This window comes from Balaenoptera borealis (assembly GCF_965194805.1).
Source record: "Balaenoptera borealis genome assembly, chromosome: 16".
NCBI lineage: Eukaryota > Metazoa > Chordata > Mammalia > Artiodactyla > Balaenopteridae > Balaenoptera > Balaenoptera borealis.
Window position 1 is genome coordinate 34,301,945 of NC_138872.1, and position 72,089 is coordinate 34,374,033.

At 40.7% G+C, this 72,089-nt stretch overlaps 1 protein-coding gene across 1 annotated transcript; it reads left to right on the forward strand.

Annotated features, from left to right (window-relative positions):
• The first annotated feature begins 35,988 nt into the window (after positions 1-35,988).
• Positions 35,989-48,040, forward strand: BMP2 (bone morphogenetic protein 2). Its single transcript, XM_082359167.1, has 3 exons — positions 35,989-37,175; positions 38,329-38,678; positions 46,058-48,040. The coding sequence occupies exons 2-3, from the start codon at positions 38,336-38,338 to the stop codon at positions 46,900-46,902; spliced, it is 1,188 nt and encodes a 395-aa protein (XP_082215293.1). The 5' UTR covers positions 35,989-37,175; positions 38,329-38,335; the 3' UTR covers positions 46,903-48,040.
• The last annotated feature ends 24,049 nt before the right edge of the window (positions 48,041-72,089 follow it).

Consider the following 72,089-nt stretch of genomic DNA (forward strand, 5'->3'; position numbering starts at 1 on the left):
CACAGATTCTTGGTCCCCACCACCTGAGTTTCCAATTCAGTAGGTCTGGGATGGGGCCAAGAAATTGCATTTCTAACAAATTCCGAGAAATCATGATGCTGCTGGTCCAGTATGAGAGCTCTGATACAGTGCATTTTACAGTTCAGAAGACACCAGCACACAGCTTATCTCAGTTAAGTCTCACATGATTCATCATTGACAGGTGAAGGAACTGAGGCTGGTGAGGACTGAGGGTCTCATGTAAGCTTACACAACACTGACCTAAGACTGGGGCTTCAAATCCAAGTCTTTTGACACCAACTCAAAAATTCTTTTCACTGAGCTATAGTTGTTTACTGGAATAGTAGCAAAACAAAGAGAGAAACCCAGACATCCTTTAGGTATTTAAAAATCAGAGATGAGTATTTTGTGTACTTATTATTTTGGGGGGGTAATTTCTTCAACTAATTTTACGATTCCTTTTGAAAGATTTCAAAGGGTCTTGCATATATTGAGAAAAAGAAGACAGGGAAAGGTTGTGTGTTTGTCTGTTTTATCTCCACCTAGACCAGCAGAGCTAGGAGAGTTGAGTGCCTCTAGAAACAACCATGGTTGTAGTAACAGCCACTATCTTGCCTGGAGACTAGGTAAAGTTTGGCACCATTGGAATAAGGAGTGGGAGTGTTGGCTAGTTATGACTGGTAATTCTTTTCATAAATGAGCCATTTTTTAAAACAGATAAAAAGTCTTAACCAAAATGAATTAATCTACAAGAGTGCTCTTTCAGACAACACCAGGGGAGATATTTTTAAAAATAAGATCTTTATGTCACCCTTCATATTGCTCCATTTGGATTGGAACCAGGACTACAGTCTCTCCATTAGTTCTCCTGACCTCCCCTTAATTAACTTTTTGAAAAACCAGGATGAAAAACCAACTGGTGTGAGGGATTAATGGAGATCATGTGCTGACGAGTTCAGTTTTCTATGCCTCCTTTCTCATGCTGCTAAAATGAGGACAAGAACCCTCCTGAGCATTTCCAAGGAGTCACACCAATTTTTATGATACATGATTATTTCGTTATCATAGGCATCTCCACTTACAAGTGGGTCTTGATGCGATATCTAGCACACCTCAATCTAGTGTCACAATTACTTTGGCCTTCTTGACAATGACTTGGACTGCTAGGCACCTGCTCCTGCCCCACGACCCCATTTTATGAACCACAGTTGGCAGCATGCCTTGCCAACAAGTTCTCAGTTCCTGTAATGTGTGCGAATTTGTGTGAATATGTGTGTGTGTGTAAATGAGGATGAAGGATTAAGAATATAAAATCTTTCCTAATTTTTGATAGTTTTTATTGAATGATTACAGAAAAAGGACACATTAAGTGCAGACATTGATAAATTTTCACAAACTGAGCACACCTGAGTAACCAGATCAATAACCAGAACACTACCAGCCCCATGGAAGCTCCTGTCACTACCTCCACAAAGGCACCCACTATCGTAACTTCTAACACTATAGATGAGTTTTAGGAATGTATAAAAATGTATCCTATGGTTTGTACTCTTTTGCATCTGGCATCTTTTGCTCAACATAATGTTTATGAAATATCCATATATCCATATATATATATATAATGTCCACTCTCATTGCTGGGTTGTAGTCTATGATGTAAATATACTTCAATTTATTTACCCATTCTACTGTTGATGGATACTTAGATAACTTTCTGTTTGGGGTTATTATAAATAGTGCTGATATGGGAATTCAAGTGTATGTCCCTTGGTGCAACATGTATGTGTTTCTACTGTGCATAAACCTCAGAATGGAATTGCCAGATTGCAGGTTTGCATGTGTTAAACTTCAGTGCATACTGCCAAACAGTGTTCATAAATGGCCGTATCAATTTACACCACTGTAAGCACAGCATGAGAGTTTTGTTTGCTGTACATCCTTGCCAGTACTAGGTACTGTCAGCATTTTTCATTTCAGCCGTTCTGGTGAACGTATGATGGTAATTCATTTTAGTTTTAATTTGCAGATGTTGGATATTTGGATATTGCCTTTGTGAAGTGCCAGTTTAAGTCTTTTGCCTATATTTCTATAACTGTCTTAACCTCCTTCATCTGTCTTCTCTACTCTCTTTTCTCTTTGTAAGACTGTATCCTATTTCTGTTTTAAAAAACCCAAATGTCCAACAGCAGGTAAATGGATAAATACGCTGTGGCATATTCATACACTGAAATACTACCCATCAATAAAAATAAATGATATCTGGATACCCATTACATCAATGAAACTCACAAACATTGTCTTAGGCAAAAGAAGCCAAATATGAAAGAAAACATACTGTATGATTCTATTTTCATGATATTCTAGAAGAGGCAAAACTAATTTATAGTGACAGAAAACAGATCAGTGGTTTTCTGGGGTTGGTAGACAGTACTGACTGAAAAGGGGCCTGAGGGAACATTTTAGGGTGATGGAAATGTTCTGTCTTGACTTCAGTAGTGGTTAGTTAGATGGATATATACATTTGTCAAAAACTCTTTGTACACTTAAAATGGGTAATTTAATTGTATTAAACTATATCAATACTTCAAGAAAATTGATTAAAAAGAAAACTTTTACTGAGCCCTACCATGTGTAACCCATAAAATATGGTCAAATTAGGGCTTTTCTTTAGCCATAATGATCAGTCAAGATGCCCAAAGACCCACATGTACCCCAGTGGAGAGCCATATCTCCCTAGAAGGAAATGCAGAGTTGCCAACATCTTTTGAAATAACTATTTTGATCGAAGACATCACAAAAGCCTGGTTCTGGCTACTTTGGCCACCTCATGCCCCACAAATTGTTCAGTTTCCTCTCACTTACAGCTGCCTACCAGTCACCCAGACAGCCAGCCAGCCAGCCAGCACACTTAACAAGCTGGCCCATCATCACGTTTAAAATATACAAGGAGAACACAGGCATGTCCAACACTGGGCTGAGTAGAGAAGCCTTACCCAGCTAGTTTTCCCAATACCTAACCTTGCAGGAGCCAAACTCTAGTCGTTTTTTATTTTTATTTTTTTCCCTTTTGACTCTCAAGGGAAACCTGACAGGGACCATGTTTCAGAAAGCTCCCCTCCCAGTAAAAAACCAGATCTGTGATATTTTAATAGCCTTTCTCAGCCCCTCCCCTGGGAACATATTATTATGTGATCATTAGTGATGGCCAAACCTCACTGGGTTTCCAGGTTTGAGTCTGTGCCAGAAGTTGAGAGTTCCTCCTTGTTGATGACTCCAAATCACCCCCATTTTCTCCTACATTTTATGTATGTATGTATGTATGTATGTATGTCTTCTTTACTTGGTTTCTTCTTATGGACCTGGGCCTGATCTCCAAACATTTACCTACTTTTCACCCCAGAAAGAAAAAAGGGAAGGAGATGAGGCTGGCAGCGTGAGTTCCCTGACTGTTTCTCACCTGGCAAGCATACCATCTCCCTCTGTTGATGTGTCTGCCCTGGGATGATCAGAATTGCAGTTAGGCCCGAATTATTGGTGTAGCCAGAAAAGAATGACTAGACACTCGTTGTGGGTCCACAGCCACATTTCTGGGGGTGCCCAGTGAATCTGTGAGTGAGTAAAGAATGAGGCTTTTCCTCAGACGGCTAAGAGATGTAACTGACAAAGGCCTGTCAACCTCATCCTAAAATAGTACCCTTAGGACTAAGTAGCAGAGACCATAGGAAAGTTGAAAAGGGAGCATTAAGAAGGTGCAAAAAATATGTGAACATTCTTCCTTGGAGGCAACAATTTCTGTTTCTGGAATATAAGAATAATGCATTAAATTCATTCTATCTAAACTCAAGCACTCCTATCAGTTATCCCTGTCTATATTTTTCTCCTTTAGAAAATAGGAGTGTTGATATTTATTCCATGAACTATTTTGTCAGGTAAGGAGGTAGTGGAGTACTGAATTTATAAATTCGGGATTATATTTAATTCAAATCCATAGAGGCTCGATCACAGGGCTGGAAGTCAAAGCCTACATTTAAAACTGGAACCACCAGCCAGGGACTCAGAGGGTCATGGGGACAGTGGAGATATGCAGTTTCAAGCCCTTTCCAGCTTCCATTAGAAGAATCCCAGAATACAGCATGTCCTGTGACCTTGTAGAAGGCTGGGAATGTCCAGGTCAGAGGCAGCAGCTGGCCTAGGAGGGCTGCCAGGATTTCCAGGACACTGATGCATTCAGAATAGAAGAAAAGGGAACATTGGAGGGGGTGCCTGGCAGAAGAAGGAGAGGGGAAGGAAAGCATAGGGAGCCCTGAGCTGATAAATTCAGATTTGTGTGTTTCACTCAGTCTGAAAACACCGATGAGTCACTTATGCTAATATGTATTTTCTCTTTAACACATTTTCCTCAATTGGTCTGAAACTATACTGTGTTTACTATGAGTAATCTCACAGAGTCACAACACAAAATTTGCTTTTCTGCCCAAGGAGTAGCCACTTGTTTTTGGACCAGATTCCCCCAGTGTGTAGCTAAATCAGGGAGAGCATTTCTGCCACTGTTAAGGCCTTTCCACTGCTTTCTGTGACGCTGCAGTGACTGTACTTGCTTCTTAAGGAATTTTTCTAACAGACCGAGGAGATCTGTACCCTATTTATTTTCTTAGTTCTCTTTAGTCAATAATTTTGATTCTCCCTGAGCCTTTGTTTATCATGTTGTATTACCATCTTCAGATAATTTCAGGTCAAAGAAAAGAAAAAAAGAATAAAAGGAAATAACTATTCAAAGTATTATCTGTTTTCCAATCTGTCCTTTTACAATTGCACTGATTCTATTTTAGAAGTGGTTTGACAGACGGAAATTGACAAATGTACATAGAACAAACGACAATATCAGAAATGCAAAAAATATCTAGGTCAAGCGAGGTAACTAGTTATCATCTCAGGTGACAACTTCATTGATTGGTAGTGACTGTTGACAGTGTTGTACTAAGAAAGAGCCTGAGGCCACTTCCAGGCTTAGCAGGATTAGTAATGTCTGCCACAGTGGTACCTTTGTGATGAGTGGGGAAGGAGAGTGTCAGCACAGACATTATGAATTTGCCATTTCTAGTCTCAGCAAAATGTTCATTCAAGCAATTAACATATCAAATGTAGTTCTCTAGTAACTGATTAAATTGAATAAAGACCTGAGCATTTCATTTGGAGTACATAGTGGATCAAACTACAACTCAGGGCACTTCTAGCCCAATCATGCTTCATCTCCGTAGTCACATTTTTACCCTGACACAGAAGTAAGGGACTCGAAGACTATCTTCTAGTTTAAGTCATAAACCGTGGAAACATATTTATAATTTGTTTCTGAAATCGCAAGTCCCTTCCATGTAAACACATTCAATACCTCCCTACTCCTCTGCTCCCTTCAGCATTCTTTCTCCTTCCATGCTTCTTGTGTGTCCCAAACAGAAGTTGTGTGACTGATGCTCAGAGAAAGGTGTTTAAATGAGGAAATGATGGTGTCATCCTTTTTAAACTGTTGATTTGCTTCTCTTGTTTACCTAAGAACTAGACAGAGCATTGAGCAAAGAGATCTTTGGTCTTAGCCAGGACTGAGAAACCACACCTAATTGGTGAGTCAAGAGAAATGGTGGCCCCTCTTTTTCAGTGTATAGCCCATGAGTGAATGGTCCATATGAAAAGTTCTTAGATAAGTCTTAAATCTTTAAGCTTTAATAAATGTGGTGGTTGGGCTGAAAAAAAAAATTTTTTTTTAGTGTTAAACAGTAACTTTTCTTATATGTGATAAGAACATCAATTTTGCTAGCCATAGAGGATGTAGATTACCGTTTGGGCTAAAGCAGGCATTATTTACTACATTTGGGATCAGAAATAATAATATGTTGTATTAAATGTTCATAGTAGGTGCTAAAAAGGTGCAGATATATACAATTGTGCTAACTAGCAATGTATTTGCTTTTTGGCATTGTGTTAGTCACTTCTTGCCACCATAGAGATGCATAACAAAATACTCCAAATCTCCTGTGCTTACAACAGCATTTATATTTCTCACTCATGGGTCTATAAGTCAGCGGGGACTGTTTGCTTTAGACTGGGGGTTGACTAGGTTTGGCTTGGGCATTAGGTTGGGTTCAAATCTATTCCATGTGTCACTTTGGGGGGACTCAGTTATATGAGGCTGTTGCTACCTGGGTAGTGCTTTTCTCATTGTGATCATAGGAGTAGAAGGAAATGAATGAAACCACCTTTTCTGTAAACTGCACACAGTCATTTCTACCCACATTTCACCGATTAAAGTTCATCAGTGGCCAGCTCCATCATCAATGGATAGAGAAATTAATTCCACTTCTAGGAGACAAAATGCAAAGTTACATCGCAAAGGATGTGAATATATTGGGTTGGCCAAAAGTTCGTTCGGGTTTTTCATATGCTGTTACAGAAAAACCTGAAAGAACTTTTTGGCCAGCCCAATATAATTCTAAAATAGGAAGGGTATGAGAATTAAGACAATGAACCAATTTACAAAAATACCAGAATGTTCCATTTAAAACATCAAGTAGGAAAGTATTATAGTGAGTTTAAAAAAATCAGGCTTTAAGTACCAGAAAGATCTAAGTTTGAATCTTAGCTCCATTCTTTTCTGACTATATGTCTTCAACAACAGGTAGGTCTTGGGAATGCTGGAACGGGTAAAGTGCCCATCAGCAGGGCTTTGTAGATATCTCTCCCTGTGCTCTGCCATGAATGGGACTTCATTTATTTTTGCTTGTTTATTTTTTCACTTACCTGTCTGCTTTCCATATTTGGCATCAATTTGACTCAACTAAAAGTCACTGTGCCAGTTAAGGCATATATTTTTACCATGAGCCACATCTGGTGCCAGTGGCCAGTCTATGACTAGGGCAGGTGCATAGGCAGGCTCATACCCTTGGTTCAATCAGCCATGGCTGATGGGAAGTCACACATACTGAGTCATGCTTTTAGAGCAAAACTGCTGTTAGGCTGAGACATCCATTCTTAGAGAGAAGGCACAACTCCCAGTCCCCCCTGAGTCGAGGCTGGGCCATGTGACTAAGATTCCCCAATGGAATATAAGCAGAAATTATGTGTATCACTTCCAAACAAAAGGGTTAAAATGCTGGTGCCTTTTCTATGGTCTAATTTCCTGTCAAAGACCCCAAAAATGGCAGTGCCACAAGATGGAAAGAACCTGGGTCACTAACTGATAATGTGGAAGGATTCCTGTGAGTAAGAAATAAGCATTTAAGGATTAACACTTTGGGGTTGTTTTTATATCAGAAGACTGTCCATTCTGCAGGGCTGGAAGAGAACAGTTGTCCCTAAAAAGGGGCTGATGGTATGGTAGTCATTGAGATTAGGGTGTAGAATGGAGCAAAGCATAAAAGGCTAAACAACTGAGCAAAGACTTCAGCTGGAGAGGTCCAAATGTTCCAGGTAGGATTACCTGGGGTGGCTTCACTGATACACACTCAGCTGAGAAGGTTGAGTTCAATTAGGAGTCAACTGTATCTGTCAGGGAGCATGGCCTATATGAAGGATAAGCTCCAAATCCAAACAGTTGTCCACACATTAACTCCCACACATTAAGGAGGGCTTTCATTTAACACAGAGAAGTGAGGATTACGTTTGTGGGTCTGTTGCTCCCCTGGATATGGTTTCTGAAATACCTTTCTTAAGGACTAAGCATCTCTCTTTTTCTTTTAGGGGCTATGCTCACCCAAATCCACCAGTTTTAACAAAATTTGAAAATTCATCATCTCTTTGGGGAAGGCACACTTCCCTCTTAGCCTCCATTAGTAACGAGCATTGGTACAAACTATACTTTCTTAAGCTCACTGATGGTGAGAGGGAGAGGGAGCTGTTCCCTCATTTCTAACCATACCTTGACCCCAGCCTCAAGATTCAGACCGTTGAGGGGGATTATGGTTGCCTGAGTCAGATGACTCTGCAAACGTCCATCTTGGACTGCAGGGTATTGCAAGGCCAAAGAGAAGTTAGGAAGAAGAAAGCTCAATCCCTTGCAGCTGTTTCTCTCTCTCTCTCTCTTTCTACTCTCACTCTTTTTCCTGACACAAGTCCAGTTATCCAGTGCTGCCCGCCCCTAGCTGGCACACCACCCATGGCAACTGAATTTACTCCCTGCTCTTAACATTTTCTCTGTGAGCTGCACTACAATTGCTTCTGCTTCTCTGGTTAATGCAGGTTCCGTCTCCCTCGCTGGACCTATGCTGCTCACCTCTCATTAATAGAATCCAACCTCAGTCTGTGCGTTGCCTCCACCCCACTCACCAGTTCCTCTCCTTTCCTCTGACAGATTCACCTTTATCCTGTAGGACTGACTTCCTTTTGGACCCCAAGAGCCTCCTAGCTCAGTAGCTTCCAGTCATGAGAACAAAAGCAGAGACCCCCTTTTAGATCTGCATGGCATCAACATAAACAAGAAACCTGCAACACCAGTAGTGGAATGGGGGCCATTCATCTTCAGAAGAAAGGCTTTTTTCTGAATCTTCCTTTCCCAACTGATAACCAGTCTGTCACCGCAAGAGGGAAGGGTGGGGTGGCAAGGCATTGAAGAAAGGGGAGGAGGGTGCAGAGCAGCAAGCTTATTAACCTTTCCAAGAGGCTTGTGATTCAAGCTTGTGGAGCTTAACATTTTTTTTCTCTCCCAATTATTTTAATGATGCTGCAGAAAGTCCTAACTTCTGTGCTGAGACTGTGTTGCTGCCACAGTCTAGGCTGATCACATGGTAACATTCCGACCCAGGCTGGGTCACCCCTTAAGAAAAATCAGCTTGGGAAAACCACTCCTCCTGCTGCGTGCATCTTACTCTCTCTCTTAAGGGCGGGGCGGTGGGGGGGGAAGCCTCCTTTTTAAGAGCTTTGAAGCTTAAGTCTCAGATGTGAGCTTTTGCTTCAGAGTTTATTAGTTATTTTTTATCCCCATCTACCACCCCCCTCCAAAAAGTTTATGTTCACTCAGAATGGCAATTATTTGACTCTAATTCAAACCATTTTTGTGTCATTTAGATCCAGGCGCATTGCTTGATCTCAATAATAAGGGAACGTACCAAATATTTTTGTTGCTAGAGGAACTATAGTCATATAAGCCAGTCCATCAATCATGTGTTTTTTCCTTTCGCAGTCTTAATGTATTCCTCATTTCATTTTTGAGCAAGAAAATTAATCCTATAACATAAACTTAAAAGCCAACTACTGTAGTCTGTACTTTGAACCCAGATACAAAAGCAAACATTCCTTCCTATTAGGTTTAGATCAAGATGTATTGATTTAAGAGGTTAACTAATACTTAGCAGGAGGCTGATTAGGGGCTGGAAATGTGGGAGGCAGAAGGCAGGGGGAAGCAGAAAAAGAAGTGGCTTTTCTTCTTGTATATGCACATATACACTTATCTGCAGGCATTGCTAGATTTTCAATAATCCACCATGAACGTCACCATGACTATGGGGACTGTAAAGATGGAGAACATCTTTCTGCAAGGCCAGGCTCCCTTCCCATTTAACAAGAGCAACTAAACATTGCTGGGGATTAGATGTTCCAGTCTGGATTGTCACCTGCCATATATTAATTTTTTAAACTTTTATTGACATATCATCCACATAGGAAGAATTGTGCTTATTGTAAGTGTACATTTTGATGAATTTTCACAACCTGAACACACCTGTGTAACAAGAGTCCAGATTATAAAATGAAACATCAATAGCACCTAGAAGCCGCTCACACACAACCCCACCCAGTTACTATCTCACCAAGGGTATCCACTATCCTAAATTCTAATACCATAGTTTAATCTTTTTCTTTGAAGTTTCTATAAATGGAATAATATAGCATTTATTCTTTTATGTCTGGCTTATTTCACTCAATATTATGTTTGAGAAATTCATCCTTGTTATTGTGTGTAGTTGCAGACTGTCTACCCTCTTTGCTGTTGATATTCATTGTATGAGTACACCAAAAAAGTCTATATCCATTCTACTGCTGATGGTTATTAGGGCAATTTCCAGTTGGCTATTATGAATAGTGCTGTTATGAACGTTCTAATACATGTCTTTTGGTGAATATATGTCCACATCTTTGCTGGGCTTATTCCTAGGAGAGGACTTGCTGAATGTGGAGTGTGCATGTGATTAATTTTAGTAGAGACTGCTAAACAGTTTCCACACTGGCTGTAACTAATTGATTCTCGCACTAGCAATGTATGAGAGTTCCAGTTGCTCTATATCCTCACCAGTACTTGATATGTTCAGTGCTTATTTTAGTTATTTTGGAAGGCAAGTAGTGATATTGCATTGTAATTTGACTTTGCATGTTTCACACCCATTTTCATTTCTATGCTTCAGTTAATTTCCAATCATCCTTTAACCTAGCAAAGGCCAAACTGACCAACCAGTCTTCCCTCTGCAAAGACTGTCTTTCCTATAATGATATCCCCACATCACCTCCTCCACCCACCAACATGGACTTTTCCTTTTGTCGAGCCCTTATTGAATTTATGCACGCAACTACCCCATTTACTCTTGATTAGCCACTGGGTAGTGTTATGCTCTAAATGTTTCTCCTGTGTTATTCTGTCTTTCCAACTGGTGGCAGAGTCCCTTGAGGACAGAGTCCAACTCAGCAGGCCATGTATACCCACACAAATCCACCGGGCTGAGTTCACATGAATACAGGCTATGCCCGGATTGGACTGAACTTTGCACTTTTTGCCCAATCATTATGATGCCCAAGAGCTTTAGCCTAGATGTCTGATATTGATTTCAAAAACCACTCAAGACCTAAGACATTAAATAGGGCAGGAAGTTGAATAATATGGTTTAAAAAAATGGTTCTTGGAGTTAGAGTTGGATTGAATCTCACACAGACCAATTTGGTTCTTTGTAATCTTAAGAAGTTATTTTGTGATTCTGAACCTCAGTTTCCACATATATAGAAAGAACAGAGTTGTAGTGAGGATTTAACAAGAATAGATAGCTAAGTGTCTGGCATGTTGTAGGTGCTGCAAAAGTCCATTCTTTTTTCCATACTCTCCTTCTTTGAAGAGGTCCCAATTTCTCAGTCTTGTAAGAGGATAAAACTCAAACAGCTTTGTAGATCTTTGATTGGCCAAGCCTTCTTTGTCAGCCTCTCTGAAATCAAGCAGTATCCTGAATTAGGTGGTGAATTTTGAAATAAATTTAATAACATTTTCCAACAAATAACTTTTTTGAACTAAAATTAAAAAGAATGTATTTTCTGAAATCTAACTAGGCCCCTTAACAGCAAAATCTTCTTTGAGGCAAGACTAGTTAATGGCTTTCTATGTAATCTCCATCTTTCTATCTGCTCAGCCCACTAGATAGAGGTACCTTAAGTGCAGACAATGCAATTTTCACCCACCTCTGCTCTTAAGTACATGATTAAAGTTCCAACATGTCTACTTCCAGAAGGGCTCTTAGGAAAGTGAATAAGGAAAGGATTTGTCTTAGGGCTTTCTTGCTCTTCCCTGGAGGTTTTTGGCAGCCTTTCTCAATGGACAGGCAAGTTCTGGAGTCATGTACTGACTTTGGCCCTTAAAAGTGACTCAGGGCTTGGAATGGTGGCCTCTATTTTTCTTCTTCTTGAACCTTACTGTGCTGTGCCAGGGTGGGTTGGTGTGTCCAAAACTAATTTGGCAGGTCATTCATTTGTTTCCTCTGATAACGCTACACTGGAGGCAGGTTTACAAAATACATTCCAGCTGGCTGGACTTCTGATATGAGTATCTCGAAAAGGTTCCACAGCCTTTAGTTAGATTTAGTGGTCAAGATTCTGGTAGAATCCCCTTTCTCTTTCCTTTTTAATTTCCAGCCAATTTCAATAGAACCACATTATAATACAGCTCAATGTATTATATATATTTTTAATGCCACAGGTCAAACCACGAAGTAGGAATCTTAGATGTTAATCCTGTAACCTGATTTGCTTATAAAGAGGTTCCCATATAGATGCTTGCTTTCTGCCCCCAGTAGGAGAGGGATGAATGGGAGTGTTAGAGGGAGAGACATAGAATACGCATTTGATAACTTTTCCAAGGCTCTGTCACTTAATCATGTGACTACCAAGAGGAAGAGGTATTATTATGTCCATTTTACAGAGATGAGACAACAAAAGCTCAAAGTGGTTTACTATCTTGTTCAAGGTCACAAATTGGAATCAGAATCTTGGGCTTGTCTTTTTCCAAAGTCTGAACTCTTTCTTCTCTCCTACCTAGAATCCATGTAACCTTGACATAAATCTTTCAATATTAGACTTAGACATGACCTAAGAGGTCAACTCATGTCCTATCAAGTACAGGAATTGCCTCTGTGAGGTCCACGACAGCTCCCTGTGCTTCAGGTGACCTACAATAATGACTACCTCATTCCTTCACAGGGCAGCTGATAGCCATTTTGGATGGCTCTTCCTCTTATTTAGAAAAAATCTGCTTCCTTGAGACTTCTATCCAACGGCGCACTAGAGCGGGTCCATGCTTATTCACACCAACTCAAGAGCTGACTGTGCACATCTATTCCTAACTCCACACTTGGTGACCTCAAGTTGGCACCTTGAAATCAACTATGGTGGGTGTGTTTACACTACAGAAGTTGCCAAAAGCCACAAATCAGGGCTTCTCTCCCCACCCCCTCCCACAGTGAGAGACCATTATTAAACATTTATCACCACACCACTGCTTCTACCCTTTGGGGGTGATTCTGCCTTTTGTCCTCACAGAAAAAAAGTCCAAGTCTTCTACAGCAGCTTCTCAGAGATTTCAGGACAGCTGTCCACTCTGTCTTTCTATGATAGCTTCAGAGAAACTGAAGTTTGAGTCTCAGGTCCATTCTTTAGTTGTTGTGGAACCATAAACAAATTATTTAATTTTTCTAAGTTTCAATTTTCATATATGAAAAATAGGGATGATAAAAAATCTTTACCTCTGGGGTGAATGAGACTTAAATGGGACAATGCATATAAAATACAGTGCTTGACCTACAGAAACCTCTCAATTAACTTTGCTATCAGAATCATTATTACTATTAACCAGAGTACCACAAACATTTAAAGAGTTGCTCAGGACTTCTAGGAAAAGAAGTTATATTTTTCAGGGTCTGAGCAGGAGCAGGTAGTCCATACAAAGAGTCTGGTTACAGAGAGTTTAATGCCTAGACCATGTGCAAAAGAGTGAAGATAGTTTGGAGAGTTAAGGGAACTAATAAGGGATATTGAGACACCCAGAATCCACCAACAGGAAGGAATTTTTACCATCCTAATTCTGAAGGCACAAGAAAAGCTACACAGGAGTTGTAGCACAGCATAAGATCATATCCACTCTCAGAAATGAGGCCCAGAAGGAAGAGATTCTGAGAACAAATACTGTGATTTCTCCATCTCTCTCTTGCCCTCCAACCTCCTGTCAGTACCTCCCAGAAGCCAAGCCCGAGGACACAGGGATGGGATGATTCCATCCATAGATATCACTTCATGGGGCATAAAGCAGGATAGAAAAAAGAGGAATGTGGACTGGGGGTGGGGTGGCATGGGGTGGGTGTGGGAACAAACAGAATAACCAACCAGCGTTTGAATTTTCAATCTTATATTCAATCTATTGAATCCACCTCTGGCCTCTTTTTCCTGTAGAAGATCCAGACTAAGAAATTGTACAAAAATATAATTGTCAAGAGTGGGGCAAGTTCTCAGTGTGAGGAAGTGTGTTTTGTTCTTGGGCTTAATTATGCTTTAAATTCAATATGATGCACTGAAAAAAAATCTACACCTGGGATTGGCAGAATATCTATTATTATAATGTGACTTTAGAGTTCCCTCAACACCCCACCAAGGGAAAAAGGTCCCATGTTACCTTATTGATTTATATGATCCCATTTAGATTTTGGTCTTATCCAGTGCTTGCCTTTATTTTCTTTCTCTTCAAAAATGTATCTTTTGGTAAATGCCATTGCTGTTGTCTATGCATGTGTGTGTTTCATATTTTAAGGGTCTTCAACTGTTCCATTCTAATAACATTCCCCTCCCCTTTGAACTACCTGTGTAGTCTATTACAAAAAATCTGCAGGACCTGAAATGTATTAAAGTCCTCAGATTTCCCCAGTACAATGTTTCCATCTGTTTTTAAAAAAGAGACATTTTATAGCTTTGGGAGAGTCACTTAAGAATTTCATGTACTGAGGCAGCACATGCCCCTGTGTGCTGAGAAGTCTTGACTGACAAGAACAGCTTCCCTCTCACCTGGGTCTCCCTAATCCTGTCAGGTACAAAGAGGTCAATGACTCTTTCCTCAACTCACTCCTTATATACAAAATTCTGTGGTTATTCACACAATTCACTAAGGATAGTATCATTTACCCTTTAAAAGCTATTTCCAGAAATTATTTTTTACAAAAATGAAAGTGGAGGCTTGATGGTTCAAATAAATCCTAATGATCTGAGGAGATAAATTCTTGAGCCCAGCCACCTCATACATTTTTATGTCTAGATCCATATGCTGTCTACAGAACAAAGATGGAAGTGATAACACTCTCCACAAGTGATCATGTATGTACCACAGATCGACCACTGTCAAACTCACTGTCATTTGCACGCTTCTAGTATAAATAAGTATAATTCAGGCTCTCAAACTCAAATGCCTACAACAGCCATGAGTGAAGTAAAACAGGTATAAGAAAACATTCCTTGGCATTCATAAAGGCTCTCGGTCTCTCTTTTTCTTACAGTTGATAGAGATGTTCATACAAAACGTATTTTACTTTTATCTTATTCTATATTTAAAAGGAACAATATGTGAGTGTGTTGATAAATGGCCACAGAGACCAAGGACAATAGGTAGTAATAGGGTCTGTGGAAAATTGGGGAACATGTATCCCCAGAGAGACACCCCACTGTGTTGGCCCAGCATGATGGAGTTATATGGGAATGAAGACTTGGTGTTTTCAAATCTCTCTCTTTCAAAAAGCAGGAATTCTAAGTTTTTACGGAAATTTTTCCAAATTTTAGATATTGGCAACAAATTTGCAAAAGTTATTATGTTCTTCATAGGCCAAATCTAACACTTCTTAAGCTAGATAGCACCTACTGCTACCAGTTAGCAGCTACTAGACTCAATGAGTCCATGAATGAAAAGCCACTGGGCAGAGTTTTACATGCAGTAAGAAGAGGGCTGGCTGCTCCAATTTCCTTCTACAATGATAAAAGTACAGAAACTGTAGAATGTTCTAGAAGCCACTAAGAAGTTACTCAACTGCTTTTTGGGGCAATCCTGACTCCTGATCACCTTCTTCCTATGCCTCAGGGTCCCCTCTTCCCCAACATCCTCATGCACAAATACTCCACTCTTACATACATACACACACACACACACACACACACACACACACACACACACACACAGCATGGTTATCTAAGGATACCATCCTTGACATCCAGTCTTTGTCTACACGATGTAACTCCCTTCTTGTGCATTTTGCCATTACTATGTGAAAATATCTCTAGAATTATATTCCCATTTTGCCAAACTCTAATTTATCCTTGATTCAAAGTCGTCTAGGCACAGCCATTGAAAACCTCTGGCTCACGTGATCTGTAAGCATTTCCCAGGTGCCTCCTTACTAGCAGTATAAGTCGATGGCTGATTTATAAGCACTTGCCTGGATCTCATTGACAGCAGCATAATGTGTGCTAAACACAAAGGAGAATCTTGGGATTTCACAATCCATTGATCTGGTAAGATAATCTGTCTAAATGATTGTTTATCATTGTACAGATAAAGGCTCCTCAAATGAGGGATAAGTATAGGGGATTGTGTATGTCAGAAGACATTCTTCAGTACTTTAAGGCTTTCCAGAGCAAGCCTGTGGCTCCTGCTCCTAGGAGGGACATGTCACAACCCTACAGTATCTGAGTGCCATAAGGAAACAGGATAACTCTGAAAGTAGCCCATGAGACAGCCTCTTGCCTCTATTTCCCCTCCCTCTGTCTCTGGACTGTCTGATTGGGGTTGTTACGGTTCTGGCATTGGCCTGCTGGCTGGACTCACATCCTCTGGCTTTCTGAAATGGTCTGCGTCATGTTTGCTGCATTTGCTTTCCTCAGGTTCTGTTGTCAGTTTTTCCAACCAAAGTGCATTAACTTTGAACCCTTGACTTCTTTGCTAAGAGGATGCTGTCCTTGACAGCATGAGGCCAATTTCTCACCCCCTCCAAGAGCATCTACCTCATGGAAGGATACACAAATTTTTTCCCCTGACAACAACCCCTCTTGCCAGACTCCATGCCTTGGAAACCCTGCCTGAACATTGCCCATTATTTGCACTGAGTTACATTGGCTGACTACTTGTGCACAGGGACATACCAGAGTCACAGCATTGGAAATATTATTTTATGTCTTTCCTTTTGGTTTTAAAAAGAGATTTAAAAACAAACTGGTTCCATAATGAACAGAAAGCATGACGTTATTGACCTGAAAATAAAAAAGGCAAATGCTTATTAAGGCATGTTGGTCACTATGTGTTAGAGGACAGGAATTCCCAGTGATGCAATCTGCCTCATCCAAAAACTGAGCACAGAAAACCTTTTCATGTGTGCTAAGTCTGCAGCTGCAATAAAGCCTCCATGCAAACAGTCAGCTCTGACTGCAGATCGTAGCCTCTCTACTGAGGTTCAGATCCCTGGGGGTGCAGTGGCATTTCCTGATGGAATCCAGCATGCATGTTCTATATGCAGGCCCCCAGATTGATACCTTGCAAGAAAATAAAATGGTTTATGGGGAAGTATTGCTACCAGGTCTTAGTGGTCCTGAGGTCAATAAAAAATGTTATTTGAGGAAAAGAATCATCAGTGTTAAAGATTAATTATCTGTTAAATCATGGTAGTGAGAGTAGCTTTTTCTAATGGGTGATGAGTTTTTACGCATTACATGCCATGCATGAGTTTGACGTACTGCACACTTGACAAAACAGAGAATGTACAGTGAGGACCCCATAGAAAGGTAAATTAAAGAGAATTTGATTGCATCTGAGTATATAATTCATTCTCTTGAGCAACTCAACTTTCATGTCCTCTAAATGAGCAACTAGAATTATACGTCCATGTGTATGAAAAACAGCTCATTTAGCTCAGGAGAAAATAAAAATTAACATAAGTGTCATAACATCCTTAATTTAGGCAAATGGTACAGTCTGTCTATAAAAATGCCAGGCCAATAAAACAACACTATTCCTGCAAGCTTTATATCAGAAACAATTAAAAAAAACAAACTGCTTATGGGTATCTGTGAGAATTCAGTCAGGAAAACTGGAATCATTTTAGGTGTTTCAGACAGAAGGGATTTAATAGAGGGACTCAATGACAGAGATGAGGAGGAGGTAAGAAGCCCTACAGGGGATAGTGAGGCAATCCAAAGATTAATAGCGAGAAGCAGATACGATCTCTAAGGTTAACAGAAGGAAAAGTGATTCCCAGGACCAGCATCTGGGTTCATCTATTGGAAGCTAGAATTCATGGTGAGGGTTTCCCAGTGAAAGCTGAAATCACAGAGATGATGTAGTCTGAAGCAGTGGGAGTAGGGGAGAAATATCCTGGCTTCTCGCATATTCCATCCCCCAGTCTTCCATCAAAGCCTCCCTTTGGCTGAACCTACCAGGAAGCCAGGGTGCAAGAGAGCCTGGGAAATGTAGTTTCCAGAGCAGAGTGTGGGAAACATTGATGACTGGCAAATGACTAGCACATTTGGCATCTCTGAAGACATGTATATTTGTATATTTGCATTAGCTAATTGATCTATACCTTAAGTGGGCTTTGATGAGCAAATTTTAGCTCCCCTTTCATTCATTTTTATTCTGAAAAATGAACGAAGGAAAACCACACACGATCAGGCTGTGATGTGTTTGCCAGTAATTTACCCTGCGAGATATCTAGTGAGGTCTCTCTGTACCCATATATCTTCATTTCTCCTTAAATGTTCCTTGCTGTCTCCCCAGTTACTTTTTTTATTTTAGCTTTGGGATTATCCAGTAAACAAGAATGATGATTTCTCATTTTTATAACCTAATCCCTCACAGGGAGAGGCAACCTGCGGAGTGGGGGAGTACATGCTGGTAACTATATTAGACTTGTAAATTTTATAAGTTCAAATATCTTACTCAGTGCTAGAACATGAGTAGGGAAATGCCTGGTTCAATGATGTAAACACAGCAAACATCAGTCTAGAATGTAAGAAGGGAAATACAAGCTAAAGAGTTTTTCAGAAGCATCCCTGCTTTTCAGACACTAGCATTTTCTTTGGCCTGAATTGCTCAAGTTCATTAGAGCTTTGAACAACCTTTTTACTTGCTACCATGGGGATCCATTCTCTGAAATCCAAAATGCAGAATGGTTTGCTTTTGAACTGTATTGAGTACAATCTGCTTCTAAACCTATAAGGCACATTCAAAAGGACGTGTGTGTTTTATTTAACAAATGCTACCATTTTTGTCTATTATTTGCCAGCACTATTCTAAGCTATTAAGACATTTGACCCTTTAAACAATTGCATAAGGTACAGGTAAGAGGACAGGTGTTTGACCCTAGACTATTATTTCTCCTCATTTTATGAATGAGGAAACTGAGACACAGAGAGATTAAGTAATAATCCTGAGGTTAAACAGCCAGGAAGAGCCAGGATTTTCAGAGTTACTGCTTGGCAATTCTGGGCTCCAGGAATGAGTGTTTCAGTGAACAAGGTGGAAGCTACCTGGCCTTTTAGGATTTGGCAACAGAAGTCACCTAGTGTAACTTCTTCTGTATCTTGTTTGGAGCAGTGACAAGTCCAATCAGATCCAGCAGTGCAGGAGGGGTATCCAAGTGTCAAAGTATTTGCAACCATGCTTTGAAGCCATCACAGTGAGCAAAGTACCAGCAGCAATGACCACAATATATGATACACAGATGGTGGGTTGGTTTTTATTTGCTGAAATGACCTTATGGTTTCCTATATTTGGTCCTCATTTATCTACAACAGGAAATGGAAGGAAATAGAGTCTTTCCTTAAGGCAGTTTTCTGTTCCAATTGGTATTCTTCTAACGCCTCCCTCTGCTCTGACAACTTTCTAAATGGCATCGGACAAGACTTCCACTGACTCAAGTTTCATTGATGTAGTTGTACCCAAATAGAAAATGTTCTGTTGCCTATATTCAAAACACATTGCTAAGCCAATTTTCTTTAAATTCTCCTGAATTTCCTCCCCTGAGAGGATCAAACAACTGCCAAGTTTGAGTTTTAAACTTTCAGATACTTTTGAGTAATACTCAGTGGAGAGAAAAAAAAAGCATTTCGGTAAGGTGATGTTGGTGTGTGTGCGAGTGTGCTGTACTCAGAGAAAAACACAGGTTTTCTATTTTAACTTAACTGTAAAATGCTGAACTAATTTAGCTCAAATCTTTTGAAAATACGTTCGATTTATGGGGCCAGTGACTATCAAAAATTCTAAGCTGAAAAATATTGGAAAAACCACTCAACTCACCAGAATTCTGTTTTTGATTAAAATCTGAGTTTGTGACCAAGTGTTGCTTTTTAAAAAATAGCTCTGGTGAATGCCTCAATTAAAGTATTCAATGACGTTTCTTTATGATGTGTCCCAAGGGAACAATTTGATTGGTATACAGAGAAAATTTTCAGAAGAGGAACATTTCCTTCTGTGCCATGGTCTAAGACAGGAATTGCACATGCAAAGAGGCAAATGTTGGAGTGATCTGGCTGGGTCATATGTCGTGCCTTCACGGCCAATGTTAATACTAATTACATGGCTGGCTGCCAAATCTGTCCTTTTCTCCCTCACCAAGGCATAAGTAGACAAAAGATGGCTCACTGCAACCTAACAGTTCACTGTTACATTTTCTTTGTCAACCTCTAAATGTGCAGACAAAAAGGAGCTATCAATAAAATTGTTTTTATTGATTAAGGATGAGCCAATATGAAGTCAAATCATCCAAACAATTCAATAAGAACTTTGTAAACCCAGTCACCAGGAGTATTGTACATGGAGTATCTAAATGAATGGATGGAGTTGACTTAATTAGAAAGCTAACACAGTCTTCTTAGGACAACCAAACTTTTTTTAGGGTCACATGTGCAATACAGAAAGCCTCATGTGGCTTGGCAGTATAAAGTAAGGGTTAAAATCACCACTTCTGGGACTGGACCCCCAAGATTTGAGTACTATTTCTACTACTTGGAGCTGGGTAGCTTTGGAAAAATTACTTTACCATCCTGTACCTTTTATTTTCCCTCTATAAAAAAAGGATAATTAAAGTGCATATTTTATGGTGCTACTGTGAGGAGCAAATGAGTTCATTCATGCTCAGTGCCCAGTCGGGTATCTGGCACATTGTACATGCTCAATAAATATGGCTATCATTTATGCTATTGTCTGCTTCTGATATTCTTACCAATTTATCGACATGCTTTCTCTAGCCACCAAAACTGAAAAAGTAGGATAAGTCCTACCTTCAACATAATCATCTGGTGGCCATGGGGAAGTTATTTATTGTCAATGAACTTCGTGGGATTTTAAGGCTATTCTTACACAGTGGCATCTGCTTTTAAATCAAGCAAATTAAAACACATGACATAGCACATGGTAAATAAATAGTTGATATGCAGAGTCTAAAGTAAAATGGCAGAGTGAAACAGAAAAATAATAAGTTAAAAAAAAGGAAAAGAATTAGAAAAAAAAAAAAGAAGGAAAGAAATATACCAATAGGGATCAATAAAAGGAAAAGGCACACTACCTAAAGGAACACCTTTGAAATGTAACAGTCAGAATCAGAAAGAAACGAGAAACTCTGGCATCCCCCCACCTTCCAAATGGACACTTAACTTCTACCCAAGCTCAAACAGATGGAAGAAAGACTGTGAGTGGACATCTATCTCAAATTTGTAGTGATGTGCACTCAGAGGGTGTGAAGGCAGTCCATGGAAAATGTGAAGAAAACTTCTCATAAAGAAGTCATGGGTTGAGGGTCTTGAGCATCACCTTCTGGGGAACCCAAAGATCCAGGAGGAGTCAAGCTGTGACTAGACTTCCGATAGACTCATCACAGAAGCTGAACCCAACCTGGATCCTGTCTTCTCAGATGCCCAGTGAAGAAGATTCCTGGGAAGGTTCCTCACAACATATCTCAGGAGTATTAATAAAGAACCTTAGTAACTTTACTCTCAAAAAAAAAAAAAGAAATCCAATTACAAACTCCCAAGAGATAAACAGGGGGAGCTCCATGTATCAAAGCCCATAGCCTAGTCACTTTTCAGAAGAATGTCTGTGAACTTCAGTTCATTTTAAACAAAAGGCTGAAAGCAAGCGAACCATATGCAACTCAAGAAACTAGAAGAAATGAAGATGAACAGCACTTGATCAATAAAAAAAAAAAAATGGCTGTTAAAAAGGGATGTTTGCTCAAAGAAAAGATACCAATAGGCCAGGGTTTTGAATCTCGCCACTACAACCATTTGGGGCCACGTGATTCTTTGCTGTGCCCTGTCCTGTGCACGTAAGATGTTTAGCAGCATCCCTGACCCTTTCCACTAGATGCCAGTAGCACCTTCCTCCCCAGTTCTGAGAGTCAAAAATGTCTTCAGATATTACCAAATGTCCTGGGGGAAGGGGGATAAAATTGTACCTGGTTGAGAACCATTTTAATAGACATTGGAAAGGAGAAAGGGGACAACAAATAGACAAACTCAATCATGATTATTAAGTAGGACTTTACCCCAATCAATTTAGAAGACTCAATAAAATGGTGATCATCCAGGAAGATATAAAATTACAGTCTGAATCATGAAAGAAAACGGAGCAATAACAATTTAGAAAAACTGCTATGTCAGAGACGTACCCCAAGGTAAATTGTTTATTGTTCAAATATTCACTGTCCTTCCCAGAAGAATTATGCTGCATGGTCCCTTCACTGCAGGCTTGGACGTGTGACTGGCTCTGCCCAATGGAAGAGGAGCAAAACTGATGAGTCACTGTTAGGCAAATGCTTTTAAGAACCAGTGCCTTGGGAATTCCCTGGTGGTCCAATGGTTAGGACTCCTGTTCGATCCCTGGTACAGGAACTAAGATCCTGTAAGCCACTCGGTGTGGCCAAAACAAAACAAAAACAAACAACAACAAAAAAAAGCCAGTGTCTGGTTGGCTACACTGGCTTCTCTTGCCCAAGATGACCTGTAATGTTCCAGATCAGGGGTTGTTTGGTTTTTTTTTTAAGTATAGTTGATGTACAATATTATATATTTCAGGTGTACAACATAGTGATTCACAGTTTTTAAAGGTTATATCCCACTTATAGTTATTATAAAATATTGGCTTTATTCCCTGTGAAGAGCAGGGGCTCTTTTTTTTAAAATAAATTTACTTTATTTATTAAAAAAAAAAAAAGTCATGGGGATGTAATGTACAGCAAGGTGACCATAGTTATAGTACTGTATTACAAATTTGAAAGTTACCAAGACAGTAGATCTTAAAAGTCCTCATCATAAGGAAAAAAAAAATTGTAACTGTGTAAGTAACAGATGTTAACTAGACTTATTGTGGTGATCATTTTGCGATATATACAAATATTGAATCATTATGTGGTATACCTGAAACTAACCTCAATTATACCTCAATTATACTTTAATTTAAAAAGTTTAAATTTTTTTTTAAAAAAAGAACCTGACAAGTAATCCTAACAGATGGAAGAGAGAAGGGGATTAAGACATACACAGGAGAAAATGTCACCTAAATGAAAATGATTTAAATTAACAAATTTATTAAAGGAGTTATGTAGTGTGTTCTAAGATAAACTAATAAATAATGACAAACACAGGCACGTCAGCTAAAATTTGAACGTCAAGGATCAAGATGATTTTCTTCAGGAATACAGATAGAAAAAGCAAGTAAAGTATAAGGGTAAAAGTCAAGCTGGCTTCAGACTTCTTTACAGCAATATCTGTTGTCTTCAAGTTATTTGGGTTGGAGGAGTTGATACAAAAATCCTAAACCAAGCCAAGAGGGTATATAAATTTAAGGTCAATTAAATTATATGCAAAAGTTCAAGAACAATACCTTTTTGTGATTAAGTTACTTAATATCTACAAAGCACATAGAACACTGCCAGGCAGATAGAAAGTACTATGTAAGTGTTAGTTAATTCATTAAACAAAAATAAAATAAATCTCATGAAACCCATGAGCTCTTTTTAATAAAATCTACCTTAGGAGAAGCCCTGATCAGACTACAGGTGGGTGCACTGAACCTATTTACACATAGAACAAAAATTAAATCAACGTGGGAAATATGATTTCAGAAAGTCCATATTCTAAATATTGAAATTTAAAAAATAATAATAGAGCAACAGGAAATCCGGAGATGAAAGGCAAAGCTAAGGAGATGTGTCTGTGTACTAATCTCCCATTTTTATATGGACAATCAAAAGGTTATATCTAAAGTTGATGAATGAAGAAATAGAGCTTTTTATTATTCATGTGTTCAACTAGTATTTTTGAAAACCTACTATGTGTCAGCAACTGTTCTAAGTGGTATGGATTTAACTGCAAACAAGGCATATAAGATCCCTGCTCCTTCACAATTTAGTAGGAAAAGACTAGGCCATGCAATTAGATAAGAAAAAAAGAAGAGGGTGAACAGATCAATGAAAGATTCTTAAATATAAATGAGAAATTACATGATAAAGATGTCATTTCAAACCAGTAACAATAGATGGATAACAATAAATGTTATGGGAAACTGAGAAGTCAAAAAAAATTCCAGATGAGTCAAAGATTTAAAGATAAATATTGAAATCCATTAAAATATTATAAGAAAGCATTGGTGAATCTATGATCTTGCAGTATGAAAAGTCCTTTTGAAGTAAGACATACAACACAAAAGTCACAAAATTAAAGTTTAATTCATTTAATTACAAAAATATTTGAAATTTCTCTACAGAAAAAATGCATCATAAAATCATAAGCCATCAACAGATGGAATAAATATTTATAACACATTTCTGACAAAAGACTAATTTCTTTAATATGTAAAGAACATGTAAAAATTAATTTAAAAATTTAAGTGTGATAATAGTATTATAATATTTTTCTGTTTGCTTGTTTAAGTCAATGAGAAAGAGACAAGCAATCTAGAAAAATAGGTAAAGAATGTGACCAAACATTGAAATATAATAGCCAGTAGCATAAGGTAAGACTTTCAACCATGCATAATAAGAAATACAAATTGTAATATAGTGTTTGTACCTAATCATTTTACCAACATTTGATGACACACAAGATTGACGAGGATTCTGTTGATGGTAGAATAAATCAGTATATACTTTTTTGAAGGACAGTTCAGCTACACTCTTTCAATTTTTTTTTTTAATAAACATATTCTGACCCAGAAAATTTACTGTTAGAAATGTACCCTCTGAATATACTTGCCAACTTTTACATGAATTTCTTATTAAACCATTCTTATAAGAGCAAACAAAACAAAACAAAACCTGAAAATATCTAAAATATCAGGAGGGGGAGATTAAAGAAATCATGGCAATAATACTACCTTTATAGTAAGACAGATCTGTGTGGTCTGTCTTATATATATACATATATCTCCATGATATATGTATTTTAAAAATCAAGAGATGTGGATATCAGTGTGTAGGATATCAGTCCTTTGTGCAAAATGTTTTCACACAAATACACATACATGCATACATGCAAATGTGTATGTATATGTGTAATGTCTTGATTTCCATAAGATTACATATGCATCCATTAACCCTGGTTACCTTTAGGAAAAGTCATTTTGGAGTAGAAAAGGAGGAGGGAGACCTTTATTTTCAGTTTATGCATTTTGGTAATGTTTAATTTTTTTATATACATGTGGATAATTTTTTTAAGTTAACAGGAGTTATCTGGGTAACAGAATCATGAGTCATCATAAATTTTTTTCTCTGCTTTTCTCTATTAAAAATGCTTTAAAATATTATTTAAAATAAAATGTAGCATCATCATTATTCAATTTTTAATAGTTTATAAACTTCTCTTATATTAAAAAGAAAGTGAATTCTGTAAAGTATTCAGGTATTTTGTAAACCGGGAGCAATGCTTTCAGTTTATAGTGTGAGGAGTGATCTGGGGGTTAAACAAGGCTATCATTGGCCCTTGGTATTCTCTTTCTCCCCTGGTGGTAACCTGGTCCATATGGCAAGACAATGGCTTCTTCCCCTAGTTCTCCTTCTCCAAAGTGAAATCTTTAAACTCCATTAAAAACAGATATCCCTGGAGGCTTTCCTAGTATGTGGACTTGGAGGAGAGACCACAGAGCTCTGAAAACAGTATGAAGCAGAAAAGGAAAAGCAAGTTAGAATACACTTCTGAAAGTGTTCATTAAAGCAGGATTTCATGAAAGAATTAATTAGTCATTCATTTTTAAGATCCGTTCACCTTACTCAAGTTATTTCAAAAAGAGAAAGATAACTGAGGAGCTGGTACCATTCAACTTCCATTGTGGCTTAACTGAAGGTAGAAGCCAAATTGACAAAATGGGAAAAGCATCCCGTTTTGATTTTTAATTACTGACATAGGACATGAAGCAAGAGTCAGCTGATCTGAAAGTTTCTTCCTATCTAAAAGTGCTTCATTTGTTGAGTGTTGAAAATGAAGGAGGACATATGGGGATGTAATTCAGACATCTCTTGGTAGTGCCATAATGAAAATCACTCAGTATACATAAATGAAATAAATTATAGTAAATACACTTATACTGAAAATGGCCAAATAGTTCTGGTTCTGTCTGATTCTATGTTTGGCACTTTGGGACACTGTATTAACTCTTTAGCTAAAGTCAAGCAAACTTAAATTTACCCCGAATTCAAATAACAAGAACACTCAAACAACAAGAGATCTTTATTCCTTTATACTACTTTCATGACAAATGAACGAATAGCAGGTAGAACTAATTTCTTACCCCCTCCCTCCCTCCTTCCTTCCCTCCCTCCCTTCCTTCCTTTCTTCCTACCTCCCTTTTATTCTTCTTTCTTTGAAACACCCACTCCATAGTGTCTCAAATGATTAAGACAAATATGATGTAATTTCTATATATTATTTTTAGATTAACAGCTGGTACAAGGATAATACTTGGTCATTATCAAATATTATGGTACTGAGGTTTTCATTATAGAAAACTAAGCAAACTTAAAATTTTCAAAAATAGATTAAATTGTGCTCAGAGACATTTTCTTATAATTATATGTAATGTATAAATAAGTAAAATGTAAAATTGCATTTTGATTTCACTTTTGAAACATTACATATGATAGGTCCATTCATCTGCATATAAAAATAACTAAGTCACCTAAGTTCCCATCATTTCTGTATGCATTTTCTGTTTACTTGCCTAATAAGATGCTTAAACAGTAATTTGCTGAGTAAGCAAAAATTAATTGTTAGAAAAGGAGGAGGACTACTGTTAACATTAATTTTCAAGGCATGGAATGTAATGATGGCTGATTTCCTTAATTGTCTTACAACTTTTCTACCCTGGATTAGACCAAATATTGCCCATCTTTTAGCTACTTCATGAATGCCAATTGGTCTTTTATTAATTGTTCACACACAAAATGGCACACTAGTAACTTAAATTTACTAGTTTCAGACTGTAAGTAGACTTAGTTTACTGCTGGATATATACTTACTGGCATGAATGACCTTGAGGGAATAATCTTAAGAACACAATCACTGATAGTTGAATCTTAAGGACATAATCATTGATAGTTTAAAATTGAAATTTTGGATTCTGGAAGCCACATGAGTTTTTTCAAAAATTTTCTCAATCTCTATATATTTGTAAGTTGAGCCCTTCCTACACTTTCTACATCTCCTTTTTCATTCCTCGTGGGCAGTTTAGTGCCATCGGATCTTATCTTTTCAATCTCCTATAGCCTTCTCATTCACCCCATGCATCTGCTGAGTTCAAGGACGCCCCATCTCTTGCTTAAATAATTATAACAGCCTTTTAATTTGTTCAGAAGAAAAAATAGCACCTTCAGTCTGGCGCTACTCCAAGGCATCATGCTCTCTTCTACCAAAAAGCTTTTTCTCAAAGTAAATTCTATGGGGAAAAGTCCAAATTCCTTTGCCCAGCAAAGTGCTGGCACCCCTCTCTCCTCTTCTGTCCAGCCACAGTAAATTGTCAACCATTTCTTTAATGCATCTTGATGTTTTATGCTTTCCTGCCTTTACCCCTACTGTTCCTCCTGTCTGGAATTCCCTTCCCCCTTTCCTATCTGCTCAACACCTGCTCAGTTTTCATGATTCAACTCAAGTATTATGTCCTCCCAGCAAACCTCTGACCTACCAGGGTAGGTGGCAACTCTATTACTAGTTAACATTCTGGACCTTGTGTAAGCTTCTATTTGATCAATTTGCATAATTTGCTGTATTCATCTTTGTAGCCCCAGAAACTTAGCAGTCTGGAAAAGTAAAAGTCACTGAATGAGTAAAAGTAAAAGTCATTGAACAAAATGCAGGAAGTAGGTTGCTAAAGCTAACCATCTTATTTCATTCTTGGAATAGTGCAATCTGAATTTGAGGTGCTATCTTAGGTCAGTAGAATACCCAGGGTTTATTTGAAGTTCCTCTAGAAGCTGACACTAAGACAAGGGTTTTAGTACAGGTAGGTTACAGCGAGGTGGAGAAAACACAATTAGGGAAATGGGGATGTGAGGAGGGAAAGGGAAGGCCAGTAAAGGATTCATTATCAAGCCAGCTACACTGGGGGTGACAGGGGCTGTGGGAGTTCAGATCACCATGCACCCCAGAGTTATCCCTCCCAGAGATGTGAGGGAGGTGAGGTACTCACTCACTAAGTCCCATTGGTCATTGTTTGAGGGCTGTTCCTGGGAGGTATTAACTCCCTAGCACATCTGGCCAGCAGCACATGTGGGCAAAGCAAACTCCACCAAATGGGGGAAATTGGCAATCAGGTGTGTACTGGTGTGGTCAGGGCATTGACATGTGGGCTGCATCTGGTCTTTGGTGACACTGAGTGGTCATTGTAAATATGAGAGGATGAAATATGATATGATTTCTCAAAATCTCTTAGCCACATACACCCCACATTATTTGCTCAGCAAACAAGTTCTACAGTAGTTAGGGCAGGAAGCAAAATCTTTTGTGTCTAATTAAGACAATTTGTGAAATATGCCCAGGATGAGAATATCCCTTAAGAGTCACCAGTCAGAGTGATTCTCTTGGATTGCTACTATTCATAGCAAAATGAATTTTATCATAATTCTAAAGTCACAGCCCTCAAACCCCTTTTGCCTTTGCAAAATTCTCTTACTGAACTCCTAGGTAACCAAGATGAAAAGGATTTGCAGTCGAGCCCATGAGAACACTGTGGAGAGATGAACATGACTGACAGTTCAGTGATAACTGTGCCAGGCTTCTCAGGCTTCCTGTACTCCCAGAAACTGTGAAAGATGCAGAAATACGCAAATAAAGTTTTAAGTAGACGAAGAAGCTCTAGGTATTAATTACAATGTTAAAATATACTATTATGCTAGGAGATTCCTTCTTATAAAAAGCAAATGACCACGCAAAACTTCTCCAACAAAGCCAATTATACAAACTTGTTATTGATTTTGGTAAGGCTCCCAGAGAACTTCTACTATTTCATGAACTATTTGGAGATACTTTTCACATACTGATAATTCCTTCTCTTTCACTCATTTACTCAACCTCCTCAGTACTCCTACCTCAGTTCCATGCAGCCCCCTCCCCACTTCACTCTTTTATACCTGTCATCTAGAAACATCGCCAAGGAGCTCTTGTTAATTCTCAGTCTCTCAGTTGTCCCCAAGACCTCACAAGCATTAGGACTGTGGACATGATTCCTCTTCTGAAAGCTCCTCTCTGATGAATTCTAAGACAAATTACCAATGTCTGTTTTTCACTTCTCTGAAACTTTTCCTGAACTACAGGCCCACCTGCTCTAGACTTCCACGAGGATATTTGACCAGAGCCTCATAGGTAATTCCAAAAAGAACCACCCCTGCATCTCCCATCTGGCTTCTGCACACACTCCACTCTGTTAAGGGCACCACTAGGTTTTTGTCACCTGGGCTCCAAACCCTATAGATATTGTTGATTCTTCCCCTACCCAACGACATTGTCTTATTCTTCACGTGGACTTCAGGCCCCCATTACCGCCTGAGTGTATAATTACAGAAGCTACTATCCAGTTCCTTCATCTCCAGTCTCTGTACTCTCTACTCCTACCACTATACTCCACCAAATATGACATTGGTTTTCCTAACATGCATCTCCAACCAGAGCACTCCTCTGGTAAAATCACTTCACAGTGATCCATTTACATGGGATAGAGTTCAAACTCCTTAGACTAGCACTCAAGAGTCTTGAGGTCCTGAAGTTTGCTTATGTTTCAAAATATACTAAATATCTGTACCCAGATCCACTCTTCACCTTGTTCTATGCCTGAGAGGCTGATCTCTATGGCTACATGGACTGACATTCCCAGCCTCTACAGGATCCCCTCCCCTTGAGTATGATCTGGATCTACAGATATAATGGAGGGATATTACTCCCCTTATTAGGTTATGTTATATGGCAATGAGTGATGGGATTTTTGCAGACGTGATTAAGGTCCCTAATCAATTTAATTTGAGCTAATCAATGGGGAGATTATGCTGGGTAGGCCTAGTATAATCAGGTAAGTCTTTTATTTATTTTTTTTAACTTTTTATTTTATATTGGAGTACAGCCGATTAACAATGTTGTGATAGTTTCAGGTGCACAGCAAAGGGACTCAGCCATACATATACATGTATCCATTCTCCTCCAAACTCCCCTTCCATCCAGGCTGCCACATAACATTGAGCAGAGTTCCCTGTGCTATACAGTAGGTCCTTGTTGGTTATCCATTTTAAATATAGCAGTGTGTATACGTTGATCCCTTTTAGAAGACAGTCTAGTAGTCAGAGATTTCTCCTGCTGGCATTGATGATCATGAGTGAGTTCTGCTGCTGCAAGGTCATGAATTCTGCCAACAACCCTATAAGCTTAAATGAGTACTCTGAGCCTTAAATGAGGCTGCATTCCTGGCCACCATCTTGACTGTAGCCTTGTGAGATCCTTGGTAGAGAACCAGCTAAGTTGCTCCTGGATTGCTGACCCACATGAGATAAGAAATGGGCATGAAGCCACTAAGTCTGTGGTAACCTGTTACACAGCAATAGCTAACTAATACCCTTGTCCTTCTGGGCAAATTAGGTCAATGGAATATATCAAGATTGTTCAGAGAGTAGGAGGAAAGAGATCTTGAGATACTTATTCTCCCTGACAGCTCCTTGCCAGCTGACACCCTACCAGAGCTCCCCACTGCCCCCAACTTCTGCCAATGGCTTCTCTTTAGCTGCAGCCATCTCAGGGAGCTAGTAACTGTCCCTCCTGTGCCCCTGTAGACTTAAGGTTGGTAAAGCCTCTGGTTTGGATTCCTAATGTAGGGCCAGAGTACTTCATTATCCCTGGTTATTTTTCTTCAACTCTCCCCACACCTTGGGTAAATGTCCCTTTGCTAAACTTTGTTAAATTCTTTTTTAAAGAATGTTATTACTATTACTTTCCTGCTGGGATCTTACCTAAAGAATAAACTTACCTCCTAGTATCCTATCCAAACCCATCTCCAAATCTGAACTACCAGCCATGCTCCGCAGAACACAATCCGACATTTTCCCACCTGATGTCTTGCCTTTGGGTTGCTTCTACTGTCTAGAATCTAGAGACTGTTGGCATGATGGGGGAAGAAAATCCAAACAAACAAAAACATGAGTTCTAGAACAAACTACTGACTGTGCTCCTTGCTACCTGTGTGACCTTGGGAAACTGTCTTAACCTTTCTAGGCAGTTTCTTCATCTGTAAGATGGGCGTAATAATACCCACTGAGCAAGGGTCTTGTGATGATTCAATGAAAAAAATAAGTGGAAAGCATCTAGTACATGAAACTCAGTAACTAAAGGTGTTGGTGGAAATTCTGCTGCTGCTAATGCTTTCATTCATAAAGACACCTACTGATCCTACTGAAATTTTACACACCCTGAATTTTTCTCTAAAGTTCTCTCACATCTATGAATTTAGTGAGTCCACATTTCAGAAATGAGATTGCTCTCCATTAAACCTATAGAAATTGTTTCTCACTTCTCTTAAAGTTCTTACTTCATATGTCTTATATTCATTTACCTGCAAACATGTCCCATTGTTAGGGGAAACACTGACTGAAACTGCCCACCCTGGCCAGGCACCACAGTAACCATTGTCGTGAGTTATTTTACAATAGGAGGTCCTGGTAAGGAACAGGGAACTAATAAGCCACCACAAACTGGAAGAATTCAGGAAAGGTCAAAAGGAGATGCAAGTCCATATGTCTTACCAACCTCCTGTGTTAATTATATTATGAAGAGTCAAAGATAATATTTCTCATTATCATCCTCGCTGGAATCCATGTTGGCTGGGCCATGCGTGCGCCACCAGGAAGGACCCTGAGTCAGAACAACTGACAAGAGACAACTCAGAAACTAATCTCATCACCATAAAACCTGAGACTGCAAACCACATGGCAGAGCAGTCCTCCTGGTTTCACTTCCCCTGCTGCTCTCTGCCCCCCAGGTGCCCCTTCCCAATAAAGTCTCTTGCTTTGTCAGCATGAGTGTCTCCTCAGACAATTCATTTCTGAGTGTTAGACAAGATCCCACTCTCGGGCCCTGGAAGGGGTCCCCCTTCCTGCAACACCATCTCTTCTGCTGAATTCTAAATGCATTATGGGCAGAGATTTTATATCTTTGTATTTCCTGGGCCCGAAGTGGACAGTGCCATGGCCATAATAGCTGCTCAAGAATATTTTCAGACTGGATATGTAAAGAGAAATATTATCATTGACTCTTCACAATATAATTAACACAGATTTTAATATCATTGACAAGATATACAAATATATTGATATGACTATAATAAAATAATATTTAATGGATATCTAAAACAACATATTAGGAAGCTTATAATTATTTTTCAGAAGCGTGTGCTCATTTAACATTGATTTTTGCTGTCTACCAAGGACAAAAGAAAATAACATGAAACAAAATGAATTGTCCAAGAACCACTGACGTTAGTTTGCATGTGTGTAGTAATTCAAATTGGGCAAATTTTGTTGTCTTGACACATGTCTTCTCACTTATTTTTCGCTACAGCTCTGTGAGGAGATAAGCAGTTAATCTCTACATATTATTCATGAGGGAGCTGAGACTATCAGAATTTGTTATTGGCTTAATCAACCTCAGTGGTAAACTTTCTGATGAAATACCCACTGCTAGGCAACATGATAAAAGCTGTTAGAAAAGAAAAAGAAGAAAAGCATACGAAGTCTATCTCAAAATCAGGCCATAATATTTCAGGCAGAAGGCCAAGAAATACATTTAAAGATACATAGAGTAATAGCAATCAAAACCTTGTGTTTGTATGGCATTTTTTACTTCCCCAAGTCCACACATGCTAAGCATTTGACCTTTATCATGCCATCTGAGGCAGGTAGAACATATCTATTTACCTCGATTAACAGATGAGGCCAAGAGATGGCCATTTTAAATTCAGCCATCCATAGCCAAACCAGAATTAGAATGTAAGTCAGCCAACTATGTCTTGGGCCGTAAGCAACGTGTGTATAGAGCACCTACTATGTGTATCCTACAATACAATACAATCTAGTTAAATGCATAAAATTTATTGTCTCTTAATTTTTAAGGAGTAGTCAGTATTTGCCTGAAAGGAATAACCCAGACTCAGAATACTAGGCCTACTAGTTGGCAAATAAGTCGCTTTACCCCACCCATCCTTCCACCACATCTAATTATACATCACATAGGTAAAAGTTTGATTTACCAGATGCTGCTCTTTGCTGTGGCTCCTGGTTCCTGTGAAAGAACCTCATCCAGGTGAAGTGGAATTGCTGTTAATTGTCACACTAGTTACAAGGTGACAGGTATGCTACCAAGCCTAGAGGTTTCCCTGAGGAGTTGATGCAGGTTTCAGTGGAATAACAATTACAAGGTAAATGGATCATTTCATGCCTTCTGTGACCTTTACAATATGTGAGAGTCATTATTTTAATGTTAATTTGCATAATGGTAGGTCTGAAAGAACAATGGTGAATGCTAATAGCTGCAGGATGCAATAAAATTAAACATCATCTGGGCTGAACTGCTAAAGGAAAAGTTGCCAAAGTATGACTGTTCAAGCACTTAATTTCATCCCAGGTCATGTCCACATTCAATCAAATGCGATTTCTGGTATCTCTTGAAAAACTGGCAATAAGTGACTGGAAGGGAATAGCAGCAACCTCCTTTATGTAGAATCCTAACCTGGTAGGCTTTGCTTTTTTACATAACTTGTGTGTCCCCTCTGAGGAAGTTGAATTTGCAACTACCATCACCTTCCCCAAGTGACACCTGACCCCAACTCTCACCACTCCCCACATCTAGCACATACACTAAATTTGATACACCCAGAAAGAAAGACTCTTACCTTATGGGCTGAAAAACTTGCAATAAACCTTTGAAGAAGGTAGCATGGACCATGCATGGCTAGCAGCAAGTGATATTTTCAAGGGAAATAGACACTGTCACCTCAAAGTAATAACCCTGCATTCTGAGCTGCAGGTGGGAAGGTGGCTGTACACAAAGAGAATAAAAAGAGGTCATCTCCATTTAGATTTATTGTTTCAAACTATTCCTAATGCCTAGAAAATGGGTAGGTTCGATCATCCTGTACTTCGCACCCCAAATCAGTCTTTGGAGATTATTTATTTACTTACATATTTACTTCTTTATTGACTTCTTTCTCCCAAGAGTTCAAACTCATTTCGACCACAAGAGGGCAGCCATCTCTAAAAAACAGCCAGAGAGCCTGGATCTTAAGAGAAATAGGGCCAACATTTAGGAAGTTGTGCGTGGGCAGGGCATTCAGCAGACCCTGGGTAGTCACATATCACACACAAGAGGTTCTGTGATGGGCAACACTGAAATGGGATAGAGTGCCCAGAAGTGCCAATTTTCCCTCCGATTCTTGATGATCAAAGATTATTTCACAGACTGACAAGGCTCCCAAGTTATGAAGGCCTGCAGCTGTGAGACATCCTTGATGTCAACACCAAAGATTTATTTTTCATCCTTACTTGAGGCACATTCAATAGCTGTCAGCTTTCTCCTCCTCTTTAAAAGCTACACACTGATTTAGGTTTCATATAAGTTTTGTTTTGTTTTTTAAATCTCACTGATGACAGAAACTATTGTTAACTCCTCAATTAAACTTGATAGGGAAGGAAATTGTTTCAGAAGCACAATAAACACTTTCTGACTTAAAGTGTCTGTGAAGAGAATATCTTCTCTTGCCAACTTGTTTGGTCTCCAATGATTCAGAGTGGCAAACAGCTTCCATAGTGCATTTTCAGGGAAAAATAGTACCATGTTCCTGAATATTTTGTCCCTCCTCCTCCCCATTTATTTTCCTAGTAGGCAGGCTTCCTTATTTGACCTTTATACTTGCAGAAACAGCGAGTGCCTAATTCCCCTCTGTGAGTTGCTAATCCGATTTACGTGAGCGGAACCTAGAATTATTTTAGCTTTCCAACTGAAAAAATAATACACATGGATAATAGATTGTTATGAGTTCCTGCTTCAGGCTTTTCTCTTTCTGCTCTGCAGGCTGAAGGTTCTGTGCAAGCGAACTTGATTTTGCCCATCTGGCCTTTTCCAAAAATTTTCTCCCCTTGGGTAAACTTGTTGAGCTGTGCATGGGGGATCCTGGAATCCTGGAAAGGATTGAAAGCCTTAGCCTTGAAATTTGTGGTGCAGCAAATTTGGGGACTCTCTCAGCTGAGGAAGACAAGTCACTTGACCACATGTCACAGATCAGCTGCTGGGGCCTGGTGTAAGTGGGTGGGGCAGAAGGTTCTAAGGTCTCAGACCAGAATTGTCCTGTCTGCTTGGCTCACACTGTGCGTTATTTTACCTTCCTCTGAGTTGCCTCTGAGCTGGGCAAGATAAATATCACAAGGCATGAAGTGATTGCTACCATAAGAAGAAATAAAATCCCTCTCATCCTCTCTTCTCTCTCTCACACACACACACAGTCCATTATGCGCATGTCACGTATAGCAGGACATCCATTTCACAGACATATATTTACAGAAATGTGCGCTTTCGTTAGCACATATTTACATATATGGATATATTTAGAGACATACACGTGTATATTTGTGTATTACATATATACTTATTGGAGTAATAGTGCACATTTATATAAATACATTTACATATGTAAATAAATATATCTCTCTGTGTTAAAGTTTAAGTAACACCCAATATCCAATCTCTAGTTTTCTTTTAATTCTCCTGCCACCCCGGGGAAACACAGAAGTGTGTACCCCAAGCCTATGCCAAGATGCCTTGTAACTTGGTTGAGTTCTTCTTTTAATCGACTATTATTGAACATCTTCAAACTGAAAGTTGAATAACGGGCCGGGAGGGGCAATAAGGCCCGACCCAGCATTCGTCCGGGATTTCGCTCCTGGAGTCCTAGCCAGGGGCCGCCGCTCCGACGGATCTCCCCTCTGAGGGTAGGGGTTGGAGGCGCGAGCGCCCCCTCTGCGGCCGCGAGTCCCCGCCCTCGGCCCCACCCCGCCGCGGCTGCCCCGGCGCGCCGTCCACACCCCTGCGCGCTGCTCCCGCCCGCTCGGGGATCCCCGGCGAGCCGCGCCACCGAGGGGGAGGTGTTCGGCCTGGGCCGGGACGGAGACGGCAGGCGGCGTCCCCTTTAAAAGCCGCGAGCGCCGCGCCACGGCGCCGCCGCCGCCGCCGTCGCCGCCGGAGTCCTCGCCCCGCCGCGCCGCGCTGCGCCCGGCTCGCGCTGCGCCCGCCGCTCCGCTTCCCACACCCGGCCGGGGATTGGCAGCCGCCGCCGGACATCGGCTGCCACAGGCTCCGCCGCCCACCCGAACGACCTCGGGGCGAGCGCCTCGCGGATTACTGCGGGCTCCGAGGCACCCGCGCCCGCAGACCCTGCGCGGGTTGGAGCACCCGGCCGTGCGCGCCGCTGCGCCGTGGCCTCGGCTGCCCGGGCCGCGCCGGAGCCGAAGACCGGCGTGCAGAGCGCCGGGGAGCCGGGAGCCGAGCCCGAGCGCCGCGATGCCGATCACCTCCCGCCGGAGCTCGGGGGCCTGGGACATGCCGGCCGAGGTGTGATCGGACCCCAGGCTGGCCACAAAGGGCACAGCGGCTTGGCCCGGGGGCGAGGAGAGCGAGGGGAGAGCGCGGCCACCCGCTTCGGCGGCCCGAGACTCGGCTCGACTCGCTGGAGAATGAGCCCGAGGACGCCGGAGCGCCGGAGCCGCGGTGGTTTCAACTGGCTAGCGCTAATGGGGGTGCGCTGGAGGAAGGCAGAGTGATGCGGGGGGGCAACTCGCCCGGCACCGAGATCGCCGCTGCGCCCTTCCCCGGACCCGGCGTCTCCCAGGATGTCTGGCCCGAGCCATGGGCCCCGGCGGAGCTAGCGCCGAGCGCCCGACCCCCGCCCCCAGAGTCCCGGAGCCAGCCCCCCGCGGGGCCACGCGTCCCGCGGGCTCTGGTTCCTAAGGACGACGACAGCACCAGCTTTTACTTTCTCCCTTCCCTTCCCTGCTCCGCACTCCTCCCCCTGCTCGCTGTTGTTGTGTGTCAGCACTTGGCTGGAGACTTCTTGAACTTGCAGGGAGAGTAACTTGCGCTCCCCACTTCGCGCCGGTGCCTCTGCCCCAGCGGACCCAGCCTCGCCGCCTGCGAACCCCGCCGTCCCTCCACTCCACCGCTGGGCCCGACCCGAGACGCTGTTCCCTGCGTTCGGAGAGAGACTGCCCGGCCGGCACCCGGGAGGAGAAGGAGGAGGCGAAGGAAGGGAACCCGGTCCCTGCGCCAGGTCCTTCAGCCAGAGCTTTTTCCATGTGGAGGCTCTTTCAATGGACGTGTCCCCGCGTGCTTCTTAGACGGTCTGCGGTCTCCTAAAGGTAGACAACGTGGCCCGGGGCCGAGGCCGGGGCTGTGGGTGGGCGCGGGGCCCCGGCGGATGAGCCCCTCCCGGGGCCAGGTTGGGCCGGACGTAAACAGAGCAGGTCCACGTGCAGCCGAGCTCCTGCGGGGATGCCCCCATCCTACCGCCGCCGGGCGACCGTCGGCTTTGCACTCCCGGCTCGCACTCTTCCGCCCCTCCTCCCTCCCTTCTTTTCGGCATTTTATTAGGGCTGTTGTTAACACTTAGATGATTTTTTTTTTTTTAAGTCAAAGAAATCCCTTGGAGAGGGTGGCCCCTGGATTTCACCCGTTAGCTGCCAACCTATACGCCTTGCCGTGGCGATCCCTTCTGACTTTTTCAAGTTTCTCCGGGAGACCTGCTCTCTGTACTCAGAGCTGCGTCCCATTTGGGAAAATATTAGAAGTTGGGATTCTCCCTGTTTGTTTCCAGGAATGCGAGGGGGCAGTTCTTTCGTGCCACCTTGTGCTGACACGGGAATTAATAGATATTAGCCATCTACGTAATCCTATGAAGATACCTGCGTATTTTTACTGCATTGGGGGGAGGGGGTTCGGGGATGGAGTGGCCTGCCCTGACACCTCTAAGGTTAGAGACGTGGGCCACAGGTTGCAAGTGACTTCGGAAGTTGTGCCCTTGAGTTTACTGGCTCTGGAAGTTATAGACCGTGTGTGTGTATCAGGAAGTTCTATACAGTGCCTCTAAGGAAGTCACATGCACCATTTGCGAGTGTTTATATGCAAGCGAGCGCTGTGTGATTGGGTTAGTTTAGGGGACGGAGGGGTGTGAGACCAAACGGTGGTTTCCCCAGGTTCCCTGCACAAGCTGTCAGCGTGTCACAGAAAGAAAAGGTGACAGTCACTGACGCGGGGTGGGGTGGGGGCAAATCTTGTCAGACGGATTGAGAATGGAATGGGAGGGGGAAATCCATCTGGCTCAGGAACTAAAGGTCTTCCGTTCTCCCAAACGTTTGAGCTTCAGCTCCTCTGAAGTGTCTCCGCGAGTGTTGTCAGCGGGGTGGGCACCCTGGAGGAGGAAGCAAGGGGACCGAGCGGGAGCCGGGACCGCGGGGGCGGAAGGGGGGAGGGCTGGGCGGAGAACTCCGTGACTCACGTCGGCCCTGTCCTCAGGTCGACCATGGTGGCCGGGACCCGCTGTCTTCTAGCGTTGCTGCTTCCCCAGGTCCTCCTGGGCGTTGCGGCCGGCCTCATTCCCGAGCTGGGCCGGAGGAAGTTCGCGGTGTCTGCTGGCCGGTCTTCGTCCCAGCCCTCGGACGACGTCCTGAGTGAGTTCGAGTTGCGGCTGCTTAGCATGTTCGGCCTGAAGCAGAGACCCACCCCCAGCAGGGGTGCCGTGGTGCCCCCCTACATGCTGGACCTGTACCGCCGGCACTCGGGCCAGCCTGGCGCGCCCGCCCCGGACCACCGGCTGGAGAGGGCAGCCAGCCTCGCCAACACCGTGCGCAGCTTCCACCACGAAGGTGAGGCTTGGAGCCGGGGCGCGGGGGCGGAGACGGGGGCGGGGAGTCGTCCAGCCAAGCGCCCCACAGTGGGCAGACAGCAGGCGTCCCTGGAAGGGCAGCTTGGCCGGGGCGCTGCAGACGTTTCCATGTTTGCCTCTGTAAGAACCTTTACGAACCTGGCATTCACTCACTGCCTGTGTGGCGGGAGAGCCAGGGATTCCCCTTTGGTAAATCTGCACCCTTTTCCTGGCTTGCAGCCAGAAAAGCGACTCCTCCTCCAGGAACTGGAGAGAAATCAAGTGATGGGGAAGATGAGGGCAAAAGGCTTGCCCCTAGTCAACTAAACGTGCAAGAATTCCATAGGAGAAGAATGAGAAGGAGGGGGGCAGATTGGGATCTCTTTAGGTCTGTTTGGAAGCCTTTGCTCTATAAATCTGCTTCTCTTGCTTAAGCCGGGGTTTCAAGCATGACAGAGCCAAGGGCAGAATTTTCAGAGATAGTATTGAAAAATCAAAGCCCAGGGCTCCAATGTCTTTCTAATTTACAGTAGATCTGGACCTGGTTTGGAATATTTCAAATCCCTATCTAATCCTCGTGGGAGATCAATTCCACAATCAATCTTATTGTTTCCACAATGACTTTCTTGTCTTGTGCTTAAATCTGAGATGAACTCCGGAGTAGAGACAAGGCTAGCCTTCAGATAAAAGCTTTTGCAGCAACTGCCTGTTTTCCTTCATGTGCATTGAAATGTGGGTTTTTTTTCTTTAATGATACTGGATGTGGTTTTTCTAAGGTAGGATATTTATGCTTGTTTCATCAGAAAGGCATTTAGTGGATTTGAAATGTCTTAGAGCAGCTAGTGAGATCTGTTGTACCCAAGTTCTTAGGGCAATTGGTCAAAAATATTTTCCACTTCAATTCTTTTTCTACACTTTTAAATGTTCCTTTGGCTTAACACATTCTAAACGAGCCCAGGTTCGTTCAAGTTCTAGAGAATGGTCCAAAGTTGTATATCACAGAGCAGCCACTTGTAGGATATCAGGCAACTGGGATATTGTTCCAGTTTTCTTGCCTTGCCTTGCTGAGGTGGTCAATTTCAAGTGGAAATCTACCCTCTGATATAAACAAATCAGTAGTGTCACAGCCAGGCATTTTCTGCCAGTGTGAAGGAGAACTTATACTTGTGAGAACAGCAATTGATAGTGGGAAGGGGTCCTAAAGGCCGGTCACATAACAAAAGGGACTTCATCAAGGCAGCTATACATAATGAAGGGGACATGAATTGAAAAATCAATTCATTTTTCAGCACATTTCTAAGTGAGGTGCTCTCTGCTAGCAGAAATCATATTTGAAAGGAAATAAGATCCCATTTTACTCCTTCAGGATTCATCCACTGAAAGCAGAAGTTGTCTGTTGTCATGCAGAAATGTTCTTGTTCCTGTACATTCTGTCATCACCACCTTGGGGAGATTATAGATCCAGCTCATCATTCCCAGCTGCTGCTGATTAGAATTGTTTTTCTGGATAGAAAAGTAATAAGAATTGCTATTTCAGCCACCTCTCCTGGAGATATAGCATGGAAACCATTCTGAACTTTATTTTTAAGGCCAAGAAGGCACTGTGTATGTCTCTTAGAACTTTAAAGGAAGATAGATCATTTAAGGCATTTGACACCTAAAAACGTTCAGTTGCATGAGGATTCCATCAGTGAAGTCTGCATATTTCTCCTTCCTCTGGAAGTGGCTCGACCAAAACTAAACAGGCTAGAACTTATTGGAGTGTATGATTTTAACTTAAATAGCATGCTTGAGTTTATAAGTCAGAATTTATGTCTTTAAACGTGTAAATGTTATGCACCAAATAGTGCAGAAGTTACCAACTTGCTTAAAATCAACTTGCAATAACTTCAGATCTTTATGCAGTTAGATAATAAAAAAAAGCTATGTAATGTTTGCCCCAAGTTTCAACAAACCCATTTCTTTTCTTCTTAAGACTAGCATATAATCATTAAGCTACAAATTACCCTTTTTTGAAGACCGTTTCATTTTTACGTAAACCAGAATTTGGTTTTTGTAAACATTCTTGTTTATAAAACATCCATGCATGACACTAAAAAATCTTTTAATAAACCATGTGATTAAGGCTGCAGGTTTAAGAGCAGAATTTGGTTCCTAGAGCCTTTGTGGACGTTTATTTGGTAAAGGACCAAAGGACCTGATTACAAGAATTACCTGTTGGTTTTATTTGCGGGTGGGATCTGGGTAATTTGGCGGAATACAAGACAAGAAGTATCATGATGGCATTCTTTCAACCGATGTGTGAAGATAATGGGTCCACATCATAGGTGATCTGACACAGAAGTTATCAGTTGTCATTTCTCCTATTAAGCTTTGTCTAGTCCTTTCTCCAGTGGCTTTTATTTGGGAGAGCCCAAGCGCTGGAAAAAATTTTCTTTTTTCAGAGTTGTTAAAAAGTGCTTCGGAACTGCCACTGAGGATAGAAAAATCACTTCTTCAACTGGAAACAGTGTTTTGTGTTTTGGTTGTAGTTAAAAACACATTGAAATTGGTTGACTTTATTGGCCTTGCAAAAAATCTTCATTCTTTCCTGTCAGATTGGAATATGGAAGGACCACATGCTCGCTCTCCAGACTCTGAAGGACACAGTTCTCTTTTTGCCCAAAATAACTGAATTATTTGCCTCTATGACTGAAGCTTTGAAATAGAGATTAACCCTGTTCCCACAAATGTAATTTTCTTGAAAATATCCATTTAAAAAGAAAGTTCAAGAAACAACCACTGCTCTGTGATGGAGCACTGGTATCACAGATTCCCAGTGCAACCAAAGGATTTGGACACATACACCCCCCCAAACCAGTGCTCACTTGGGGTGCTTCCCCAGTGTCCCCAGGTATTTCATTGTGATTGTGAAAGGCCCCCTTTAGGTAGAACAGGCGTTCTATTTGGAAATGCTCATAGAGATTGAGGCTTTGGTGCCCAGAGATAGTTCTTGCACTTATGTTTTCCATTCTGCCTCTTTTTTACTGGTTCCTCTCTGTTCCCCCATGATCCCTCCTCATGGAGCTATTTTGTCTTTTTTTAAGATTTGCCCCTCTGTGTATTTCACCAAATAAGCAACAATAAGAGGGCCCTGGATCATTCCAAAGGTGATGGAGCTAAGAGAGTGGGTAGAGGCCAAATCAGGGTTGGTGACCACGACCATGCTCTTTCTTTTAGCTGCCATCTCCTTTGTTGTCTTTGTTTTTTTAACTGATTCATTTTAACCTTTTGTATTTTATCGCTTTTTTTCTCCTTGATACATCAATTCTCTAACCATTATTTTATATTTTGGAAAACTTTATTTATTATTCTCCACTACTTTCATTTTATTTCAGGGCAGTGATTTCCAACCTTACTGATTTGCTAGAACTTTCCCAGGTTTTTATTGTTGTTTTCTTAATGGACATTTTTTTGTCTAAAGAGTGTTGCAAAATTCTCAAAATGTAATGACAACTCACTTTTTGCTAAAACTCAGCAAAACTTGTCCTCGTCATACTGTAGGACAAACAGGCAGTCACAAAATATCAGTGGTTCCACACAAGATCTGTATGTCCCAGTGGCCCCTGCCACTTTACTTTTCTGCTTTACTTTTCTGTTCTGTCTGCTTCTTCCACCATTTCTATCCCTTTAACTGGGACAGAACTTGCCCTACGGTTATCATTGTGTTAAATATAAATCTGCCTCAAATGGTTTTGACTTTTGCTTGCGTTTTTGACTCCTCCCCTATGTTAGATGGTGCCGTCTAGTGGCCAGAAACTTGGGAGCTGCAGTAGACTCAAGTTCATAGCTATGTTCTTAGTTTACTAGCTCTGTGACCTTAGGAAAGTCACATAACCTCTCTGAGCTCCAACTATTTCATTTACAAGATGGAGCTAGTAACAGTTCCTCTCTAACTGATTTGTCATAAGGTAATTCATATAAAGTTCTTAGTGCCAGACCTGGCACAAACAACCATTCAGCACACTTGCTGTCATTATCGTGATGACTTGTTTCTTTATGTCCTATTCTCTGCTGGTCTAGGGAAGAGGAGGCCAAAGTGGACCTAGGCTAGCTGAGGGAATTCAATCTCATCTTTTCGAATGTAGATGAATAATTGACAGCATAGATGATTAAGTTAGAACTTCACTTTTTGGAGGAGAGGTCAAATGTCATTGTTGCCTTATTTTTCTTTACTTTCCCACATTTTTGCAGCCATAGCTCCATCTATTTGGATAAGAACTTAGAGGTTCAAGAACCCATGTCTAAGATAGGCTGGAATCCTCAGATCCCTTGGCAAGTGCAGCTTATTCAATAAGGGTTATTTATTTACAGAGAATTAATAATTGTATATACCTCTAGAAAAGCATACATTACCTACTTAGGTAAATGTTCCATATTTTCAGAATCCCTAGGCTTGATGTGGTGATTTTCAGATTCTTTACTTCATTTCAAAAGGTTCAGATTTTTTTCTACCTTCTAGAAAAAATTCATGTTCCCTTGAAGATCAAAGGAGAGGGTAGTAGGTGCCCTAACCTTGGTCAGTTGTTTTCCTGGGTTTGGGGGTTCCTGTGACCTTCTGACTTATCTCTGTGACCAGAGTCTGCAGTCAGGGGTCTTGTCATGGAGGCCTTTGTATTAAGGAGGGATAGTGGTCCTTCAGGGATTAGGCTGACTGAGATGAAACTGCAAAGTTGGAGAGGGATCTTCACATTACTTGTTAATGTTTAATAGTGTAATTTTTTCCTTTGCTAAGTGATTATCCTTTTGGCCACTTACCTCCAATGAGATTTTGAAGCACATGAAACTGCTTTTTTATAGGTTAAATCCAGTTGAATGATGGCAGTTTTATATAATTCAGTCTCATATTAGTCTTTTGGAGGGTTATTATTCTATTTAATGCCCCTTTTATAACCATCCTCTTTACTTGTCTCTCGTGCTTACCTGGGAGATTGTTCCTTCATCCTCCTCCTGGGTGTGTGTGTGTGTGTGTGTGTGTGTGTGTGTGTATGTATGATTTCTCTGGGCACCTTTGTTAATACAGCTGTTCCCCAAAGGCCCTGGATAATGTGCCGTTCCTTCCTCTCCTTAAAAGAAGAGAGAGCGCTTTTAGGTGTGCTGGGATCAGCGAAGTCAGTTGCCCGGGTCCAGGCCTTGGCTTTGTGTCATTGTGTCTGAAGGATGTGCTGATTTTTAGGTCACTCTTCTTTTCTCTGGTAGCTGGTGGCTTCTCTGCTGAAAGAATGCCTTCAGGGGAAACATCAGAGGGCTCCTGAATTGCAGGGAGGAAAGGAAAGAAGGGGCTAAACACAACCCTTGATACTTGTCGGAGCCACAGAGGAGAGCTCTGGTTGATTGGTGGGAGGGTTATTTTAAAAATAGTGCCTGGCCCGAAGTACCATTAGCCAGCAGCGGGGTTTAGAGCGGCTCTCCAAAGGTATCCGTACGGGTGCGGGTTAGCAGGCTTGAGGGGACCATGGGGAACTCCCTTCTTGGCCTGATGGTCTCCCTGTCCAAGGAGAGGAGCTTTAGATCTTTCTGTTCTGAGTCTGGCTGCTCACCCCTGGCTTCAAGTCTTACTCCTTGGCCAACGCTAATGGTTCGTCTATTCATTTCTATATTATTTAACAAAAAGGCACTTTAAAATATGTTCCTGGCAATTTATACTTGCATGTGAAAAACATTCTTTAAAACCTTTAGCCTCGAAGGGCAGTTCACCAGCTTCCAGCATTACCTCACCTGGGAGCTGCTAGAAATGCTGCATCTCAGGCCCTACCCCAGACTCACCCACTGAATCAGAATCTGCATTTGAAGAGTTAAGGTGTCCTATAGGTGTTTTGCACACAGGTTGAAGTTTGAGAAACGTCTCATTAAAGCATTCCTCCATAATTTGGTATAAACCACCCCTGTTGACCTTAGCTTGCAGTGATGACTGTTGCTTTGATGATGAAGGTTTACACAGGTAGAACCTTTGAGTGAGCGATCTGAAGTGATTATCCTTTGCTAAGGTGTCTAAATTTTGTGAACAATGAATAGCTGTTTGGTTCAGGAGAAATACAACCAGAAAATTAATGAAAACATGGTTTCCTCTTATGGTGATGACATGGCCAAATAGATTTTGTTAGCACTCAGGTTGGATCCTGAATGAAGCAGGTAAAATTTGTTGACAGTGAAATAACAGGATGTGGTAAAGCTAGAAGAAAGTAAACCCAAATATCCCAAATTCTAGTGCTGTTTACTATCAATTTAATAATAATGTGTACCTTTGATGATTTGCAGACTATACATTCAAGGTGCTATGTTATATTTTATTGTTTGCTCGACAAGCAGTACTCCTTAAAATTGAAATTCTGGAATTTTAAATAAGGAAAAACTTTTATGAATAGCCCACTTAAATGGCTATTTTAAAATAATGATAATAGATATAAAATGATTATTCTGTAATTAGATTATCCCTTACATCATGAATGTCATAATGGCATTTCTGTAGATTTTTATAAAGTGGGGGGAGGGTTATCTGTATCCTGTAGCCTATTATTGGGTAGGTGTATATTTTTAATATGGTTTATTTTTTTTTTAAGATAAAGGAATTATAGACAGAAGAGAATTATTTTTTTCCCAAAAGCATCTGAAATGAGATTTTGATTTTTGAGGTCATAAAGAGGTGAGAGAACAGACAAAGTTGGGAAGTTATTTCTCTTGAAATCATCCAGCCTTAATTACTACAGTGTCCTAGTACCACCCTTACGTTTCCAAAGAAGTAGATCCCTGTAAATGCCTTTGTCTCTGGACTTTTGAGTAAAATAGTAGGGTGTACTTTGCAAAATGTCATCGTTGATGTTGAGTTTCAGAGTCTTTAATTAGGAAACTGAAATCTGTATATCGAGATTTGTAAGTCATCTAAATTGCAGAGTAATGTTTTAGAATACTGCTTAAGGGATTGACATTAAAGCCTTTTTCTTTTTAAGAAATGCAATAATTTCCTCAAATCCTCACTCATTAGACCTCTACTAACTATAGTGCTGACTTTTTTTTGCCCTAAAGTCTGTGAATTCCAAAGAAATGCTTCACCATTTCCCCCATTATTATAGCCACCTGGAAGCAGTATTCACGTATTAGATTAAACATGTAACAGTGAATTGTGAAATTTTGTTTCATGGTGTGCATATTGACATAAATGTATAGAAAAGGGAGGATCATTTCTTTATCTAAAGGGGAAATTTTAACTTTCTGCCTGCAGATTTTTACATATGTTAAATCAAACCCTGAAGTGATGTATATAAATCCTTATATACAATCAAATTGTCATACTTGCCTTACTGAATGATTTTTCTTTTTTTCCACTTTTTTATATTAAATTAGAATCTTTGGAAGAATTGCCAGAAATGAGTGGAAAAACAACCCGTAGATTCTTCTTTAATTTAACTTCTATCCCCACTGAGGAGTTTATCACCTCAGCAGAACTTCAGGTCTTTCGGGAACAGATGCAGGAAACTTTGGAAAACAATAGCAGTTTCCATCACCGAATTAATATTTATGAAATTATAAAACCTGCCACAGCCAACTCCGAGTTCCCCGTGACCAGACTTCTGGACACCAGGTTGGTGACTCAGAATGCCAGCAGGTGGGAGAGCTTTGATGTCACCCCTGCCGTGATGAGGTGGACAGCGCAGGGGCTCGCCAACCACGGGTTTGTGGTGGAAGTGGCCCACCCAGAGGACAGCCACGGGGTCTCCAAGAGGCACGTGCGGATTAGCAGGTCTTTGCACCAAGACGAGCACAGCTGGTCACAGAGAAGGCCCTTGCTGGTAACTTTTGGCCACGATGGGAAAGGACACCCTCTCCACAAAAGAGAAAAGCGTCAGGCAAAACACAAACAGCGGAAACGCCTCAAGTCCAGTTGTAAAAGACACCCTTTGTACGTGGACTTCAGTGACGTGGGGTGGAATGACTGGATCGTCGCCCCCCCGGGGTATCATGCCTTTTACTGCCACGGGGAGTGCCCTTTCCCCCTGGCCGATCACCTGAACTCCACGAACCACGCCATCGTCCAGACGCTGGTCAACTCAGTTAACTCTAAGATTCCCAAGGCGTGCTGTGTCCCAACGGAACTCAGTGCCATCTCCATGTTGTACCTTGACGAGAATGAAAAGGTGGTATTAAAGAACTATCAGGACATGGTTGTCGAGGGTTGTGGGTGTCGTTAGCACAGCAAAATAAAATAAAATAAATATATATATATATATTTTAGAAAAAAGCAAAAAAAAAAAAAAAATCAAGTTGACACTTTAATATTTCCCAATGAAGACTTTATTTATGGAATGGAATGGAGAAAAAAAAACACAGCTATTTTGAAAATATATTTATATCTACGAAAAGAAGTTGGGAAAAATATTTTAATCAGAGAATTATTCCTTAAAGATTTTAAAATGTATTTAGTTGTACATTTTATATGGGTTCAACCCCAGCACATGAAGTATAATGGTCAGATTTATTTTGTATTTATTTACTATTATAACCACTTTTTAGGAAAAATAGCTAATTTGTATTTATATGTAATCAAAAGAAGTATTGGGTTTGTACATAATTTTCCAAAAATTGTAGTTGTTTTCAGTCGTGTGTATTTAAGATGAAAAGTCTACATGGAAGGTTACTCTGGCAAAGTGCTTAGCACATTTGCTTTTTTTTTTGCAGTGCTACTGTTAAGGTCACAAGTTCATGTCCAGAAAAAAAAAAAAAAAAAAAAAGTGGATAATCCACTCTGCTGACTTTCAAGATTATTATATTATTCAATTCTCAGGAATGTTGCAGAGTGGTTGTCCAGTCCATGAGAACTTACGTCCTTATTAGGTGGAATATTTGGATAAGAACCAGACATTGCTGATCTAATATAGAAACCCCCCACCCCTTAGTCTGCAGAAAGAATAAAGCAGGACCAATAGAAATAATTAAGAAAACGATGAACCTGCAGGAAAGTGAATGATGGTTTGTTGTTCTTCTTTCCTAAACTAGTGATCCCTTCAAAGGGGCTGGTCTGGCCAAAGTATTAAATAAAACATAAGATTTCTTCATAATTGATATTGTGGTCATGTATATTTAAAATTGATATCTAGTGGCCCTCATGAAGAGTTGAAAATTGATTTGTATTTTATTTTTACCTCACCTGAGAGCTCTTTACGCTCAAAGGACTCAATTTTCTAACTTTGCCCCTCCACAGCAAAATTGTTTTCTGCCTACCCCTGTTCTCTGTTCCATCAGCTTGCTTTTCTTTCCAAGGTTATGTGTTTGAACACATTTCTCCAAATGTTAAACCTATTTCAGATAATAAATATCAAAGCTCTGGCATTTCATTCTATAAAGGCCAACCTGTAAGAGAAAATGGTGCATTTGTACAGCGTTCACAAAGATTACCTTGTGTTTGCATTTTTGCTTCTGAGGCTACTCATTTTGGAGGGAGGTAGGGAGAAGGCAAGGAATGGTTGGAAATTTGCAGGCAAGTCATTGGCTAATTCCTAGGAATTAATCAATGATTTAGTATTTCACATGAACCTCTTTGGGGCAGGAAGATTTAAGAGAAAACCAAAGCAACAAAAATCAAGCAAAACCTGGGGAACCCAAGATAAAGTTTCAGAGATGATATCCCATGCAATAGAGGCAACGGTGCCAAAAAATTAGAAAGGGAAAGTGTCTGAGATCAAGCTTCTACAAGGACATCTGCCAGTTGGACTGAAGCCCAAGCAGAATGAAGTCAAATTAGGCCGCTCAGAATGAACACATACCAGTGGCGGGGCTTCTGTGCTCTGGGTTGAAATCAGACCCAAGGAAGGGTTTGGTAGGTATGCTTGTATGGCCAGGGGACCCACAACCCCACAATTTTACTGGAAGTATTTTAAGGTCAATTTCTAGGACTTTGTGTCACCTCTGATCGTGCTGTGATTGGTGAGGCCTAGTTCTAATTTCCTTTCCTAGCCCTGCCTTGATTTGGCCGAAAAAAAGTGTGTTAGTAAAGGAACAGACTGTTATCATCAGATTCTTCCCAGGAATTAACTTGCAATGACCCTGTTACATTTTGGGTTATATTTTGGGTGTGATAGGTTTAACCCTAGTTTTGAGATTACATAGATCATATTTTTCTAAAAAATTAGTACAAGTTATCTTTTATTCCTTCCACTGTTAAAATCTTTTAGTCTCTTTTTATCCCTATTCTATTGCTCTTATGTATCATTGGTGTTAGACACCCCTGTGGAGGGCGGGATCGTCTTTGTCCCTTGGCATTCTTCACCCTCTCTTGCCATGGATGTGAGGGGCAGGCTGCACAGTCGTAACATCTTAAAAAATAATAATCCATGTTTTCTCATCTCCAAATACTCCAGATAAGAGTGTAAAAGTACAGCACAAGAATTTCCATACATTTGGCAGTTCCGTCCCTTTTTATTTCTCTGCTTCTTCGGGTCTGGTTTTCTTGGTTAAAATGGTTCTCAAATGTTCTTTTCTCAAATGGTTCTCAAATGGTTCTTGCATAATATATATGTGTAAATATATAGACATATATATGTGTAATATATATAAATATATACACAAATATATGTGTAAATCTACATACAAATATATGTATAAATACATATAAATATATGTGTAAATATATATAGACATATGTAATATGTATAAATATACATATGAAGATATATGTGATTAGTATTACATATATATAGATGATGGCATTTTCAGTTTAGTTTCAGAGATTTTTTAATAGTTGAGGACTCTGACCCTCTTGGCAGCTCATTTGAGAAACATAATATTCTTACATATATTCTACATTCCTACAGACATTTTGTCTCACATTCCTCATTCTGAGAAAAAAAGTGTCATAACTAACCCCATGACACTGAATGTCTTCAGTTTTCAGTCACTATTCTATAGGAAACTTTGAATCTTTTTAGAGTTGGCTTTTCAAAAAATGTAGTAAGTTTCTGAATTTGGGGAGATCACCTTTCAAAATTGATTAAGTTGTGTCATCTCGTTTTGTGCTTGTCTGGGCTGTGTGCACCTCCGTGGCACGGTTTTAACCTGTATGGCAGGTCCAGATTGCTCTGTTCATTTTTTGCCTTCAAAATTGGGGAAGAAGAAGATGAGTCGTTTACATATTTCTCTGTGCTTCCATTTTTTCATAATTTCTACTCCATTTGCTGCTTTAAATTGTACCTCAAGAGGACAAGAGTGGAGAGATGATCTATCAGTCTGGTCTAGGTAGCAGGCTACATCATTACTGGATAATCTAAGTGTTCCATATTTTTTTCCTCGGTTTTTTATTGGAGGTGGAAAAATCATTTGTGCAATTCACAGCACTTTTTAAAATAGTGTATTTCTATTCTAGAGTCATATTAATGTTAAGATATTGATTCACGGAGTGTTAGATGCCACAGCCGCCCAATCTGTTATAAGGCAAAAAGAACCCAGCCTTGCAGTAAAGAACAATTTAAGTGTAGAAATAAGTGTGACATGGATGGGCAATCACAAAGAAGTAGGACTGCCCTGGCACTATTCTATTCCTTTTCTGCTTTATTTTTTGCAGGGGGCAGGTAGGGTGAGATGGGATTAATGCAGGTCTGCTTCGCTCAGGTAAATTGCTTTTCCTCTTGCCTCCACCCCACTGACATAAATTACAGCCTTATGGTATTCTCCAGGGCAGAGTTTTCTCACTGTTTCCCTGCCCTGCAAACTTCAAAGTGAACTTCTACCTAACTTGGGGGACCAATGCTCTAAATAAAACATTTTAGATTTTATTGTGCATGCGAATCACCAATACTAGCTCCAGGAGAATGCAGCCTTGATGTGTATACAGACCCCTTGGGATCATGTTATAACATAGGTTCTGTTGCCATGAGTCTGGAGTGGGGCCTGAGATTCTGCATTTCCAACACATTCCCGGGTGTAGCTGCTTTTACCCACGGGCTTAAGGTCTTACACATTGAGTAGCAAGGCTCTAAGAATTCTCAATCACAGCAGCAGAAAGCGGGACTAAGTTTAGGCCCCTTGCTAAGAAGTAGCACTAAAAGGAAAAACAAAACAAAACAACAAAACCTGTATACAGGATGGCATTTGGATACATTTTATCTGAAATGATGCCCTACATATTTTTTTCAAAGGCATTCTTTTCCCCCACAAGATGACTGGCAATTTTGTGTTCTAGCCACCCTCAGACATGAAAACACTTGGTTGCTTATCTTGTAAAATCTGCTCAGCTTGCTTGCTTGGGCATGTATGTAGTCAGTTTAGTCAAATACGTGTCAGTACATCTATGTGGATGGGGGAGCAGGTGCAAGCCCTTAACGTACTTTTAAAAAGTTTTAACACTTAAGTCAGTCCACTGAGTTGATCCCGTGTGATCTTAGTGCCAAGCGTCTGAGTTAAAAGTTTTCCCTTTGAAGGCAGCAAATAGATGTCATACATTTGAAGCATTTGTTTATACTAAAAATGATGCTTTATTTTTTTTTCAAGTTCTAAGACAGTTCACTCTACAGCACCATTGAGCCTAGAGGGTGATATAAAGCTTCCCAAGCTAGTATTTGACATTTGATTTAATGGATATTGGAATTTGTGATGCCACGGTTGGCTTCGAAGAAGGTGCTGAAGTGAATGGGCTCTGACTAGAAAAAGTTAAAGGAATTGATTTCCGTCTGCAAAGGGGGTCAGCAAAGAAAGAACTTTGTCTTGGCCCCTCTTTTGTAGCAAAACGTCTTAGGACGGTCATCTGTTTAGTAGCCTCATTTTACTTTCTAAGGGAGCACTTTGAAGGTTTCTTACAAGCAACTCAGATTTGAATATTTGTTGAAGAAATGCTGAAATGAATGAATCCTAATCTCAAATACACTCTTTATATACATATATAATGTATACATATATCGATATAGATATACACACACACACACACAGATATATATATATATATATACCTATGTTTTCTCTTGCAGATATGTATACCCCAGGGGAAAAAAAATCTTGGTTTGTTCCTGTCTGGGGTCCAAATGCTGAGTGTAGGGTGCCTAATTTTGTATCCATTGGGTCTATCATTCCGTTTAGGTCTCCACACTTTGGACTGAGTCCCTCTGAGGCGCGTAAGCAGTGTGCCAGATATTGACTTGAACGCCACTTCCAGCCCGTGTTTGCCCTGCCTTCTGGGCCACACTCCGAGCAGTGCCAGGACTGCATTCTCGCTGCAGTGCGTGCCGGTGAGCAGCTCTCTCTGCAAGCCGCCCATTGCTGAAAGCTCCCCTCGTGAGGGGCAGGCTCTCATCTGGTCTGCATTTACACTGGAACTGCTTGGCCACAACACGATGAGAGAATAATTATCGAACTATTTTACTGTACAACTATTTCCAAATTGTTGATTCTTTATTGATTTCAGGAGGCAAGCTAATTGCCCCATGGCAACTTGATGTGAACATTTAATGAAGATCAGGAAACAGAGTTTATGAAAAGCTTTGTATAGTCACTGCAAAGTTTCAAGAACTGTTTTATACTTCCTGACAGTGCTGGGCCGAGCTTAATGGTTTGTTTTTATTACTTAAGAGTGTAAACCTTGCTTTAGCCCCGTGTGTGGAAACTATACCCTCATCCCACATTACGCATTTTCGAGTTGCTTTTTCCTCACTCCCAACTTCCTTTCCTGCCATCTACAATCAGGACTTTTTCTGTCTTAATTGTCTGAAAGCAAGTTTCTATCTTTGCACCCTGAGAACCTTAATACACACACACTCCTAAATAAGTGTCTGCATTGTTTCACTTTGTTTTGGGTGGAGTTTCTTTTCGGCACTTGGTTGCTAGACAACCAACCAGACAAAAGTTAAAGATTGAAAAGGCGTTTTTAAAGATGTCGAATCTCGGCTGCTGTGCTGTTTTATCTTTGTCTTTATATGGAAGGCTTAGTTATCTTACCAGGTTACCCTGGTCTTTTGTTGCCGAGATGGCTGGTAGAAGATTTGTTGAAGTTGAGCTCTTAAAGCATTAGCTGTTTGAGAACTTTCTTAAGTGTTGTTCCCATTTGCTGGAACATGCTTCCCACCTGGATGGACAAAAAAAGAGCCAGCTTAGTTTCCAAGGGTGTGTTTTAAATCACTAATAAAGTGAGCTCCAGCCCCCAGCTGCTTCAATTGTTGCAAGGCAAAGAGGTAGAGAAAAGATTGCTTTTTGAGGCAACATTCAGAAACACAAGACGTCAGTTTATGGAGAATCCTATCTCCATGAAGCTGCATTTGGTTTTTGGTAGATAACATTGGAAATGTTTTCAAAAATTCTTAAAAGTCTAATTCTAAATCAAAGTCACTTAAATCATCATCATTTCAGTAAGATGTTTCAGGAGCACATCATAAATACCCAATCTTTAAACATCTGCCAAGTTGGACATGTGTTCACAAGTTCATCTTGCATGTGTACACAATTTGTAGCTGACGTGCTTGTGCTTTGCTCACTTCAGGTCTACCCTTTTCCCTCCTCCATCCTCTGAGATGCTGTCTCTCTGCCTCTCCTCTTCACAGGGTTCCCTGTGCTGTAATTCAGTCAAATCCATGGAAAACTTTACCAGCTTTACTGAATCATTTACAGGCAGGATTTCCTGGCATGGGAATCAAACAGGCATCCCCGAAGTTTGTTCGTCGTAGACTGTCTTGGAAATTAGGACCTTCTGAAGCCCGTCTGGCCTGTACATACCGATTTGATAAAATGTTCTCCTCTAAAGAAATCTTACTACTGACTTACTTAAACATTGCTCAGTCACTTGGCTTCACCAGTAAACCTACTGTCCTCACTAGCACATTTGTCTTGTCAATATTAGGAGGCACGACAATAATGATGCTTCAACGTCAAGGCCCTGAAATGAATCAGACTGCAAACCTCATGACAATCAAAGGGTGAGCTAAACAAAAATAAGAAAATAGGCCCAGGAGAAAATTCCAATATTTTCTAATCTCAAAGGATTTGCTGTGTGTTTAACTACCTGAAGATCACTTGGCTGAATAAAAGAAAATGGGGAGAACTAGAGAAGTTAAACGTTGTTTGTGGTGAAAAGAAATACATATGTGAGTGAGATCAATGCAGCTTTTATGAGCAGAGGGGTGATTTTTAAATACCACCAACGCACAACAACTCCTTCCTTGGTGATGCTACAGAGTATTTTACCTGTGTAGAGAAGGCACAGAGGTGACTTTTGATACCTCCCTTTTTATTGAACTGTGGAGAAACTGAAAAAGAGTTTCAGTTTTGTTACCTGAAAAAGAGCTGAAGACTAAGAATTCTAGAATCCTCTTACCAACAATAGCAACCCAAAGGAAAATATATTTCTGCCTTGTTGGGGAATAACATCTAAGTGAACTCTAGATCCTCTTTCTCTTTTGTGAGCACCTTTTATACCTGAATATCACTTTCACTGACTGGGTCAGGTTGAGGCCAGGATGGTCCTTTGTACCTTGGTGTACTCATGAGTTCGCTAAGATACTGTTAAGGATGTGGCATGAAGGAGCAGAGAGGGAGTTGCCAGATACTCCCAAAATACAGGTGCATTCTCATAACATGGGGAGCACAGTGTCTCAAGGATCCCCCCTTCCTAGAACCACATATTATGTACCATTTCTAGGAAGTTCAGGGAGATGGTGGTGTTTCAGCCCCAGTGATGTAAAAATAGGAGCCTCCCTCCATAGCAGCTGTTGCCAAAACACAACTCTCTCAAAGCTCCTGCCAAGTGGATCTGTGGGGGTTTGACTTCTGGGTCCCGAAGGACATCACAGGCTGTCCAGTGATGAGGTAAGTCAAGCGGTGGTCCTTGTTTAGCAGGAGTGGAAATTGATATATTTATTTTGTCCCCATCACTTACCTAATCTTCAAAAGACCAATTAGAATTTTCCTATACTTCTATTTTACATTCAGCTCTCCCTCTGTCTCTCTTTCTCTCTCTCTCTCTCTTTCTCCCTTCCTCTGGGTACCAGGACAGTCTGGGAGATGAGGAAATGCATTTGGGAAAGAGGAGCTAGAAAAGCTAACCTGATCTGATACAAAAGGAGAGGGAATTGGTCCTATGTTGTCACCAATCTGGGAGTTTGCTGAACCGAAGTGTAACTCTGCTGAAGGTCTCTTCTGAGACGCCAGCTTGGACAGGGAACACAATCCTATCGTGATTTCCTTTTTTTCCAGGGTTGTAGGACTGAGTTTGGGGAAAGGAGTAATGCCACAGCCTTTCCTCGTGGAAAATGCTCATGGTGGGGGAGGAATTGCTCTGCTCCTCTCCGTAACCCAGCCTATGGGATGCTAGGGGGAAGGGCCGCCAGTCAGGCAGGTGGGGGTGGGGTGAGGTGGGAGGGAGCTGGCAGCCAATTGCCCGTCAGCAGAGTATAAGCACAGACCAAAGTGCTTCTGCTTTGCAGGGAGAAGCCATGATTCATTTGATTTTAATTTTGACGTTAGCATTTTTCTCATGACTCACTGATAATTTCATGTGAAATTTCAAAGGCTGAAACAGTTATTTACTTTTTAGGAACTTAAAACATTCACCAGGTGGAATACACTTTGCCCCCTCTGAAACGGAAGATGGACTAATGCTTCACTTAAAAAAACAAAGGCAAGGGGGCATTTTGCAGACCCTTCTCCTCCTGGGTCCCGCTGGCTCCTCTTCCCCAGCACATCTTCTCTCTAACATTGACCAACTGTCAGGCAGCCTGTCTCATCTTCATGTTTCTCTTATCTTGAATTCCTTTCACCACTATATGGAATGTTACTGTAGGTATTTTTTAAAAGATGTTTCTTTATCAAGTTGAAGAAACCCTTCTCTATTCCTGTGTTTTGAGAGTTTTTAACATGCAGAAGAGATGCATTTTATGCTTCAATTGCTGAGATCACATGATTTTTCTCCTTTCCTCTGTTAATGTGGTAGATTACACTGATTGATTTTCAAAATTTCAACCAGCCTCGCCTCGTTGGAATAATCCCTGCTTGGTCATGGTATAATACTTTTTATACATTGCTGAATTCTGTCTGCTAATATATTATTAAGGATGTGTACATCCATATTCACGAGGAATATTGGTCTGCCTTTTTCTCTTTTTGGTACTATTTTTTTGTCTGGTTTTGTTATAAGGTAATACTGGCTTCATAGAATGAATTAGGAAGTGTTCTCTCTTCTTGAATTTTCTGGAAGAGATTGTATAAAATCGGCATTAATTCTCCTTTGACCATTTGGTAGAATTCTTCAGTGAAACCATCTGGGTTGAAGATTTCTTTTTTGGAGAAGTTTTTAATTATGAATTCAATTTCAATTTTTAAAATAATTATAGGGCTACTCAAATTATCTATTGCATATTGAGTGATTTATGTTAGTTTGTACTTCTCAAGGAATTGGTCCATTTAAATTGTCAACTTTATGTGTAGAGTTGCTTGTAATATTCCTTTATTATCCTTTTGAAGTCTGCAGGGTTTGCCATGATATCTTCTGTTTCATTCCAGATATTTTTAATTGTGTCTTCTCTCTTTTATTTTCTGTCAGACTTACTTTATAGAGTTTATTGATCTTTTCAAAGAACCAAATTTTTTGTTCATTGATTCTCTATTTTTTTCCTGTTTTCAATTTTTATTAATTTCTGTTCTTTGTTATTTCCTTCCTTCTTCCTATTTGGGTTTATTTTTGCTCTTTGTTGTCTATGCTCTTGAGGTGAGAGCTTAGTTTATTGATTTGAGACTTTTCTTCGTTCTTCATGTAAGCATCTGGTGCTACAAATTTCCCTCTCAACATTTCTTTATCTGTGTCTCACAAATTTTGATATGTTTTATTTTAATTTTCAGTCTACTGTTTTCAATGAGACTTCCTCATTGACCCGTGGATTATTTAGAAGTATGTTTTTTAGTTTCCAAGTGTTTGAATATTTTCACTTTGCCTTTCTGCTATTGATTTCTAGTTTGATTGCATTATGGTCATAGAACATACTGTATTTGATTTCAAATATTTTAAATTTGTTAGCATTTGTTCTATTGCCAAGATTTGGTCTATCTTGGTATATGCTATGTGAGTACTTGAAAATGTGAATTCTGCTGTCATTGTGTGGAGTGTTCTGTGAATGTCTTTAGATCTTAAACCTTGTTGGTTGATGGTGGTGCTGAATTCTTCTCTGTCTTTGACTTTCTGTCTAGTTATTCTATCAAGTGTTGAGAGATGGGAGTTGAGATATTCAACTATAGTTGTGGATTTGTTGATTTTTCCTTTCAGGTCTATCAATTTTTGCTTCACATGTATATCATAGGCATAAAATATACTGCATCATATATCTTTTTCCATTCCTAACTAAGGTGAAGAAATCTTACCTCCCTGAATGTCACTTTACTCATCCCCATTTGTAATACAGATGTTTCAATTATTTCCTCTACAGTCATTGACAATCACATTAGACAATGTTACAATTGCTACTTTAAATATTGAACATAATTCAGAAAAATCAAGGAGAAGGAAAGTCTTGTGCTTAACCCATATATTTCCTCTTTCTGTGGACTTTCTTCCTTACTGATGTTCAAGAGTCCTTTTATCATTTCCCTTCTGTTTACAGTGCTGGCTGGGGAGGGGTCTGGATGAACCCTCACCCTGGAGCTGCTGCTGCCCATGGGGAAGGAGGAGGGGAGCTCCCTGTTGGCCTTGGCAATGGCTGCAAGTCCACCACAGAGCAGGGCAGCCAGGCCAGCACTTGTCCCACACAGCATGAGCAGCCAGGACTCTTCTTTAGCTATTCTTTCAAAGTAGATCTGCTGGCAATAAATTCTTAGTTTTTCTTCATCTAAGAATGTCTAAAGTTTCCCCTTCATTCTTAAAGGATATTTTCACTGGGTATAAGATTCAGAGTTGGCAGTTCTTTTTCCTTCAGCACTTAAAAAAATCTTCTGCCCCTTCCTTCTGGCTTCCATAGCTTCTGGTGAGAAATATACTGCCATTTGAATTGTTTTTCTCCTCTAAGGGATACCTCATTTCTCTCCAGCTACTTTCAAGATTTTGTCTTTAGTTGTCAGAAGTTTGACTATGATGTGTCTTGGAATGGATTTCTTTGGCTTTTTTTCTGTTTGAGTTTCACTCAGCTTCTTGAATCTACTGGACCCCACCAACCTCCCTTTTTTTGCCAGATTTAGGAAATTTTTTTGCCATTATTTGTTTGGGTACGTTTTTCAGCCTCATCTTCTTTCTCCTTTTCTTCTAGGACTTCGATGACAGGGTCTTTTGTTATAGTTCCACATACCCCTGAGACTGTTCATTTCTTCCAGTCTATTTCCTCTCTGTTTGGATTGGATAATTTCTATTGTTCTATTCAAGTTCATTGATTCTTTCCTCAGCCTTGTTTCTTCTTATGTTGAGCCCATCCACTGAGCTTTTTAATATCAGTTATTTTCGTTTTTTAGTTCTAAATTTTCCACTTGGTTTTCTCTCATGTCTTCTATTTCTTTGCTGAAATTTTCTATTAATCATTTATTTCAGGTATGTTTATAAATGTTCATTGGGGCAGCTTTATGATGGCTGTTTTAAAATCTTTGTCAGAGAATTCTAACATCTGTATCATCTTGGGGCAGCATCTGATGACTGTATTTTCTCATTCAGTTTGAGCTCCTCCTGGTTCTTGGTATAAAAAGTGAGTTTTTAAAAATTGAAACCCAGATAGTTTCGGTGTGTTATAAGATTCTAGATCTTATTCAAATCTCGTGTTGTAGCAGCCCTCCTCTGACAGTGCTCTGGTGGGTGAAGGTGGGGGGTGCCACCACCTTACTGCTGGGTGAGGTGGGAGTCCAGGTTGTCCCCTCTGCCTCCACTGACACCCAGGGGGTGAGGGGTTCTTTGTTGCTGCTGGTTGGGGTAGGATTTCAGGGTCCCCGTATGGCTTCCACTAATGCTGTGGGTTGGGGTGTTCTTGTTACCACTTAATGTTGGTGAAAATCCTGCCTCTCCATTAGGCCTCCTCTGACAAACCCTGGGGGAGAGAGGATTGGAGGCCCTGATTTCAACCTGCCAAGGGTGGATGTCTAGGCTCTCCACTTGGCCTTCGCTGGTGGAGGTAGGTGTTGGGCTGCAGTTTTTTTCTGTGTTGCTTGGCTGGAGTAGACTGGTTGTTATCTAAAAGTTTTTTACCTTTCTAGACTACCCCATTCCTTATCCTTTGGCCAGAGAGAGCAGGCTTTCCTTTGGGTTTTTTTTTTTTTCATCTATGGTGTTGGTAGGGTGCCACTTCTCCAATATTAAGGCTGGAATACAAGAAGTGCCGAGAAACCTCAGGGAACTTACCACCTACGGTCTTCAGGTCCCAAGGCCTCTAGATGGCCTGTCTTCTTCTCATCACCTTTAGGATCTTCTTTTTTTTTTTTTTAAACATCTTTATTGGAGTATAATTGCTTTACAATGGTGTGTTAGTTTCTGCTTTATAACAAAGTGAATCAGTTATACATATACATATGTTCCCATATCTCTTCCCTCTTGCATCTCCCGCCCTCCCACCCCTCTAGGTGGTCACAAAGCACAGAGCTGATCTCCCTGTGTTATGTGGTTGCTTCCCACTAGCTATCTATTTTACGTTTGGTAGTGTATATATGTCCATGCCACTCTCTCACTTTGTCACATCTTACCCTTCCCCCTCCCCACATCCTCAAGTCCATTCTCTAGTAGGTCTGTGTCTTTATTCCCGTCTTGCCACTAGGTTCTTCATGACCTTTTTTTGTTTCCCCTTAGATTCCATATATATGTGTTAGCATACTGTATTTGTTTTTCTCTTTCTGACTTACTTCGGTCTGTATGACAGACTCTAACTCCATCCACCTCACTACAAGTAACTCCATTTCGTTTCTTTTTATGGCTGAGTAATATTCCATTGTATATATGTGCCATATCTTCTTTATCCATTCATCTGATAATGGACATTTAGGTTGCTTCCATGTCCTGGCTATTGTAAATAGAGCTGCAATGAACATTGTGGTACATGACTCTTTTTGAATTATGGTTTTTTCAGGGTATATGCCCAGTAGTGGGATTGCTGGGTCGTATGGTAGTTCTATTTGTAGTTTTTTAAGGAAACTCCATACTGTTCTCCATAGTGGTTGTATCAATATACATTCCCACCAACAGTGCAAGAGTGTTCCCTTTTCTCCACACCCTCTCCAACATTTATTGTTTGTAGATTTTTTGATGATGGCCATTCTGACCGGTGTGAGATGATATCTCATTGTAGTTTTGATTTGCATTTCTCTAATGATTAATGATGTTGAGCATTCTTTCATGTGTTTGTTGGCAATCTGTATATCTTCTTTGGAGAAATGCCTATTTAGGTCTTCTGCCCATTTTTGGATTGGGTTGTTTGTTTTTTTGTTATTGAGCTGCATGAGCTGCTTGTAAATCTTGGAGATTAATCCTTTGTCAGTTGCTTCATTTGCAAATATTTTCTCCCATTCTGAGGATTGTCTTTTGGTCTTGTTTATGGTTTTCTTTGCTGTGCAAAAGCTTTTAAGTTTCATTAGGTCCCATTTGTTTATTTTTGCTTTTATTTCCATTTCTCTAGGAAGTGGGTCAAAAAGGATCTTGCTGTGATTTATGTCATAGAGTGTTCTGCCTATGTTTTCCTCTAAGAGTTTGATAGTGTCTGGCCTTACATTTAGGTCTTTAATCCATTTTGAGTTTATTTTTGTGTATGGTGTTAGGGAGTGTTCTAATTTCATACTTTTACATGTACCTGTCCAGTTTTTCCAGCACCACTTATTGAAGAGGCTGTCTTTTCTCCACTGTATATGCTTGCCTCCTTTATCAAAGATAAGGTGACCATATGTGCGTGGGTTTATCTCTGGGCTTTCTATCCTGTTCCATTGATCTATGTTTCTGTTTTCGTGCCAGTACCATTTTGTCTTGATTACTGTAGCTTTGTAGTATAGTCTGAAGTCCGGGAGCCTGATTCCTCCAGCTCCATTTTTCGTTCTCAAGATTGCTTTGGCTATTTGGGGTCTTTTGTGTTTCCATACAAATTGTGAAATTTTTTGTTCTAGTTCTGTGAAAAATGCCAGTGGTAGTTTGACAGGGATTGCATTGACTCTGTAGATTGCTTTGGGTAGTAGAGTCATTTTTCACAATGTTGATTCTTCCAATCCAGGAACATGGTATATCTCTCCATCTATTTGTATCATCTTTAATTTCTTTCATCAGTGTCTTATAATTTTCTGCATACAGGTCTTTTGTCTCCTTAGGTAGGGTTTATTCCTAGATATCTTATTCTTTTTGTTGCAATGGTAAATGTGAGTGTTTTCTTAATTTCACTTTCAGATTTTTCATCATTAGTGTATAGGAATGCAAGAGATTTCTGTGCATTAATTTTGTATCCTGATACTTTACCAAATTCATTGATTAGCTCTAGTAGTTTTCTGGTAGCATCTTTAGGATTCTCTATGTATAGTATCATGTCATCTGCAAACAGTGACAGCTTTACTTCTTCTTTTCCGATTTGGATTCCTTTTATTTCTTTTTCTTCTCTGATTGCTGTGGCTAACACTTCCAAAACTATGTTGAATAATAGTGGTGAGAGTGGGCAACCTTGTCTTGTTCCTGATCTTAGTGGAAATGGTTTCAGTTTTTCACCATTGAGAATGATGTTGGCTGTGGGTTTGTCATATATGGCCTTTATTATGTGGAGGAAAGTTCCCTCTATGCCTACTTTCTGCAGGGCTTTTATCATAAATGGGTGTTGAATATTGCTGAAAGCTTTCTCTGCATCTATTGAGATGATCACATAGTTTTTCTCCTTCAGTTTGTTAATATGGTGTATCACATTGATTGATTTGCGTATATTGAAGAATCCTTGCATTCCTGGGATAAACCCCACTTGATCATGGTGTATGATCCTTTTAATGTGCTGTTGGATTCTGTTTGCTAGTATTTTGTTGAGGATTTTTGCATCTATGTTTATCAGTGATACTGGCCTGTAGTTTTCTTTCTTTGTGACATCCTTGTCTGGTTTTGGTATCAGGGTGATGGTGGCCTCGTAGAATGAGTTGGGGAGTGTTCCTCCCTCTGCAATATTTTGGAAGAGTTTGAGAAGGATAGGTGTTACCTCTTCTCTAAATGCTTGATAGAACTCGCCTGTGAAGCCATCTGGTCCTGGGCTTTTGTTTGTTGTAAGATTTTTAATCACAGTTTCAATTTCAGCGCTTGTGATTGGTCTGTTCATATTTTCTATTTCTTCCTGGTTCAGTCTCAGCAGGTTGTGCATTTCTAAGAATTTGTCCATTCCTTCCAGGTTGTCCATTTTATTGGCATAGAGTTGCTTGTAGTAATCTCTCATGAACGTTTGTATTTCTGCAGTGTCAGTTGTTACTTCTCCTTTTTCATTTCTAATTCTATTGATTTGAGTCTTCTCTCTTTTTTTCTTGATGAGTCTGGCTAATAGTTTATTAATTTTGTTTACCTTCTCAAAGAACCAGCTTTTAGTTTTATTGATCTTTGCTATTGTTTCCTTCATTTCTTTTTCATTTATTTCTGATCTGATCTTTATGATTTCTTTCCTTCTGCTAACTTTGGGGTTTTTTTTCTTCTTTCTCTAATTGCTTTAGGTGCAAGGTTAGGTTGTTTATTTGAGATGTTTCCTGTTTCTTGAGGTAGGCTTGTATTGCTATAAACTTCACTCTTAGAACTGCTTTTGCTGCATCCCATAGGATTTGGGTCGTCATGGTTCCATTGTCATTTGTTTCTAGGTATTTTTTGATTTCCCCTTTGATTTCCTCAGTGATCACTTCGTTATTAAGTAGTGTATTGTGTAGCCTCCATGTGTTTCTATTTTTTACAGATCTTTTCCCGTAATTGATATCTAGTCTCATAGCACTGTGGTTGGAAAAGATACTTGATACGATTTCAATTTTCTTAAATTTACCAAGGCTTGATTTGTGACCCAAGATATGATCTATCCTGGAGAATATTCCATGAGCACTTGAGAAAAATGTGTATTCTGTTGTTTTTGGGTGGATTGTCCTATAAATATCAATTAAGTCCATCTTGTTTAATGTATCATTTAAAGCTTGTGTTTCCTTATTTATTTTCATTTTGGATGATCTGTCCATTGGTGAAAGTGGGGTGTTAAAGTCCCCTACTATGATTGTGTTGCTGTCGATTTCCCCTTTTATGGCTGTTAGTATTTGCCTTATGTATTGAGGTGCTCCTATGTTGGGTGCATAAATATTTACAGTTGTTATATCTTCTTCTTGGATCAATCCCTTGATCATTATGTAGTGTCCTTCTTTGTCTCTTGTAATATTCTTTATTGTAAAGTCCATTTTGTCTGATATGAGAATTGCTACTCCAGCTTTCTTTTGATTTCCATTTGCATGGAATATCTTTTTCTGTCCCCTCACTTTCAGTCTGTATGTGTCCCTAGGTCTGAAGTGGGTCTCTTGTAGACAGCATATATGTGGGTCTTGTTTTTGTATCCATTCAGCCAGTCTGTGTCTTTTGGTGGGAGCATTTAATCCTTTTACATTTAAGGTAATTATCAATATGTATGTTCCTATTCCCATTTTCTTAAATGTTTTGAGTTTGTTATTGTAGGTGTTTTCCTTCTCTTGTGTTTCTTGCCTAGAGAAGTTCCTTTAGCATTTGTTGTAAAGCTGGTTTGGTGGTGCTGAACTCTCTCAGCTTTTGCTTGTCTGTAAAGGTTTTAATATCTCCATCAAATCTGAATGAGATTCTTGCTGGGTAGAGTAATCTTGGTTGTAGGTTTTTCCCTTTCATCACTTTAAATATGTCCTGCCACTCTCTTCTGGCTTGCAGAGTTTCTGCTGAAAGATCAGCTGTTAACCTTATGGGGATTCCCTTGTGTGGTATTTGTTTTTTTCCCCTTGCTGCTTTTAATATGTTTTCTTTGTATTTAATTTTTGATAGTTTGATTAATATGTGTCTTGGCATGTTTCTCCTTGGATTTATCCTGTATGGGACTCTCTGTGCTTCCAGGACTTGATTAACTATTTCCTTTCCCATATTAAGGAAGTTTTCAACTATAATCTCTTCAAATATTTTCTCAGTCCCTTTCTTTTTCTCTTCTTCTTCTGGGACCCCTATAATTCGAATGTTGGTGCGTTTAATGTTGTCCCAGAGGTCTCTGAGACTGTCCTCAGTGCTTTTCATTCTTTTTTCTTTATTCTGCTCTGCAGTAGTTATTTCCACTATTTTACCTTCCAGGTCACTTATCTGTTCTTCTGCCTCAGTTATTCTGCTATTGATCCCTTCTAGAGTATTTTTAATTTCATTTATTGTGTTTTTCATCATTGCTTGGTTCCTCTTTAGTTCTTCTAGGTCCTTGTTAAATGTTTCTTGCATTTTGTCTATTCTATTTCCAAGATTTTGTATCATCTTTACTATCATTATTCTGAATTCTTTTTCAGGTAGGCTGCTTTTTCCTCTTCATTTGTTAGGTCTGGTGTGTTTTTACCTTGCTCCTTCATCTGCTGTGTGTTTTTCTGTCTTCTTATTTTGCTTATCTTACTGTGTTTGGGGTCTACTTTTCACAGGCTGCAGGTTCATAGTTCCCGTTGTTTTTGGTATCTGTCCCCAGTGGCTAAGGTTGGTTCAGTGGGTTGTGTAGGCTTCCTGGTGGAGGGAACTAGTGCCTGTGTTCTGCTGGATGAGGCTGGATCTTGTCTTTCTGGTGGGCAGGTCCACGTCTGGTGGTGTGTTTTGGGGTGTCTGTGGCCTTATTATGATTTTAAGCAGCCTCTCTGCTAATGGATGTGGCTGTGTTCCTGTCTTGCTAGTTGTTTGGCATAGAGTGTCCAGCGCTATAGCTTGCTGGTCATTGAGTGAAGCTGGGTCTTGGTGTTGAGATGGAGATCTCTGGGAGATTTTTGCCATTTGGTATTACGTGGAGCTGGGAGGTCTCTTGTGGATCAGTGTTCTGAAGTTGGCTCTCCCACCTCAGAGGCACAGCCCTGATGCCTGGCTGGAGCACCAAGAGTCTTTCATCCACATGGCTCAGAATAAAAGGGAGAAAAAATAGAAAGAAAAAAAGAAAGAGGATAAAATAAAATAAAGTAAGATAAAATAAAATAAAGTTATTAAAATAAAAAATAATTATTAAGAAAAAAGAGAAAAAAAAATTCTTAAGTAAAAAAAAACAAACAAAAACGGATGGACAGAACCCTAGGACAAATGGTGAAAGCAAAGCTATACAGACAAAATCTCACACAAAAGCATATCCATACACACTCACAACAAGAGGAAAAGGGGGAAAAATAATATATCTTGCTCCCAAAGTCCACCTCCTCAATTTGGGATGATTCGTTGTCTATTCAGGTATTCCACAGATGCAGGTACATCAAGTTGTTTGTGGAGCTTTAATCTACTGCTTCTGAGGCTGCTGGGAGAGATTTCCTTTTCTCTTCTTTTTTCGCACAGCTCCTGGGTTTCAGCTTTGGATTTGGACCCGCCTCTGCGTGTAGGTCGCCTGAGGGTGTCTGTTCTTGCTCACACAGGACGGGGTTAAAGGAGCAGCTGCTTCGGGGGCTCTGGCTCACTCAGGCCGGGGGTGAGGGAGGAGTACGGATGCGGGGCGAGCCTGCAGCATCAGAGGCCGGCGTGATGTTGCAGCAGCCTGAGGCGTGCCGTGCGTTCTCCAGGGGAAATTGTCCCTGGATCACGGGAGCCTGACCGTGGCGGGCTGCACCGGCTCCTGGGAAGGGTGGTGTGGATAGTGACCTGTGCTCGCACACAGGCTTTTTGGTGGCAGCAGCAGCAGCCTTAGCGTCTCATGCCCTTCTCTGGGGTCCACGCTGATAGCCGCGGCTCACGCCCGTCTCTGGAGCTTGTTTAGGCAGCGCTCTGAATCCCCTCTCCTCGCGCACCAGGAAACAAAAAGGCACGAAAAAGTCTCTTGCCTCTTCGGCAGCTCCAGACCTTTTCCCGGACTCCCTCCCAGCTAGCTGTGGTGCGCTAACTCCTTCAGGCTGTGTTCACGCCGCCAACCCCAGTCCTCTCCCTGGGATCTGACCTCCGAAGCCCGAGCCTCCCAGCCCCCGCCCGCCCCGGCGGGTGAGCAGACAAGCCTCTCGGGCTGGTGAGTGCTGGTCGGCACCGATCCTCTATGTGGGAATCTCTCTGCTTTGCCCTCCACACCCCTGTTGCTGCGCTGTCCTCCGTGGCTCCGAAGCTTCACCCCTCTGCCACCCGCAGTCTCCGCCCGCGAAGGGGCTTCCTAGTGTGTGGAAATCTTTCCTCCTTCACAGCTCCCTCCCACTGGTGCAGATCCCATCCCTATTCTTTTGTGTCTGTTGTTTCTTTTTTCTTTTCCCCTACCCAGGTACGTGTGGAGTTTCTTGCCTTTTGGGAGGTCTGACGTCTTCTGCCAGCATTCAGTGGGTGTTCTATAGGAGCAGTTCCACGTGTAGATGTATTTCTGATGTATTTGTGGGGAGGAAGGTGATCTCCGTGTCCTACTCTTCCACCATCTTCTCCTAAATCTAGGATCTTCATATATTTGTTTTTAGTTTAGTTGTTTTTAGTTGAACTTAGCAGGAGGACTAAGTAGAAGGATGGCTACTCCATCTTCCTGGAAACAGAAATCCCAGCAGGTAGGTTTCATTCAATCTCTAAATGCCCTTACAAATTTGCAGATCAAAGGTGATACATTATTTCAATTTTCTAGAGGGAAAAATTGAGACACTTAGAGGTAATTTACCTGATCAAAGTTTGTTAGAAACGTGGCCTTGGCTTGAAGTAAAACCTTGGAATTTTAAACAGTTATTTTTTTGCGTTTCCTTTTTCTTTTTTTGTTTGTTAGAAAGAAAAACACTGGGAATAGGTGTGGTGGGGGTGAGGTAGGAAGGAATAGTTACCAAAGAGAAGACTAAAGGATTACTCTTTGGCTTGGAAGCAGCAACTGTTTAGAACTACAAAGGTAGGACTTTTCAGGGGGATTCAACTGAACTTTAAAATGTTGTTAATTTCCACAGATTGATTATATGATCTTCATAGTTACTCATTTATGTCTCATCTTGTAAATGAGTGACTTTGATTATTCACACTGTATCCTGAAGCTTAAGAGACATTTAGTAATCACTACTACTTCCTTGATTAAAGATTTGCATAGAAATGGGAAGGATGGGGAAAATCACCACTTTGCAGTGATGAAAGTTTGTAATACTTTCGTCTGAACACTTTTGGTCCTGTAAGTTCTCTAGATTGCTTAGTATTTCAAAAACGATTTTGGACTACTCTCTTAAAACCCATTATCTAGAGTTCTTGAAAGGTTTCCAACACAGCAAAGGCAATGATGAGCTCAGAGAATTACCTTTCCTAAGCAAAATTCCCTAATTCTAATATATTTCCTATTAGAGCTTTCAGAAGCCCTCTTTCCCTATTTTAGTTTTGATTGCTACCACCATTCTTCAAAACTTCCTGAGTCTAAAATCAAGAGGGGATAAGAGATGGGAAGGACCTTTTAAGAACAGTGAAGTGGACTATCTCCTTGATCATTTTGTGGCAATTTTGGTTCATCCAGTTCTTATGGGTTCAGATTGGCATACATTGCAGGAAGAGCAAAAATGCATAAGTCATTTTATTTTATTTTATTTTATTTGGCTGTGCCACATGGCATGCAGGATCTTAGTTCCCTGACCAGGGATTGAACCCCTGCCTCCTGCAGTGGAAGCATGGACTCTTAACCACTGGACCGCCAGGGAAGTCCGAAAATGCATAAGTTCTTAAAAAGAATATAGGGGCACAGCAGAGGGTGGTTGTCAGGGAAGAATATGTATAGTCATTCCTACGGAAAATTCTCTTTGCTTCCAAGAATAGTCAAGAGTTATAACAGTTCTGGTTTCACCCAGAGATTTGGGGTTCTACCTGGGGTACTTACTATTTGTGTCTGTCTTCAATTCTGTCCCCTGGTCTTCCCACAGAACTTGATGGGAAAAATATCTCTCTGAAGGCAGCAATTTCTAGGCTTTTGTAGACATTTTAGCTACCGAGATTTTTTTTTTCCTAAGTTGTTCATGGTGTGTTCCAGCCCCTCAGCTATAGAACTGGCTTCATTGATGCTTTCAAAGTTGTTTCAGGTGGTGCATGATGCTCTTTTTTTCCCTTTCATTGCCAGGGAAAGCAACAGGTCTTGTTCCCTATGCTTCCTTTGTGTGAAGCACAGACCATTTTCTGCTTGAGGAAGGGAAAAATGGATGATAACATTTATCCCCTGCTTTCTCTTTTCTTATTCCTATATATCCTTCTCTCATGAAAAAATAAAACAGTCATTCATAAGCTTCCTGGCCAGAGAGAAACCTTATATCCTATGAACTTGTCAGGAGGCAGGCTTGGAGTTTAGGGGCAACTGAGAAGTCTCAGTTACAAGTTTGCATTTGTTTCCATGAGGCTAATTGTCACCTCCACAAATTAGTCCCCAGAAGGAATAAATGCATTTCCCCCTGATAAGAGAAGGGGTATAAGAAAATTGGGGTTGGGTATTAGCCCTTTCACAGGAACTGACTGGGCCTCTGACAGTCATCTGAGATCTACTACCAAGCAGGTGGGGGTACACAAAGACTTTACATTGGCATTGACTGCTGTGAGGATGGCTGTTATTCCCTCTAACTTCAGAAAAGTTGCTTCATTAGGGTATTAGAGTTGGGAAGTACCGAGGGTCACAAGTCTGAGTGGGTTTTGTTTGTGTGGTTGGTTGGTTGGCTGTTTTTATGTTTTACAGTCTTCCATTTGAAGTTTTTCATTTGGAGATAATGTTTTCTCTCAAGAGCCATCAATCTGGGTGAATGCATGGAATTCAGGAAGGCATCTATCCAAGTGGCTTCACTCCTTCTACAGAATGCAGAGCTACTGCTGAGGGCTGCAATCAGAAAGAAACACTTAGAAAGATGTAAAAATATTTCAGAATAACTTCTTAGAAAGTATTAGAAGTCCTTTCAAATCTAAATCACTTGCTCTTATATTTTCTAATGAATCAGAGTATATTGTGTTAACAAAAGAATATCTCATTTCAACATTCATTTCTGTATTTCAATATGAATTTGGATAGTTTGTGTCATTTTTACATGCCACTTACCCTTGTCCTGTACAAGAAGGCATGTTAAAAATTTGCAAAGGGATAGTCAAGAGGGCAGAGTGGAAAGACCCTGAGCTCACCTCCTCTCATGAGCCCACCAAAATCACAACTATCTGCAGATGACCATCGATGAAAAAGACCAGAACATACCAGAACCTACAACTAAAGACATAAAGATGGAACCACAACGAGATGGGTAGGAGGGGCGGACTCATGATAGAATCAAATCCCATACCCACAGGTGGGCAACATACAAACTGGAGACTAATTACAGAGGTTCTCCCACAGGAGAGAGAGTTCAGAGCCCCACGTTGGGCTCCCCAGCCCAGGGGTTCTGCACTGGGAAGACAAGCCCCCATTTGGCTTTGAAGACCTGTGGGGTTTAATTTTGGGAGTCCCAAAGGACTGGGGGAAATAAAGACTTCACTCTTAAAGTGTGCACACAGAATCTCATGCCCACTGGGACCCAGTACAAAAACAGTAATTTGATAGGAGCCTGGGCCGTACCTACCTGCTGCTCTTGGAGAGTCTCCCAGAGGGACGGGGTTGGGGGAGGTGGCTGAGACACACCCTGGTGAAGTAGACATTGGTGTCAACCATATTTGGGAGGTTTCTACTGTGTGAACACTGGTGCAGTTATGCACCATCGTGGGATCCACCCTCTAGTTCATTAGCACCAAGACCTGGCCCTACTCAACAGCCTATAGGCACCAGTGTTGGGATGCCTCAGGCCATACAACTAATTGGGTAGGGACACAGCCCAACCCATCAGCAAACAGGTTGCCTAAAGACTTCCTAAACCCACAACCACGTCTAGACATGCCCCTACCCACCAGAGGGCCAAGACCCAGCTCCATCCACCAGGGGACAGGCACTGGCCCTGCCCTCCAGAAAGCCTGCACTAGCCTCTAGACCAACCTCATCCACCAGGGGGCAGACACCAGATGCAAGAAAACCACAATCCCACAGCCTACGGATCCAGCACACCCACAGCAGGCCAGAGCTTACACTGGGACCAACTGGGCCCCAGCCCTGCCCACTAGCCAGCCAACACAAGCTTTGGGACACCTAAGACCCCATACCCAACTGTGTCAAGAGCTGGGCTCTGTCCTCCCCACCCTCCCACCCCCGTTGATCTGACACCAGCTCTAAGAACCCTGGGCCTTGCAGCCAGACTCCAAGACCCAGTTCTACCTGCTAGTAGTCTGCCACTAACCCCAGGACGTGCCTCCACCCACCAGTGGGAGGGCAACAGCTCTGGAGTCTTCTGGACCCTGACTCAACCCACCAGTGAGCCAGCACTAGCCCTGGAGTCCCCTGGGGTTCTGCAACCAGCCATTCATGACCAGGCCTTGCTAACCAACAGCCAGCAGCATCAACATAAGGCACGGCCTGGCAACCAACCAGACTATGGTCCAAATAAGCCTACCAGATCATGCCCATAGTCAGCTTGCTACAATAGAAGGACCCATACAGCCCTCTTAGGGGAACCCCTAGAGCATATAGCTTGGATGACAAGAAGGGAGTGCACTGCTAGGACACATAGGACATCTCCTATAGCAGGCCACTTCTACTATCCTTCTCAAACTATTACAAAAAAATTACAGAGGAATATTTCCAAACTCATTATACGAGGCCAGAATCACCCTGATAACAAAAGCAGACAAAGATATCATAAAAAAAAATTACAGGCCAATATCACTGATCAATACAGATGCAAAAAGTTCTCAACAAAATATTATCAAACCAAATCCAACAATACAGTGAAAGGATCATACACCATGATCAAGTGGGATTTATCCCAGGGATATAAGGATTTTTCAATATCTGCAAATCAATCAACACGATACACCACGTTAACAAATTGAAGAATAAAAACCATATGATCATCTCAATAGATGCAGAAGATTTTGACAAAATTCAACATCCATTTACGATAAAAACTCTCCAGAAAAGTGGGCATAGAAGGAAAATACCTCAACATAATAAAGGCAATGTATGACAAACCCACAGCTAACATCATACTCAATGGTGAAAAGCTGAAATCATGTCCTCTAAGATCAGGAACAAGACAAGAATACCCACTCTCGCCACTTTTATTCAACATAGTTTTGGAAGTCCTAGCCATAGCAATTAGAGAAGAAAAAGAAATAAAAGGAATCCAAATTAGAAAGAAGTAAAACTGTCACTGTTTGCAGATGACATGATACTATACATAGACAATCCTAAAGACACCGGCAGAAAACTACTAGAGCTCATCAATGAATTCTGTAAAGTTACAGGATATAACATTAATATACAGAAATGTGTTGCATTTCTATACACTAACAACAAACTATTAGAAGGAGAAATTGAGGAAACAACCCCATTTGTCATCACATCAAAAAGAATACAATACCTAGGAATAAACCTACCTAAGGAGATAAAAGACCTGTACTCAGAAAACTACAAGATCCTGATGAAAGAAATTGAAGATGACACAAACAGATGGAAAGATATACCATGTTCTTAGAATGGAAGAATTAATATTGTTAAACTCACCATACTACCCAAAGCAATCCCTATCAAAATACCAATGGCATTTTTCACAGAACTAGAACAAATAATTTTAAAATTTGTATGGAAACACAAAAGACACCAAATAGCCAAAACAATCTTGAGAAAGAAGAACAGAGCTGGACGAATCATGCTCCCTGACTTCAGACTATGCTACAAAGCTACAGTAATCAACAAAATATGGTACTGGCACAAAAACAGACACATAGATCAATGGAACAGAATAGAAAGCCCAGAAATAAACTGACACACTTATGATCAATTAATCTATGACAAAGGAGGCAAGGATATAAAGTGGAGAAAAGACAGCCTCTTCAATAAGTGGTGCTGGGAAAACTGGACAGCTACATGTAAAAGAATGAAATTAGAACACTCTTTAACACCATGCACAAAAATAAACTCAAAATGGATTAAAGACCAAAAGATAAGACTACTATAAAACTCTTAGAGGAAAACATAGGCAGAACACTCCATGACATAAATCACAGCAAGATCCCTTTTGACCCACCTCCTAGAGGAAATAAAAACAAAAATAAACAAATGGGACCTAATTAAACTTAAAAGCTTTTGCACAGCAAAGGAAACCATCAACCTACTGAATGGGAGAAAATATTTGCAAATGACATGATCAATAAGGGGTTAATATCTAACATATATAAACAATTCTTTCAACTCAACATCAAAAAGACAAACAACCTGATTTAAAAATGGGCAAAATAACTGAATAGACATTTTTCCAAAGAAGAAATGTAGATGGCCAACAGGCA

Coding starts and splice junctions, on each gene's coding strand:
- BMP2 (XM_082359167.1), top strand. CDS start 38,336: ATGGTGGCCGGGACCCGCTGTCTTCTAGCGTTGCTGCTTCCCCAGGTC. Junction 38,679..46,057: donor GCGCAGCTTCCACCACGAAG/GTGAGGCTTGGA, acceptor ATATTAAATTAG/AATCTTTGGAAGAATTGCCA.